At 36.3% G+C, this 72,089-nt stretch overlaps 4 protein-coding genes across 4 annotated transcripts; 1 reads left to right on the top strand and 3 right to left on the bottom strand.

Annotated features, from left to right (window-relative positions):
- Positions 1 to 1,937: 1,937 nt before the first annotated feature.
- On the bottom strand, positions 1,938 to 4,053 carry LOC143627637 (adenine/guanine permease AZG1-like). The gene has a single exon (XM_077097420.1). It carries the CDS (start codon positions 3,810 to 3,812, stop codon positions 2,067 to 2,069), a length of 1,746 nt encoding a protein of 581 aa, XP_076953535.1. The 5' UTR covers positions 3,813 to 4,053; the 3' UTR covers positions 1,938 to 2,066.
- Positions 4,054 to 23,647: 19,594 nt separating this feature from the next.
- LOC143627626 (beta-fructofuranosidase, soluble isoenzyme I-like) lies at positions 23,648 to 27,597 on the top strand. The gene is made up of 6 exons (XM_077097409.1): positions 23,648 to 23,737; positions 25,273 to 26,132; positions 26,436 to 26,600; positions 26,830 to 27,065; positions 27,144 to 27,231; positions 27,325 to 27,597. The coding sequence occupies exons 1-6, from the start codon at positions 23,701 to 23,703 to the stop codon at positions 27,514 to 27,516; spliced, it is 1,578 nt and encodes a 525-aa protein (XP_076953524.1). The 5' UTR covers positions 23,648 to 23,700; the 3' UTR covers positions 27,517 to 27,597.
- Positions 27,598 to 33,001: 5,404 nt separating this feature from the next.
- LOC143627618 (adenine/guanine permease AZG1-like) lies at positions 33,002 to 35,117 on the bottom strand. The gene has a single exon (XM_077097400.1). The coding sequence runs from the start codon at positions 34,874 to 34,876 to the stop codon at positions 33,131 to 33,133; it is 1,746 nt and encodes a 581-aa protein (XP_076953515.1). The 5' UTR covers positions 34,877 to 35,117; the 3' UTR covers positions 33,002 to 33,130.
- Positions 35,118 to 61,449: 26,332 nt separating this feature from the next.
- Positions 61,450 to 66,508, bottom strand: LOC143627608 (CBL-interacting protein kinase 18-like). Its single transcript, XM_077097391.1, has 2 exons — positions 66,154 to 66,508; positions 61,450 to 63,225 (listed from the first exon to the last, which is right to left on the bottom strand). Exon 2 carries the CDS (start codon positions 62,882 to 62,884, stop codon positions 61,604 to 61,606), a length of 1,281 nt encoding a protein of 426 aa, XP_076953506.1. The 5' UTR covers positions 62,885 to 63,225; positions 66,154 to 66,508; the 3' UTR covers positions 61,450 to 61,603.
- Positions 66,509 to 72,089: the final 5,581 nt, after the last annotated feature.

Here is a 72,089-nt window from a genome sequence, read left to right as displayed (position 1 = left end):
TTGAAAAAAAACATATAGCGTTCGGCTTAAAAATAGTGCAAAATTATTTTCTTTTAAAATGAGAAAATTGGCGTAGGTTTGATTAACTTGTTAAGTATGTGGTACTTGTATGTTAATAAACACTTTGTATTTGGTCTTGTCACCACTAGGGGTGTTTATCGGGTCAATCCGATCGGGTTTCAGGTTTATTGGGTCGGGTTAGTCGGGTTTTCCTTAAAAAATATCTAACTCGTAACCCGACCCTATTAAGGTTCGGGTTATTCGGGTTAATCGGGTTAGTCGGGTTAATTGGGTTGACCATGCTACTTTATAATTTTAAATTGTTTTTTGTGTTTGTAACTTGTAGGTTGCAAAACTTCTCGTTCCACATAATTTTCAATTTCCGTTACAAATGGTTACGTTATAATTACATATAGGCATGTCCATGTTCATTCATTTAACTTCAAATGAACACGAACATTTAATCAAACAAATATGTGTGTTAATGTTCGTTGGTTAAAAAATAAGCATGTTCATGATCATTTATGTTCGTTTATTAAGAATCTAAACAAATAGCTCAAGAACATAAATGAACATAATTTAATAAAGATAAACGAACATGAAGGAACATATATGTACATGCATTAACGAACACAAACATACATAAACGGATATAAATGAACACATTTAAATAGACATAAACAAACAAATATGAAACATATTAGGGTGATACAATTTCTTAATGCAAATAATATTGATAACTTTCTAGTATACAAACTTAAATGAACGATCCTAAACGAACATTCACGAACATAGATGAACGAGTGAAACATGTGTTCATGTTTGTTCGTTTACACAACATAAATGAACTTTTCACCGAACAGTTCATGAACAAGCAGAATAATTAACTTCTCTACAAAACTAACATTATTGACTTTATAGTGCTTATTTCATCTTTTCATAATCATATTTGAAGTTAAGTATCACCACTAATCGGGTTATTCGGGTTAACCCAAATCCCGACTTTTTTTTTCCAAAAATGAACCCGAAACCCGACGTATTAAAAATTCGGGTTATTCGGGTTAACCCGATTAATACTTTTTGACCCTATTAACCCGACCCTAATTAGCTTATTTGGGTTCAGGTCGGGTAAATCGGGTTCAGGTATTTTGGACACCCCTAGTGACCACTAATTTGGTGCTAGAGATTGTATTTAATATATTCATCATAATTTTTTTTAATTATGTCAATTCAAAGCCCACGTTGAACAAGAACACTACAAAGCAGCATTCGTCCCACAAAGAGTCCCACAAGCTTGGCTAAGATATGTTTGACCTTCGACTTTAATGCAATCCATCAATGTAGGGTACCTTCCCCATTTCTTTGTTACATGTCAAGCCGGAAGTAACCTAAATCATAGGACTCTATGACCACCTAATTTATTTTCTTAAAAGTTTCTATATTTGGCTTCAATACACAATACATTTTTTTCACAACAATACACAATTAGTTTTGTTTTTTTCCCTACTTTGGTGGGATATTTAACGTGTTAAATAATAGGTCATCGGTTCAAACTCTATAAAGTGTAAAAATTTTATTCGTTAAAAAAAATTAACCATTTTCTATGACGTTTTGACTTCACAGTCAGGCATTATGCCTACCCATCCTAAATTTCTAAGTTCACGTCTTGAGTTAGAATTCTATGACCACCCTAGGAGGATAACCTGAAGGAAAAACCCCTTGACCACCATATTAGAGGGCGGGTGACGATGTTAACAGTTAATTGCTAAAACATTGGATTATATTAACTCAAACAAAACAAAACAAATTCAGATAAATCATTTACACATCATATTATTTAATTATTACTTACAAATTAAATGTCATTTCACACGTATTTGAAGTCTATTCATTGGGAATAAGATTGGTGTATATATTTATCTACTATTATAAAAAAATTATATATAATTTAACATGAGAAGAAGACAATATATACCTTCTAAAACAGATATCGTATTTATCTTAATAAATCCCAAAATAACAAATAATATTACCAAAACCAAAACAAAATTATAATAAAAAAAAAACTAAACTTCAACTCTTTTATCACTACTTTCATTCACACCACCAACTACCACCCCATTACCATTAATAACACTTTCATCATTTCTATTTCCACCCCCCTTAACTATCCCATATTTACCCAACACCCCCTGAACCCAATCATAAAAATTTAACACAATAAACGTCCCAATCCCACCAATCAAACCGTAAGCAATTGAATAAGTTAACGGCATTAGTAACAGCGTTATAAACGCCGGTATCGCCTGACGCATATCATCCCAATCAATCTCCACCACAGATCTCATCATCAACACTCCTACTAATATCAACGGCGGTCCAACCGCCCACGGCGGAATTGAAGCTAACAACGGCGTGAAGAAGAACGCTAACATAAAATATCCAGCCACCGTTAACGCCGTCATCCCGGTCCGACCGCCTTCGCGTATTCCGGTTGAGGACTCGATAAACGCCGTCACCGGCGACGTTCCGAGCAACGATCCGACGACTATTGATGACGCGTCGGACATGAATGCAAAATATTGACCGTCGAATTCACCGGCGGCGTTGGCGAATCCGGCGAAACGTGCCATGGAGTATAACGTTCCGGTGGTGTCCAAAACGTCGACGTATAGGAAGGTTATTAAAGCTTCCCAAAAATACCCTTTGCTAATATTATTAAAACTTAATGCACCAGCCGTTGACTGGATTTTATGTACGTCAACGACTTTTTTAAAATAATCATACGCCACGTCACCTGACGGGGTGTTCGGAAACGCCGTTACTTCAGTGTGACGGAACCATGAAACGGCCGTTACGAATACAATGCCGTATATCATTGCGCCTTTTATGTTTCTAATCAAACAATACGCGATAATTACGAAGCCGACCACGCCGAGCCAGAACGTTGGGCTTTCCATACGGTTGTGTAAACACATGATGTCACCCGAAGCCGAGCCGCCGGGTAGGAGTGAAACGGTGCCGTTTGGGTGAGTGATAACGGGCGCGACTGAGACTCTTGATGAAGCTGGACACGCGCCGATGGTTATTAATGTAGACGAGCTGAACCCGATTAAGCCGATCCCTTGGTTGTTTTGTAAGCCGATGAAGGCTAAAAACAAGCCGATTCCTGCTGATGAGGATATACGTACCGGCTTAGGGATTAGTTTAGCTAGCTGAGCGCGTAAGCCGACGGCTGATATTATTAAGAATATGACTCCTTCTATGAAAACTGCGGCGAGGGCATTTTCGTAAGAAATGTTGCCTGACCCGTGGTAACCGACAACCGTGTATGCGAAGTAAGCGTTAGCTCCCATTCCGGGAGCTAACGCTAAGGGCAAATTCGCGAACACGCCCATGATCACGCAACCGATTAGCGACGACGCTACGGTTGCGACGATCAAGTCTTTTCGGATCTTTGTTAAGCAATCGGTGTAACCCGGGTTAACCGGGCTAAACTTGCATGAATTGTCGGGTTGAATAACCCGACGATCCGGGCCAGTGCAGTTTGATGCTGGAAAAGTAGGGTCTGAGCAGAGTGGGATGCAGTCTGAAACTGAACACGTGCCGCCCGAGTCGGTGAGTATGCTTGCGTTGACCGCGAGGATATACGCCATGGTTAGGAACGTGGCGGTGCCCGCGCGAAGCTCGGTTGTGAAAGTCGTGTTGCGTTGGGTGAGTTTAAAGCGTTTTCCGACTCGGGTTTTTGCGACGAATAAGTTGAGACGGGTTATTTGCGACGGTTTCGGTTCGGGTGGGACGCCGGTCTCCATTGTGTCCGGTGTGTGAGGAATAATAATAATAATAATAATAACAATAATAATATTACTACTAGATATTATTATTATTATTATTCATACGTGATGAGAAGTGATTATATGGAATGTGAAGATTTTTTAGTGACGAAAGAAGAAGCAATAGTGACAGTTTGAGATGAGTAGGAACTAGGTAGGAAGGATTGGGAGGGATGATTCTTATACTCCAATGAATGGTGGTATCTTAGTTTTCTTTTTTAATTTATTTATAATAAATTTCATTTAATTTTGTTTGAATTTAACATGCTTATAAAGTCCAAGATATCTAAATTTAAATGCTTATAAAGTCCAAGATGTCTAAATTTTAAACATATGAGTTTGGTAATTTTTCACTTTGGTCAACAGGATATTTTGACATTTTTGGTTGATTTCCAACATACTTCATACGCGGCCCTCATTAGCTAAAGGTAGCCCGAGCCGGCCACTAGTCCGGACGGACGGAGCCCCTAGCGGTCCACCTATTGATGGATTTACCGGATAAAACCCGACCCCCACGCCCGCCAAACAGCACGACAGCGAGGAGCCAGTAAAACCGGGTGAGAGCAGGACTCGAACCTTGGCAAGCCATGGTCATCCCTCGTATCTCACATATAAATTGCTGATAATGAGGTTTGAACCCCCTACCTCTCACTAGTAAAGTGGGTGCTCTACCATTGAGTCACAACCAATTTATTATCAAATGATAAATGATTTATATTTATTTGACTATTTTAAAGTAAAAGTAAATTATTTTAACAAGAAACATAAAGTTGTTTATGAGTAAGTAGCTTGACAACCATATAATACATGGATATTTGATGAAAATATTTTACGTAATTTTTATTTTTAAACAACAGATTATAATACTTTCAATAAAAATAACATAATAAATAAACGAATTTTATTGATTCCAATCAATTTTCTTTGAATATTAAATATTTACAACTAGTGTTTTTCCCAGCGTGTTTGCGCTAAAAAAGTCGGTAAAACCCAAACTTTGTTGGTCCCAGCATTGATGCGATCAGTCGACACGAATTCGGTCGGTTTTGGTTATGTGCGTTATTATACCGGAACTAAGACAAAAAAAAAACAAAGAAATTATAACAATTGGGGTACACCAATGGCGCGGCGTCAGTCGGTAAAACTCGATTATAGGTAAATACCCGACCGTTATCGATCCCGGACGTTGAGGCGATGAGTCTACGTGAATTCAGTCAGTTTTCGTCATGTTCGTTACGGGACCGTAACTATTAAAAAGGAAATCAACTTTCGGTCGTTTTCGTTACGGTACTGAAGCTAAAACAAAACACACGAATTCGTTCAGTATCCATCACGTTCCGTAACTAAAACCAAAAATTAAAAAAAGAACGAAAACAAAATTGACATTCGATCGATTTTCGTTACATTCATTACGGACCAAGCTAAAATAAAAGAAAACAAATAAAATATCACCAATACGGTGCCGTAAAGTGGCTCAATGAAGGCTTTACGGCACCAAACTTTAAAATTATTATATATAATAATAATGATATTGGGAACAATGAGAATATATATGAACTCTTACTTTGAGAGTAAATACCACTACAGCATTTAAATCTCTTAAGTTATTCCAAATATATGTATGATTATATTCTTTTGCATAAATTGTTTGGTAACGCCTTTGTAAAGATTAAAATTAATTTAATTACCTAAAGTGAAACATGATTAGAACGTATTTATAAAATCAGTTTTAACAAAATGTGAATTAAATTAATTACCTTAAGTGGGATGTAAATACATTATTAACAAATCATTTAGCACAAATCAGTCGTATTTCAAAATCACCTAGAGTCATAAATGCATTATCAAGTCATTTAATTAAAGCAATTTACAAATAAAATCATTCATTTTTAATTGGATCATAAATACACTAATGTGCATAAACATACATAAAAGCATATTTCATTACCAAAAAACCAATATTTTGAAATCCGGGTAGGTTTGACCGAAAACCGGTACCGCAGGCGATTCGGTTTGTTTTGTAAGACCCTCTTTAGGCTATGTGTAGTGGAGGGGCTACAAATGGGGGCGAATTGTGACACATGACGCCCAGTCAGCAAAATGGGCGAAATTGTTTTTGGATGTAATGGTGTAGGGACTACAAATTGGGCCCACAGTATCTTTTTTTATTATTTTCTTTTTATAATTAAACTAATCAAATAAAAACAATTTCTTCAAATAATTAAATAAAAATGCATTAAAATTAAAAAGAAATACAAAAAAAAATACATAACTAAAAATATAATAAAACATATAGCTCGGTTGGCGTACATGTTTAGGTTCGGGTCGGGAAATTGAAACGGATAGCTCGGTTGGTTTAGGTTCATCGGGTTCCATTGTAAGTTCACGTTCGGTTGGTTTTGCGAACCATGGTGTTGACCGAAAGGACGGAATGGGTGGTTCGGTTGGTTCGGATTGTTTCTAGGATTCATTTTGCATATACATATATATACACACACAACATATATACATATACATATACATATACATATACATATATATATATATATATATATCACACAACATGTATATATATACATATATATACACACACACAACACATACATACACACACACATATATATATCACACACACAACATATATACATATACATATACATATACATATACATATATATACAATAGTAATATAATAATAATATATAATATAATAATAATAACCTTCATATCCTCTAGGCGATAATTAAACCCCGTCCCCGTCCCAAATCGCCCACATATCGCCGGGGTGCGGTGTTCGCGCCCAAATTCGCCCCTTTTCGCCCCTGACTCACGCCCAGTACAGATAACCTTAAAGAAAACCATTTGGTTTCTAATTAGTAATTTGAATCAGCATTTGTGTCACCTTTTGAACGGAATAATTAGCATTATGTTCCTAGGCTTTTATTGTGCAAAGCGGAGTTGAATTTTTGTGTCACCTTTTGAACGGAATAATTAGCATTATGTTCCTAGGCTTTTATTGTGCAAAGCGGAGTTGAATTTTGTGTTGAGAAGTGATACGGATCATGTTGGAGTTTTAATATTAGGCTACAATGGGAAATTTTAATCTAGTTAAAAAATAGAGTGTCATGTATCACCTAAATGGCTAAATGTTAATTATATGGAAGCTTATAGTAAACATTAACATCTTTTATTTTACTTATTGATTTATATTTATTATCAGAGAGGACATTACATTAATATGAGTAGTGTACATGACTTTCAAACTACATGACAACACCCTTTCCTTCTTATGGCACACGTTTAAATTCTGTAATCTTCATAAAGTAGCTTTGTTTCTTTAGGTAAAGACTTAAACGTGTGATCGTCAGTTGCATTCAACTTTAAATTAGTTGAAATGTTTATTTTATTGCTTCGAGAATTGGGAAACTAGAATCTATTTTTCTAATTGTAAAATTATAAACTAACCGAGTTCAAAAATTCAAATTAAACTAAAGTATAAAGAAATTGGTAACGATCATGTTGTAACGCGCAAGACAAAACCCGTAGTTAAATGTAATATGAAAATAGTTTAAATATATAAAGTAATCTTCATTTAACTAGGGATAATAGTAATATAACCTATATAATTTCATTAGTTTATACAACCTATACACATAAAAAATATGTAATCACTCATTGTGTACACAGTCTTTCAATGATATAATTATGCATAAAATAAATAAATTACCTAAGGTTTTGTACTCTAAGCTACCTTTATATGGGTGTTTGGCTTGTTTTGAATATCTATTTATTTAACTAATATTTATTATTATTATTATTATTATTATTATTATTATATTAAATAAAATGTTATGTGGGTGTCTAATCAACAAAATCAAATAAAAATAAACATGTGCCGTCCAAGTTGGCTTTCTAACTTAGGCTGAGGGGTGCGGAGCGCGAGAAAGGGCGCAAGTGGCGAGGCGGGTCGCGCCCCGGGGCGCGAGGACCACACCACCGAGGCGCAATAGGGGCGCGAGAGGGGCGCGAGCGCGGAAAAAGAGGCAGGCGCGGGTGGGCTAGCGGCTGGGGGGGGGCGTGAATGTGGCTTGGGATGCGTGAAAAAGAGCCGTTGGGTGGGTTTTGTTAATAAAAAAAAAAATTTTCAAACCCTATATATTAACATACCATCCGGAACACAAAATCAAACTCGATTTTCAACCTATATCAAACCCAAACAAACACCAATATCACATACCAATATCACATACCACACCCAAAACCCAAAATCACCCCATCTTCCAAACCTTTTTTTAAAAACATGGCTGGAAATTGGTACCCAAACCTAGAATCAGATTACAGTTAAGACGCGTCCACCGGAAAAAACAAGTTGCAACGGACGGGTCGGGTTCGGCTTCGACCGGAAGGGCGAAACGGAAAATCACTCCGTGGTCATCGGATGAGAAGGAAGCCCTGTGTCAGGCTTGGATAGCCATTTCTGAGGATCGGCGTTGCGGTAATTGTTTTAACGTTTTTAAAAATGATTTTAAAAAAAAGTTAAATAAAAAAGTTAAATGACTTACAAATTTATTTATGCATTTTGCAGCCGACTACCAAAAGAGCAAGGTCTTTTGGACAAAGGTTAGGGAGACGTTCTATTCGCTCGTTGGGAGTACAGAGCGGAACCCCGATATGATTTCGGGTCGGTGGACCGAAATCAGAAAATTTGTCGGCTTGTTTACTAATCTGTTCAACAGGAACGCCGGTCGTATGAGACCAAGTGGCAGTGACGATTTGGCGGTCTATAATTTCACTGTCGAAGAGTGGAGGCAGGAGTGCCTGCGAGGTATGGGACGGTGAAGACGTGGGACGGTGTAAAGGTGTGGGAGAGGTTGAGAAGGTGTTCCAAGTGGGTTGAGCTGGTGGCGCCGGACCTTGATGCGGAAGTAGGGCCGAAACGGACTAAAACTAGTTCGTCTGGAGCGTACAGCACTTCCGCCGGGTCGGATTGCCGGGTTGGATTCGACCTAAACGTTGCGGGGGAGGAAACGTCTTCACCGCCGAGGAGGCGGCCATTGGGAAGGGACGCCAGGGGGAAAAAACCGGCTGAGGGGGAAGCCGTAAACATCAACGATCTTGTTGAATCCCTCAATAAATTCAACAAAACCATGGAGGTGGTCTCTATTGACAAAAAGGAAAAAAAAAGAATGAGAGATTTGGACTTCCTTGCAAGAGACTTCAGCCACCTAAATCCGGTCGACCAAATGCTGATGGAAAAACAAAAGGAACGTATCCGGAAGAGGTTGATCGAAGAAGACGAAGCCGAAGAATAAGAATAATGTTTTTCTTTAGTACTTTAATTTTTTTTATATATTAATGTGTTTTTTTAATTAATGTGTGTTTTTTTAAATAATTTCTTGTTTTTTTAATAATACGTTTTTTTAATACATTTATAAAAAAATAAAAAAATAAACCGCTCGCGCCCCCTCTCGCGCCCCTCCACACCATGGCCCGGGGCGCTATCACCACTACCAACACCCATCTTATCAAGTTTCTCTCTCTGCCACACGTCACAATATTATTGGCTCGCGCCCCCACTCACGCCCCCTCTCGCGCCCCCCACACCCCTCGCCTTATAGATGGGGGTTAAATGGCAAAAGTAAAAAAAGTCAACAACCACTATGATGTAAAATATTACTTAAAAAACTGAAGTTAGGAAACTAATGAAATTATATAGGTTATATTACTATTATCCCTAGTTAAATGAAGATTACTTTATATATTTAAACTATTTTCATATTACATTTAACTACGGGTTTTGTCTTGCGCGTTACAACATGATCGTTACCAATTTCTTTATACTTTAGTTTAATTTGAATTTTTGAACTCGGTTAGTTTATAATTTTACAATTAGAAAAATAGATTCTAGTTTCCCAATTCTCGAAGCAATAAAATAAACATTTCAACTAATTTAAAGTTGAATGCAACTGACGATCACACGTTTAAGTATTTACCTAAAGAAACAAAGCTACTTTATGAAGATTACAGAATTTAAACGTGTGCCATAAGAAGGAAAGGGTGTTGTCATGTAGTTTGAAAGTCATGTACACTACTCATATTAATGTAATGTCCTCTCTAATAATAAATATAAATCAATAAGTAAAATAAAAGATGTTAATGTTTACTATAAGCTTCCATATAATTAACATTTAGCCATTTAGGTGATACATGACACTCTATTTTTTAACTAGATTAAAATTTCCCATTATAGCCTAATATTAAAACTCCAACATGATCCGTATCACTTCTCAACACAAAATTCAACTCCGCTTTGCACAATAAAAACCTAGGAACATAATGCTAATTATTCCGTTCAAAAGGTGACACAAATGCTGATTCAAATTACTAATTAGAAACCAAATGGTTTTCTTTAAGGTTATCTGTAGTGGGCGTGAGTTAGGGGCGAAAAGGGACGAATTTGGGCGCGAACACCGCCCCCCCCGGCGATATGTGGGCGATTTGGGACGGGGGCGGGGTTTAATTATCGCCTAGAGGATATGAAGGTTATTATTATTATATTATATATTATTATTATATTACTATTGTATATATATGTATATGTATATGTATATATGTTGTGTGTGTGATATATATATATATATATATATATATATATATGTGTGTGTGTATATGTATGTGTTGTGTGTGTGTATATATATGTATATATATACATGTTGTGTGATATATATATATATATATATGTATATGTATATATGTTGTGTGTGTATATATATATATGTATATGCAAAATGAATCCTAGAAACAATCCGAACCAACCATTCCGTCCTTTCGGTCAACACCATGGTTTGCAAAACCAACCGAACGTGAACTTACAATGGAACCCGATGAACCTAAACCAACTGAGCTATCCGTTTCAATTTCCCGACCCGAACCTAAACATGTACGCCAACCGAGCTATATGTTTTATTATATTTTTAGTTATGTATTTTTTTTGTATTTCTTTTTAATTTTAATGCATTTTTATTTAATTATTTGAAGAAATTGTTTTTATTTGATTAGTTTAATTATAAAAAGAAAATAATAAAAAAAGATATTGTGGGCCCAATTTGTAGTTCCTACACCATTACACCCAAAAACAAATTCGCCTATTTTGCTGACTGGGCGCCATGTGTCACAATTCGCCCCCATTTTATTTAATAATAATAATAATAATAATAATAATAATAATAATTAGTTAAATAAAAAGATATTCAAAACAAGCCAAACACCCATATAAAGGTAGCTTAGAGTACAAAACCTTAAAAATAGGCCATATGATTATTTTATTTGTTGCATAATTACTTTTAAATGTTACATAATAATTTACGGGTAATTTATTTATTTTATGCATAATTATATCATTGAAAGACTTTGTACACAATGAGTGATTACATATTTTTTATGTGTATAGGTTGTATATATATAATGATGTCAATGCGTGTTTGTTTAAATGAAATCAAGAGACATGATTTTTCCGTTCGCTTTGTATGATAAATATGTTTTGTACAATAACTTAACTATATATACATGTGTGCATATTTATAATTAGAATTTACAACAACAACAACAAAATAATAATAAAAAAATAAAATAAATCTACTTGATTTTACAAATTTGACATAATTAAATAATTGTATTAGTGGAGTCGTGAAATTAAAAAAAATGTGGAAAAATAGGGGAAAAAAGTGCTAATTGAGTTGTCAAAAAAGTACTAATGTTTTGATAGACCTAAACCTCTTAAAGGACATGGTTGAGGATAGGAATTCGTGGAGAAGTAGAATTAAAGTTAAGGATTTTTAGGGAGAATTGAATACCTTAGGGCTTAGACTTAACTTATTTAGGTCACATACCATAATGGTATTTCCCTTACATATATTATTATTATTATAATTATTATTAGTTTTTATATAGTTGTTAAACTGTGATCTTATTATTAATATTATTATTAGTAGTAGTAGTTTTTATATAACTGTTAAACTTTGATTTCCTTTATTTTGCTTCATACACATGTACTTAGAGCCGAGGGTCTCTCTGGAAGCCACCTTTTTATTCCTTTGGATAGAGGTACGGTGTGCCTACATCCCACCCTCCCCAGACCCTACTTATAGCTTTGCTGTCGGTGGGACTTTACTGGGTCTGATTGATTGATTGATTATTTAAAAATCCAGCATTTGACTTTCACAATGATCACATATTCACATGAACCAATTCTTTACGGCAAGTCGCCAAAGCACACCTTTATTTTCATACAAATAATGTTAAATTATATGTTTTGGTTTCACATTTAAGATTTGTGTTTTGATATATTGTTATTATGTTATATGGTTTAACAAATCAGTGTTTAGTGTTTAATATTTAGGAGAATCAAAACATATTTAACTTTATAGTTATTGGATATTGACATATTGTGATTTTCAATGTTTTATTTCATCCCTCAACTCCCTAAATTTGTTTAAAGGGATACAGTTTACTATGTAAATCACATAAATAAACACACAAAGCTGATATGAATACCTGCAAAATAACAAACCTATAATTAGGATTCATATTTATGTTTTGTCCTTCATTCATATATTATTACTTTTCACATTAGAAAAATTATATGAATACTTTTCTAAAATTATGAAATGTATTGCAAAACATGTGAAAATAATGTTGACAAAAAATGATTCTGAAATAATATTATTATACAACAAATCATTAGTATCCTCAAAGCAATGAAACATGATGAAGCTATTGTTTTATGAGCTTTAAATTAAGAAGATGAGTTACCTTTTTGTTTTTTTTAATGACAGATGAGTTATCTTACGTAACTCCTCGTAATCTATAAAAATAACTTATGTGATGATTAAGATCAGTTAAATACTTTAAATTGAACAATGAAAAATAGCATCATAGAAAGTTGAAAAGAAAAAAAAATTAAAAGAAACAATCAACACAAAACTCAATCTTGTTTAAAAAAATATTAAGTTTATATAAACTTGAGAGATAAATTACAATAATGCTCAACTTGGGATAAAGTAAAGTGAAAATATCTCAAAACGACAACAGACCTTTTTGTTTAGGTTTCTAAAGAGTAATGAAATGTTGAGTGCATTTTATTGTAATTTTTTTATAAGGAGTAACTAACTCAAGCATAGAATTTATAAACATTTATCCATCATAGAATTTATAACCCTTAACTATGGAATGGATTTTTTTTCACACATGTTGATAATAATAAGTTTGATTGCATATTTTAAAGGAACATAAATAAATCATTTGGAATTATCACAAAATCAATCACACATTTGTATGTGAAAGCAATAGAGACGTTAAACCCCCTGATAAACAGGCCACTGATGTGGCAAGTGAGAAAATTTATGTGCCAAAATATTAAGATACCAACACTTGATCATAAATCATAAACGTCAATTGCCAAACCACACACTTCATCATCAAAAGGTGGTAATGAATTTTTTAAATTTCAAAATGAACAACCATAAAGAAATAAACATGAAACTCTATGTTCATGGTCTCATGGAGATAAAATCTTATGTGTAACAATTGTGTGAATTGTATTGGTTGTAATTAGGGGTTGTACAAGAAATGAAGTTATATACTTAACCTTATAATATAATACTATTTTGAGGCCCATGTATTACATGGGTAATTGTTGAAAATTTTGAATTTTGACCATTAAGTGAAATACAGTCAACAAATTGATCATACATTGTTAATACAATTACAATTAAATTAAAATTACATAACTAAAATTACACAAATATGTTATAAATAGATAAAAACTTCCTTTTTACACTACATTTGTGATTGTATTAGCAAGTATACATTGTTTATCAAAATTCAAAATTTTTAGTCTATGTCTGCTTGTAACTCTTAATAAAGTAACATATAGGCCTGCTTATAACTCTTGATATAGCTATATATAGTTGTCCGTGTGACAAAAAATGTTCTCCAAGTACATACCAACTATAGATAAATGATAATATATATCCGTGATACTAATAAAAAATAATAATCATAGACATAAAATATCATAACTTTTAATCAATTAATATGATGTCATTTGAGAGCATCTTCTCATGTTTATCAAAAAAAAAACATGATTATCCCAAAATCAATATACTTGAACTTTGATGATATAATTATCCTTAGAATCTTTTTCAATTTGAAATTATTGATCATGATAAATTTGTTGTCATTAATATTCTGTGTATGACAAATTTTTAATTGATTTTATATTTTACAATTAAAAATTGTATAATCAAGCAACATAAAAACCGAAAATTTAAATATAACAAAATGATTTGTTTATTTCATATGAATGTAATTGCCAAGAACATGAAAAATACATACTAACAATAAAACCATGTTCAAATAATAGTGATTATTCTGAGTTAAAAGAATATTAGAAGATTTAAAGTTGCATAAAATGAATGTAGTGATTTTTATTTATAATCGTTGAAAGTAGGGCTGCCAGTTTTACCCGTAACATGAATCCCAATCCAAGGAAACCCGTACTTGAACCCAAACTAACATGACCCGAGAAACTCGAACCCAAGAATATACTAACCCAAACCTGAACCGAAGTAATTCGGGTCGGTTATTGGGTCCGAATTCTAGGTTTCGGGTCAACCTAAAAACTTTTATTTTAAAATCATATGTACTTTTAATTATTAAAGGCTAAATCTTAGCCGCTAATGTTATCATAATTTAGTCCAAGTCGATTGTTCTCATTCCACATATTATTAATCAAATGTTTATTGTTTATTATTTTGAATATAAACCATAATAAACACTTTAATTAACACTTCAAAATTCACTAATCGTCTCTTGTCAATCCATATAAAGAATACTTATTATATATAGTAATGGATTTAGTTGGAATAAACCTATTAATTTAATGTCATATATTGAAATGACTTAAAAGATAAGGACCATATATGGAAATTGGTTGAAAAAAAGGTGAAGAGGGTTATGGTGTTGACAAGTGGCAAAAATTGTAGGCTTTTATTAGAATATATAGAATATAGATGTATATTCAAATCCAACACCTAGACAACCAACGCTTTATAGAATATTCACCTAAAAGATAATCATGTTAACTGACACATAACATGCTACTAACCTACATTTGTAAATATTTATAACGTGTGAAAAACATTTTATACAACCAGAACACTTGTGTGAAAAAGTAAGTTGTATTAAGTTTGGTTTAGGGTATACAAAATAATAGGTTATATACTAACCCTGTTTACATAACAAGTCCTCTAGCTAATGTTAATTACAAATGTGGTTATTAATATATAAACATGTTTGCTTTTACACACATACAAAACATTCAAACCTACAACAAAACATTAATTAAAAAGTAAAGTGTCAAAATTGTTTTGATCGATTATGTGACTTTCGATCTTCTAAATTGTTTTATGCAACTAAATATAATAACTATAATATTCTATTTGTGGACACTTAAATAACCTTGAAAATAAAACCATGATTACTCCAATGAGTCTGTGACCCATCTTCATGAACACAAGGTGAGACAGGTGAGTTACTCTACTTATTTTTAAAACGACGACACCATACATATGACTGGATGGTTACAGGTCGGCTTGTGGCCGATTATGGTTTGGAACCGCCAAAAAGTTTCTTTCAAAGGACACATAATCCCTGGTTTCCAGGTCCTCCCATCGTCTTCAGACAAACTTTCTCCTTTGATGACACTTGACACCAGCAGCACCGCCGCAAGAGTCGAAACCCTATAGCGTAACACATGCATGTTAAAACCCCATTTTGACACGGATTTAATATGACGACCTCCCGAAGGAAACCTAGTTTTTATCTTCATTGTCATAACCAACTAGACTAGTCCAAAAGGTTCGGTGAGTTACTCTACTAACAGCACTAACGTCGCGTGTGGGATTGTGGATGACTAAAGTATGAAACTTTATATAAAATTTGAATTACTATGAAATAATAATTGTTTGAGATAAGATATTGGAAGAATTCTTCATGAGCAGAGCATTGAATTCTGCTGTATTAATGGTATAACAATAACATCAAACAACCCACCATTGACGGATCATGTTCACATTTTATGCTAATTTATTTCTCCATGTGGGCAAAAAAAATTTGACATTTTACCATTTGACCTTGGGACCTGATTAACACTATTTTGTATTTGTGAATAACAAAAGGAATACATTTATATTTTTTTTTGTATTCGTACACTTACACAATTTCTTTATTATAAACTTTTTTATTCTAAAGATAAATTTTTGAAAGAGATGTATATATTAAACAGGAGTCTTCATTATATGTAGCAAACTTAAAAATTTTAATTTAGCTATGCCTTTAAAACTTAGAGCATTCACAATGTCAGACTCATTCCAGCCACCACATTAGATTGTATGCTTTTACCGAACATCATTTTCTTTTGTAGCATCAAACCTTTACAAACTTTATTAAAAAAATTATATTTGTATGTGTCTCTATGAATGTGAGAGAGAGGGTGGGGCCACATCTTGTCCGGTCCATCGTTTGCAGAGGCAAACATCAACCCTTAAACCTTGTCCTAGAAAATGGCTAGTTTGCCTCTCCTCGTTGTGATCGTTTACTTTCTGTCATCTTGGACGGGCATGGATGCTCTTAGATATTGACATATCAAGATACCTAAAGTTGGTGTGTTGATGATGAGCACATGATTTTATGGAGTATTTATATATTTTTGTAAAAAAAATCACGAGTAGACTAGTTATTTTAAATGGTAATAGATTTTTAAGATATATAAAAAAGGACCAAACTAGTTATAGTTTGACTAATATCGAGAACCTTATACGTAAATTTTAAAAGAAAGAATCAAATAAAAATATCACTTTGGTGAGTTTGGATTTATGAGTTATATCGTTATACTTTTGTTTAACACACGATTAAAACTGTTTTATAAAAAATGCACTATTGTATATGTTTTTTTAAATAATTAAAATTTGTATGCTAGCTTAATTATTTTTTTTAGAACAAGATCAAACCAACAAACATCAACTAACTAGTAGTTTGGTATGATAAAATTAAGCATAACTAATAATAATAATAATAATATTAAATATAATAAACAAACAAAATGAATACATTATAAAAATTCAATTATATATTTGTAGCTATATGAACATTTCAACGTGCCTACAAGTATTGATTTATCAACTGTCAACCAACACCTTCAAACGTAGTTGGTATGTCAATTGTTTTCAAATCAACAACACTATCTTTTTTCCTCTTTGACCGACAAATAATACTTTTTGGCTCTACAACAAATATTAAAAAATTAATTATTATTTTGTAAAAAATGTCACAAAATGGGTGGTTTGGTCGTAAAAGGAGGCAAGAATTTGGGCAATGGTATGAAAGAGGCAGCAACCCTTGATTTATTCTCCGGCAGGTTTTGAAAAAGACGGTGGTTGGTTGCCGTCATCCAGGACGGTGGGGGCCGGGATGATAAATGCATATAGTGTTTTTGTTTAATTTAATTGTATTACTCAAATTATATTATTATATAATTAATATATTAGTTAAAATATTAGTTTTAGGTGATGTTATGTTGTTGCTAAATTGTTTTGCCTTTATGGTTTGTTCACATTTTTTTTATATCAATTTGGTTCTAATATTTTATATTACACAAAGCGAGCTACATATAGATAATGGGTAAGCGAGCAACAAGTTGCGCCGCTATCCTCTTTTGAATCGCAAAGCCTATCCTACTAAATATAAATCCTTGGTTCCTCGGGCTCTGCGAGTCACTGTGGACCACCTTCTGCACTCGCTCCAAGAAGCGAACCGCCTCGGGAGCTAGGGATCCAAATGTGTCGAAGGCAAAGGGAATGAACACGTGCTGATTCTCCAAACACGCTGCCTCATGCTTAACAACCTTCCTAGATTCCGCTCTCAAAACCGCATGTCCCGGTACGAAGCCGCTGTCTCTCAGCCCCACCAACGGGGACACCCCAGTGAGATCAACACACGCATGCTTACCCCCTGCCCAGCCAAACACAAGAACGTCCGCAGGACGCAAGGTAGATCTTCCCTCTCGCGGATCAGACAGAAAGTTAACAGGTGCCTCTTTCTTGGCTGAGATCCCGGCACGCCTAAGCACATCCCATAAGACATCTCTAACCCAGTCATGACGATACTTCAATACCGGCAATTCCTTACAGTGGAGGGGCATGCTCACCAAATCTATCTAAACAAGCTTTTTTACAAATGGGGCATGATTCATCTGGAGGGAAAAGAGGAATTATAAGCCGGTATTTAAGGATGGCTCTGTATTCAACTGCTGACATCCGTTGCCCAAGACCTTCAATTGGCACAACAGTCAAAAAATCCAGGGCATGAGCCCCTTGAGACAAGCTAAAACTGCCTTTTGTCTCGGGGTCATATCGAATCGCTCCTCCAAATCATGAACGTGTTTACCATAAAGAGCACTCGCCAAGGTTTGTTGAGGTTTCTTTGGGGCGGTCTCCTTATCAGTAAAACCGCCTAGATCAAGGTCCGAGAGAGTTGTTCCAATATTACCAAGTGCATAAGAGTAGTTAGGATCTACCCCCAAAACACCAGCGTTTCGCAGGATGTGGTCCTGCAATTTCCACGACTGGGACCTGGAAGCCACAAAAGCATATGCGGAGACATCCTCAGCCGAAAAATTCCTAAGCCTCCGCAACGCATAGGGAAGGAAGCCAACCTCCACTGGAGGTCCCCAAAATGCGGTCCTCCACACACAACAATATCTTCAATTGCCCCTCGCAGGCCCGCATCAAAGATGGACACAGCCTCTTTGACATGTTCAGGTTGACAGGTCCGGAGCCCAAACACTAACTCAGCAACCCCCGTGCACGAGCGCAACAAAAGGAGCTCACTTTGGGGGTCTCTCAGGTCCGGCAGGCGTTTCATAAGTTCAACCGCCCTCAAAGCTCTTTTAGTTGCCAAAGACCGAATAAACCATGCATCCCGACTAACCGCTCCCCCCCAGGAGTTTAACTCCCGTCACAGGCCTGCTAATCTCGCCAGGGAATAAACCCGGCACTTTCTTCGAATCATCACATGACGGCCAAAAAATCTCTGTTTTTCGAATATTAAACCTAAGCCCTAGAGACGCCCCCTCTGAGCGAATAACGCCCAACACTCTAGCAACCTCCTCAGACTTACCAATGATAGTGTCATCGTCTAAATACCAAGCATGGAAGGGCAAGGAACATGCCCCTGCACCCTAAGGATGAGCGGATGAAGGACCAACGCAAAAAGAAGAGGGCCAAGGGGGTCCCCTTGCTGCACCCCAGTAAAAGCCCCAATATGAGTATCCCCCACATATAAACGGGCGGGACGTGCATATAAAAACTGGACCCATGGGAAGATGGATGGACATATGCAGCTAACTTCCCTGAGAAGGGTCGTCCGATCCACTTCGTTGAAGGCGTTAGAAAAATCAACAGTGAGCATAGCCAGGACCCGTCAGAATGAAACGCGCTCAAAAATCTGTTAGTACTATGCAATACCGCTTCTGCCCCATTAGGAATCCCAACCCCGAATTGAAAATCCCGTAGATAAGCAGCCACCTTTTTCCCTACTTTACGCATAGCGACTTTCGACACCAATCTTCTCCAAATGGCCCCCACTGCGATTTACAAGTTAATTATATGTTGTTATTATTACTTAAATGTAGCTTCCAATAAAGTAAGTCACACTTTTATCTAGCAACAAATTGACTCATGTTATCATCATTTCTCTGTTTTTTAATGACCAATAAAAATTCTTTGTTTAAAAAGTCAAGTCCAGCAAGAAACTAGACCTGAGCAGCCCAAACAAACACTCATAACACTGAAACACAACAAGAACAACAAAGAACTACACAAATTACACATTAAAACCAAGCCAGTCCTCCCAAGAAGCAATGTACAATCTTTACCTGTTTTGAACCTATAAAGACTGACAATTGTGATTTCCTCCATCTCCCTTGTAAGATTAACCGGCTTCCTGTCAAAAAAAATCCCACCCTTGTAAGAATAACCGACTTTCAATTATCAGTATTGTATAATATTTTATTGAAAGGACTTAAATAAAAAGATATCAATTCTAGTTACTATTTAATGATAGTTTTTATTTCAAGTAAACTTAAAATAGTAGGTAACTGTGAAGAAAAAAAATTAAATACTATCAGAGTTTTGTAATTAGTCATTTTAATTAAATTGAAAAAAAAAAACTAACCAGTAACCAAGGTTCATACATTTTTAACGTAGGTTACTTAGTTTAATATCTTTTAACTGTTTATTAAAAATTATTAAAAGTTTGAAATACTATTGAAACTTGAGTGATTTTTCGTTTTAGTAAAAAATAACAATCTAAGTCACTAAAACAATTTTGAAAGTTGTTAATAAATCATCAACTTAATCACTATGATTTTAATATTATTTATTACATTTTTTTCTTGAAAAGCCAGGCCCAACACTGAATAAAGCGGGTTTAGAGAATAAAAAAAACCCCCTCCTAAACCTTAAACAGTTAAACCCCTCTAGCTGACTAGCTCACTAAGACTTGCTAAACTAACCCAATAGACATATATGGGCTAATTGACACCCATTCATTAGCTATTGGGCCAATAACTTGAAATAAAATACATTGGAATATTGGATTGGATCTCAAAACCAATTCTAAACTTGGTTAGAACTTGTTTTAAACCCAGAGAAATTGATATTTTTCTAACACGGTTTATTTTCACCGGAACTATTTGGCCAGTTACTGTTGTAACTCGTTATCGATCCAACCCGGCCGACACATAAGTTTAATAAGTCTAAACACAGTTATATAAATGCATTTTGCGAGTTTGTGCATCAATAATTTCTTCTTTATATATTACAATTAGAAGGATCATAAATCAAAACTAGTTGGTTGCTTTTGTCTCATCCCTAATAAGATTAAGTTTGAAATTGAAATTGTTCAAACTAGCCATCATTTTGGGAGTTTGACTCGCAGTCTAAAAATTTTCAGTCACTTGGTTAGGGTTTTTATACCAAATTCTTGCATAAATCTGAAACGCCGTTTTTATTTTGACGCACTACATGTGTCATTGCTTCTATCTATTGTCACTCGTTCAATTTGTAAGAATTTTCACCAATATTTATTTTGATTTATTCACATTCAATTAAATGTATTTAAGCAGTGTATTGTTTTTTATTATGTATATATGTGCATCAAAACTACCATCTTTTCTTGGTTTATAATTTGAATAAGCAAAAAAAAAAAAAAAAGATTTTAGGCAAAAGATCCATGATTTTATAACTTACTAAGTTGTACCTACAAACATTGTCCTTTTAATATGGTGGTATGTAGTGGTATAACGTCTCATGTCAAGTCGTCAAACTAAAGGGCATTAAACACCATTACGAGGTGGGTGTTAAGGGCCTTAATGGCAAGTCAGTGAGTGTGTTCACGAGCCAAGGCGGAGTGATATGGATGTGTGCACAAACAATTAAATAGAGACATGTGGAATTGAGGTGTAGGCGAGCGCCAACAAACTACGCATAGTGTAAGCAATGCAATTTTATTAAATGCAAGTATTTTCTTTCATGAAGAAGAATACATAGCGAGTGACTTCTTATATAACTAATAACAACTTTGTTTACTAATAAGTAATAACATTTATAGTAGATTCAAATTAAATTAATGTGGGTTGAGTAGAGAAGGAATACATACGGTCGGTGAGGATTTACATAACGATAATGAGTTGTGGCAAGAGTTGGTAATTGTACTTATGGGGCAATAGGGGGAATTAAGATGATGGTTTTGGGGTGAACTGTGAACCAAAAGGCTTTGCATCTAAGTGTGCCTAGACAAGGCTAAACATTCAAAATAGAGTTAAAATCAATAAAAAAGGAAGACAGTAAATCTTTTGTAAAGATGTCAACGTATACAAAAGTACAAAACTATGTGGAAGTATGGAACATGAATAACGTCTTGCATACAATACTAACTGTTTGAAAGATAAACTAAGATACATTAAGAGATAAAACATGAGTGTAAGCATTTTCTATTAAAAAAAATAATTCAAGCTGAAATTATAAACTAAAGTTATAAATCATTTGTCTAAAAACAATATAAACGAGTCGAACGACACCTAATTTGACCAGCTTTAATTTATTTACGAGCTCATGTTAGGTTAAATCATAAACTTATTTTTACATATGTCTTTAATTTGTTGATTAGTTATTAGGTTTGTCATTTGTGATCGTTCAATTTGTTTATAGTCAAATCTACAAGATTACAATCCCAAATTGCAAAATGATTTTAGTTATTCAAGATTGAAATTAAGTGAAATTATCCAGTAAATTATTAACAGTTTACAAGCCAGTTAATAAAAGTTGTACGAAATATTACATTATCAGATTATTTTATTTAAAACTACAATATTTATTTAGCTATATGATCACTCCAGTTCTCTGGGGAAAAAATAAAAACAAGATGTTGCATCACTAAACGTTAGCTAATTTTGGAACTTTTTAATTAGCGGCTGTTAATTTTTCTAAATTCTTAAATATCATTGATTTATTTTATTAGTTTCCCACAAAGCATTTTTGTCCAATTGTGTATTATTTATAGAAAGGTGCAATTTTTTTATATCCATCACCATCATTGCAGCTTAAAAAAGGAATGATTATTTGTTGGGACATCCACAAACCAATATTAAAATCCATGAAAAATCACCATCATTTGCCATTCAAAAAAATCACAATAAATTTTAAAAACTTTAATATGAATTATATTTCAAAAATTAAAGTTATTTACAACTTAATAAAACGTACAGTGGGTCTCGAACGAAAATGACGTATTTCATTTATTTCTTGGAGTAAATATGATAATGTGGGGTAGATGTGACAGAAAACAGTCATAAAAGTATAGCTTGACCGTTAAACACGAAAAAAAGGGGAGTATCGTGTGCAGCGCCAAAAGAACGGTCATAGAATACGATTATGACCGACTTCAACAGATGATGATCCAACGACAATTGTACGTCGATTTGAGGATCCTTGGCGCAATAAAACGTGTAGAAGTTGTTTGAATTAATGATTGTGTAATTGATTAGGGTTAGTTGAAATGTTTATATATCAATAGGCAATTAGGTATTTATATAAACTAACATATACTATCACATATAATAATACGATCTGATAGTCTATGGTTGTTCACGTCAAAGGACCCGCATTGGAGATTGCCTACTCTGTTTCAAATGAATCTCATGTGCAACCGTACATGCTCCATGAGGATACATGTAATCGACCTCACATGTTACCTCCATCTTTGAAGATGAATCGTGCATTCTTTAGGTACATATCAAACAATCATTTTTACTCGCAAATAATCAATTTTTGTGATGTGTGTTAAAAAAATATATAATTAAAAAAAACCTACTAACCGGCTAGAAGAGATAATATGTTTTTATCTTGCTGGTTTATTTGTATCCATTCTAATCATTGCATCAGCGGCCACCAAAATTCACAACCCATTGCATAAACCTCAACATCACCAGCAGCCGGTGAAGGCTGTCGGAGTTGAAGATAATGTAGAATGGCAAAGATCGGCTTACCACTTTCAACCTGATAAGAATTTCATAAGTGGTATGGATTATTATACTCCGTATTTTGATACTTTGGTTATATATATAAAATCATAAAGAGTTGGTTTGAATAATATTATATGTTTTTATTTTGTACACGAAGATTTAATAATTAATGTGTGTTAATTTTTGTGATCTTATTTGGCATGGTTTTGGCTTTGTGTTTGATGGATGGTTTTGATGATGATCTTCATGTCAGATCCTGATGGTAAGTGTTCTTTCATTTATTTGGTTTCCTTTTAAAGTACACTTATATAGATTTTATTGTATGTGACTAATAGTTAAAACTGACTTATTTATTATGTTGTTTTTATTTATCATTTTAAATTATAAATAAACGTGTAAAACATTATGTACGTGCAAACGAAAATCAGATCTATATCCTAATGAATAAGTTATCAGATCTGTACACTAATAAATACGTAACTACTATGTATAAATCTACAACTTGTAAAACCAAAAAAAAAAAAAAAAAATCTTTTATTTACTATTTCGTTGTTCAACATGTACCTATAATCTATATATAGTGAATTATAAACGAAAGTTCCGTGTCATACTCAAACTTAAGTGACTCGAATCAAGTCCAACTACTATTGAAATCGAGTTTAGTAGAGTCATGGATTGGTTAAACTAGTTTTACCTTGAGTTTTAGCTTGAGTAAACTTACCTAAATTACTTCATTAATTATACACGACAAGAAATAAGTTTGGTAACGTGAACGCCTTTAAAACTTATGTAAAAGGCAAAAGTGTCACTAATGATGTTCCAAACAGAGAGATTCTAATATACCCTCCATGCTTTGTTTTGTTTACCAATCAAATAATTTTAAACAAAAAAACTATTTCTGAAACTTTTTACCTAATTTATTTTATTGTTTTATTATTTGATAAAAATAAATACATAATATTAAAAAGTTAAGAAACTTTTGAAACTTTTTATGATTTTGGCATTTTGCTTTTGTTTTTGACACATAATTTTATCAAACGAACGTATTTAAATTAAAAGCATCAATGTGGCAGTACTCTAGCGGTAACCTACTGATTAGTTGTCAGTTTGAGTCTCGTTTGTGAGAAAATGTCATACGCGAGTGATGGGTTTCCTTTGGTAATGGCGACAGCCTGGGTCTCCATTACTTTCTGCATTCGTCGGGATTGATGACCTTTTTAAATCATCGTACCCGGATGACCGGGGTTTGTTCAATCTTTGAAAAGAAAATACATAATTACTAAATGCATAAATTGCCATGTGTACAATCAATCATGCGAATGTGTTTAGGAAAACTAGTAAATTTGTTGTAAAGCCAAATATGCCGACAAATGACAACACATGCTCAATCTACTGGCGTCTGCATGGTGCAGAATCATGCACCCGCACCAAACCAAACCAATAGTGGTCCAACCAAAAGTATACGAAACTCAAAAACTGACATTGAGACAAGACCCTGACCCACTCACCCGAGATGCGAACCAAACCAATAGCAAATCTATTAACGCTAAAACAAAGTATCTATATATATTTTAATCTTTTTTTATTATGTCTTTGTTTTTTAGTTAAAATAAAATTTTATATTTCCATTTTACCTTTTAACATGTAATTTGTCCTATAACTTCGAATTATTAGTTGTTACAGTTTGTATATTTCATCGGTTTTTAGGCATAAATTTTAAAAAATATTTGGTTGTTTCCTAAATAATGTATTATAATATAAGTTCTCACTTTTCCAAATGATTTTTATGCATGACAGGTCCATTATATTACAAGGGTTGGTACCATCTATTCTACCAATACAACCCGGAGTCCGCTATTTGGGGCAGTATAACATGGGGACACGCGGTCTCTAAAGACCTCATCAACTGGTTCCACCTCCCTCTAGCCATGGTTCCGGACCATTGGTATGACATAGAAGGTGTCATGACAGGGTCTGCAACCATATTACCCGATGGCCAAATCATCATGCTCTATAGTGGAAACGCCTACAATCTTTCCCAACTCCAATGCCTCGCATATCCTGCCAATGCATCGGACCCACTTCTTATCGATTGGGTCAAATATGAAGCTAACCCTATTCTATTCCCCCCTCCTGGGGTTGGGTTCAAAGACTTCCGGGACCCATCTACATTATGGGTCGGGCCCGATGGAAAGTACCGAATGGTTATGGGCTCAAAGCATAATAATACTATTGGTTGCGCTTTAGTTTACCACACTACTAACTTTACTCATTTTGAGTTGTTGGATGAGGTGTTGCATGCTGTCCCGGGTACGGGTATGTGGGAATGTGTGGATCTTTACCCGGTATCCACAAGTGATACAAATGGGTTGGATATGTCGAATCATGGGTCGGGTGTTAAGTATGTGTTGAAGCAAAGTGGAGATGAGGATAGACATGATTGGTACGCGATCGGGTCGTATGACATTGTTAAGGATAAGTGGTATCCGGATGATCCGGAAATGGATTTGGGTCTCGGGTTGAGATATGATTATGGAAAGTTCTATGCCTCGAAGACGTTTTATGACCCTAGCAAACAAAGACGAGTGTTATGGGGCTATGTTGGTGAAACGGATCCTCAAAAGGATGACCTCGCGAAAGGATGGGCGAATATGTTGGTATATATTTTTATAAAATTTTTAATTTAATTAAATTAGTCTTTTATAAATCTTTATCTATAAATATTTAAGTATACAAGATTTTTTAATCAAATTGCTACTTGGAAAGTGCCAAAGAGGATCCAAACAAACATATGTTCTTTAGATATAAGTACAATAAGACACTTGTAAACGACGTTAACGTTTTTGTTATTTTGATCATATGATGCGATAGTGACATTAAACATAAATGTTTTGTCACATTGTATAGAAACTTGAATGAGAGCTTTTGAATATAACTCATTATTTTTAATTTACTTACAGAATGTTCCAAGAACCGTGGTGTTGGACACGAAGACACTGAGTAACTTGATTCAGTGGCCTGTCGAGGAAACAGAAACGTTGAGATCTGGAAAGTGCGATGAGTTCAAAGATGTTGAGTTGCGGCCTGGATCACTTGTTCCGCTTGATATTGGCTCAGCCACACAGGTGACATTTTGTTTTCATTAAATGAGATTGCGTATCACCTGATATCATACATGTTCCAAAAAAATACTCGTAAAATTTTATTAATTACATGCCCGACCTTATGCTATAAAACTCATATTTATGGTTATCCATCAATAAATCTTATTGTGACCAAATGACCAATTATGCATAAACAAAATTTGAAACTTGTGATATGAACTTACATTTTACTTGCTTATAATGATTATAGTTGGACATAAGTGCCTCATTTGAGGTAGATGAAGCTTTGTTGGGCGCAACCTTAGAAGCTGATGTGTTGTTTAACTGCACAACGAGTGAGGGTTCGGCCATGAGGGGTGTTTTGGGACCGTTTGGGCTCGTGGTTCTAGCCGATTCAGAACTTTCCGAACAAACACCTGTTTATTTCTACATCGCCAAAAACTTGGATGGCACCTCAAGAACTTATTTCTGTGCTGATGAATCGAGGTTGGTAGTGGTTTCTTTTTCTTTTTCCTATTTTCGCCCTTATATACGAACTATATCTAATTTAAGAAATTTTTGTAGATCATCAAAGCTTCTAGATGTGGGCAAAATGGTATATGGAAGCAATGTTCCTGTACTCAAAGGCGAAAACTATAACATGAGGTTATTGGTATGTCACATCCCTAAACTATAGTTTAAATGAACCAAAGCGTGCACTTGTTTTAACCCGAACATATTTGATCTGACACGTGTGTTTTGTCAGGTGGACCATTCAATAGTCGAAAGCTTTGCACAAGGAGGTAGAACCGTGATAACATCAAGAGTGTATCCCACAACGGCAATCTACGATGCAGCCAAAGTGTTTTTGTTCAACAACGCAACCGGAATCAGTGTTAAGGCATCTCTCAAGATTTGGAAGATGGGTGGAGCAAAACTAAACCCTTTTCCATTTTAACTAGTTGGCTTCATTAGTGATGGCTTGGTAACTTTGTAAGCTTGTTGTAATGTGGGCAACCTAAAAAAATTGATAGAGTTACGTTTCCTTTGTAACACGAACTCCCATTTTTTAAAAAAATCGATTTTAGCGTATTTTGTTTGCGGAAATCTCATTAAAAACATGACAAATAAAATTATTATAAACTTATAAATATACTTTTTACTATATAATAAGTCCATCAGTTTGGCACAAAAAGTGTGCAAACATATTCATTAGATAAAAAAGCTAAATCATTCTACATTTCTACAATCTCACCTTCAGTTAGTAGAATCAGAGCCACAAGCCCACAAGGCTCAGTAACAAAACTGGGCCGCTAAAATTCTTCTGTTTACCAAGCCCAGTTTTCAAAACACGTTCTTTATGAATTAGGGGCCGGCCCTTCTCAAGTTGAGGCCCAAAACCGCTGCTTGACTTGGATTCCCCTTGGGCTGAGCCTGCTTACCAATTTACTGTCAGTAGAGGTGCACAAAAAACCCGTACCCGAAACCGGACCCGAAAAAAATACCCGGAACCGGTTTTTTTTATACCCGGGTATTCTATACCCGAAACCGGAACCGACCCCGCCCGTAGGGTATGATAGGGTATGCTTTTTGAGCTCAATACCCGTATCCGGAACCGTACCCGATTTATACCCGTAAATACCCGAAACCGGTCATACCTCATACCTGTACCCGGTTATACCCGATACCCGATAACAATTTTCTAATACCCGAAATAATACATGAGTTTTTATAGTATATTTTTATGTTTACTTCACAACTTATGTTTAAGTTTTTTTAAAATGCATATTATTAAGTAAAGAATTTGTACTTCAGTGGATTTATGGTTTTTGTAATATAGTTTAACTATTTTTATAAATTACAAAGCAAATTTAAATTTAAACAAATTTAAAAATGAATAAATAATTTACAAATTCAAAACCGGGTATTAATACCCGGTCGTACCCGATTCCAATACCCGAACCCGATTATACCCTACCCGGGTACATAGGGTTGAGTTTTTCTCCTCAATACCCTACCCGATTTCTCTCAATACCCGATTTTCCAATACCCGATCATACTCGAAACCGATTCATACCCGAGTATTAGAAAAAACTCAATTTATGCACCTCTAACTGTCAGTGTCACCTTTTTGTATCATTTTCATCACTCCCTCATTTTATTTGATACATTCTCATATGTTGTTTCATAGTTCAAATCTTTTAGATGAATTATATAAGACTAGTTTGATTTAATTTAAATCAATTCAAATTCGGGAACCGTGAAAAATGTTTAAACCTACAGTTATTCCTTTAACGGTTATATATAAGATGGTTGGTTATATAACCACATAATGCTCTCCCCTGATGTATCTAATCGTCACCTACGTTGCTACGTAGATGTGTTTATGCAGTCCTGACGATTTTTAACGAGTAAGGCTAACTCCGTTTTCAAGATGTACAGAAGGTTGTCAAAGAGAACTAGGAGGATAAGTATTGGGGTTTAATATTTCTTTTTAATAACTATTAATCATAAATTATTAATAGAATAATTATAATTGATAAATAATAGGCCTAGAGCTTAAGTATATGACATGTAGCAGAGTGATTCCAGAATCCAGAACGTTATTTTTAATGGGAATAAACGGTCATTTCATTTCAGTTCATGTCTTTGGATAATCATACAATTTATTGGTAACGTACGCTTGAATATTATGTCCTTTTACCATTCTCTATATTCGAAAGGATAATCTTCTACAGTCTACACATTGAACATATTGTTAAATGATATATTTTTGAAATCTAAGCAGTAAGCATTATTTTATTTATTTAAAAATTTATAAATACAATATGATGTTGATTATGTTTTTTTACTTGTTTATAAATTTTTAAAAAAGTCAAATGTAGGAGGAGCACGATTTATCATGTGCAAAAACTGTGCATAGTTTGGCTTGTCGATATATAAGCAAACATAATCTGTTAAGTCAAATTGTTTTTCCTAAGGTTATATATATCCCATCTTTCTGATATTTTCAATTACTCAACCAACCTTTTCTTCTTTTTCTTGGTAAAAAGCCAAGTAAAAGTTATAAATAATGTGCTCACGGAGTTTTACAATTTGTGTTTGAGCATTAGTATAAAATTAATCAATTTTGAACTTCTTAAAGCATATATACTTTTGAAAATCATTTTTTAACTGTGTTTGAAATGACCACAAATACTCGAGTGAGCTTTGTTGAGATAAGATGTCAGCCATTCAGACTAATTTTAACACTCCATGCCTGACTCACCAACAATCATAATCAAAGAGGAATGCGACCACTATAGAAAACACCACTTAATCAAATTTCAAACCTAATATCATAATATCTTAAGTCTTAATTATCACTTTTATTGTTGGTCGACATATGTTTTCAATTTGATGTTTTTAATGTTAAAATTTAGATGATCAATAGTCAAGACGTGAGAACACTCCTTTTTATATTATTAAAATCGTGATATCAAGTTTTCTCCGTCCGTGTACACACTAAAAGATATTTTATTATTTTTATTTATTTCTGCATCACATAGATTTTACGAAACACGAGAGTATATGAAAGTTCATAAAAGTGATACAACATATCGAAAATATCATGTTTAGATTTTAGCAAACACGAGTTTATATAATTTATTTGAGCAAGAAAGTTTGGTGAGTCTTCACCGAACATTGTCCCAATAGATTCATATTAAATATTTGAATTGAATGCATATAACTGACGATCTCTTCACATCACTCATTGGTCTAATCCACTTCTTTGTTTTTCCAACATTACACATATATAGGATAGGATTTGTCTTTTATTTTCATTTTTATAACTTTTATTATTTTTATCTAATTTATACATATATATTATGTTTCTCATTCAAATAGATATGAATTATGATCATACCAAGCCCACACTTTTTATCTAATCACTCCCAAAAATGGGGTTATAACCTTAAAGAGTATGAGAAACTCTAAAGGAGAGATCCTTTCTGATTTTAACATCTTGAATGCAACACGTCAAACACAAGTTGCGTCTTACAGGATCATATGCTAGCAATGCATTGGTGAATCCGTAAGTTTTAGATTACGGGTTCTTACGTTTAGAAGAAATCAACTCTATATTTCTTTAATTCTTTAATTCAAAATAAGAATTTAGCTAAACATCCGGTTTAAACTTTGAAAGATACATGCTTTATTATTTTATTACAATATAACAATAACAAAAAGATTTTTTTATTATTTCTTATTTTTAATTTGACTAATAAAAAGTATCGGCCTATTATCTAACATGCGGCCTCAGCTTTAGGAAGCATACGACACTCACATTTTGGGTACAAAAACACCTTGTTTCTTCTTCAACGTTTCAACTTATTTTATTGTCTACAAAAAGTAATTAATTTATATAATTTTTTCTAATACATTAGTATCATGTAGTGTGTTCATATTATTGTTTTGATCTTTAACTTGTTCAGAAATTACACATATAAAGTATAAACCGATAGTTTGAAAAAAAACATATAGCGTTCGGCTTAAAAATAGTGCAAAATTATTTTCTTTTAAAATGAGAAAATTGGCGTAGGTTTGATTAACTTGTTAAGTATGTGGTACTTGTATGTTAATAAACACTTTGTATTTGGTCTTGTCACCACTAGGGGTGTTTATCGGGTCAATCCGATCGGGTTTCAGGTTTATTGGGTCGGGTTAGTCGGGTTTTCCTTAAAAAATATCTAACTCGTAACCCGACCCTATTAAGGTTCGGGTTATTCGGGTTAATCGGGTTAGTCGGGTTAATTGGGTTGACCATGCTACTTTATAATTTTAAATTGTTTTTTGTGTTTGTAACTTGTAGGTTGCAAAACTTCTCGTTCCACATAATTTTCAATTTCTGTTACAAATGGTTACGTTATAATTACATATAGGCATGTCCATGTTCATTCATTTAACTTCAAATGAACACGAACATTTAATCAAACAAATATGTGTGTTAATGTTCGTTGGTTAAAAAATAAGCATGTTCATGATCATTTATGTTCGTTTATTAAGAATCTAAACAAATAGCTCAAGAACATAAATGAACATAATTTAATAAAGATAAACGAACATGAAGGAACATATATGTACATGCATTAACGAACACAAACATACATAAACGGATATAAATGAACACATTTAAATAGACATAAACAAACAAATATGAAACATATTAGGGTGATACAATTTCTTAATGCAAATAATATTGATAACTTTCTAGTATACAAACTTAAATGAACGATCCTAAACGAACATTCACGAACATAGATGAACGAGTGAAACATGTGTTCATGTTTGTTCGTTTACACAACATAAATGAACTTTTCACCGAACAGTTCATGAACAAGCAGAATAATTAACTTCTCTACAAAACTAACATTATTGACTTTATAGTGCTTATTTCATCTTTTCATAATCATATTTGAAGTTAAGTATCACCACTAATCGGGTTATTCGGGTTAACCCAAATCCCGACTTTTTTTTTCCAAAAATGAACCCGAAACCCGACGTATTAAAAATTCGGGTTATTCGGGTTAACCCGATTAATACTTTTTGACCCTATTAACCCGACCCTAATTAGCTTATTTGGGTTCAGGTCGGGTAAATCGGGTTCAGGTATTTTGGACACCCCTAGTGACCACTAATTTGGTGCTAGAGATTGTATTTAATATATTCATCATAATTTTTTTTAATTATGTCAATTCAAAGCCCACGTTGAACAAGAACACTACAAAGCAGCATTCGTCCCACAAAGAGTCCCACAAGCTTGGCTAAGATATGTTTGACCTTCGACTTTAATGCAATCCATCAATGTAGGGTACCTTCCCCATTTCTTTGTTACATGTCAAGCCGGAAGTAACCTAAATCATAGGACTCTATGACCACCTAATTTATTTTCTTAAAAGTTTCTATATTTGGCTTCAATACACAATACATTTTTTTCACAACAATACACAATTAGTTTTGTTTTTTTCCCTACTTTGGTGGGATATTTAACGTGTTAAATAATAGGTCATCGGTTCAAACTCTATAAAGTGTAAAAATTTTATTCGTTAAAAAAAATTAACCATTTTCTATGACGTTTTGACTTCACAGTCAGGCATTATGCCTACCCATCCTAAATTTCTAAGTTCACGTCTTGAGTTAGAATTCTATGACCACCCTAGGAGGATAACCTGAAGGAAAAACCCCTTGACCACCATATTAGAGGGCGGGTGACGATGTTAACAGTTAATTGCTAAAACATTGGATTATATTAACTCAAACAAAACAAAACAAATTCAGATAAATCATTTACACATCATATTATTTAATTATTACTTACAAATTAAATGTCATTTCACACGTATTTGAAGTCTATTCATTGGGAATAAGATTGGTGTATATATTTATCTACTATTATAAAAAAATTATATATAATTTAACATGAGAAGAAGACAATATATACCTTCTAAAACAGATATCGTATTTATCTTAATAAATCCCAAAATAACAAATAATATTACCAAAACCAAAACAAAATTATAATAAAAAAAAAACTAAACTTCAACTCTTTTATCACTACTTTCATTCACACCACCAACTACCACCCCATTACCATTAATAACACTTTCATCATTTCTATTTCCACCCCCCTTAACTATCCCATATTTACCCAACACCCCCTGAACCCAATCATAAAAATTTAACACAATAAACGTCCCAATCCCACCAATCAAACCGTAAGCAATTGAATAAGTTAACGGCATTAGTAACAGCGTTATAAACGCCGGTATCGCCTGACGCATATCATCCCAATCAATCTCCACCACAGATCTCATCATCAACACTCCTACTAATATCAACGGCGGTCCAACCGCCCACGGCGGAATTGAAGCTAACAACGGCGTGAAGAAGAACGCTAACATAAAATATCCAGCCACCGTTAACGCCGTCATCCCGGTCCGACCGCCTTCGCGTATTCCGGTTGAGGACTCGATAAACGCCGTCACCGGCGACGTTCCGAGCAACGATCCGACGACTATTGATGACGCGTCGGACATGAATGCAAAATATTGACCGTCGAATTCACCGGCGGCGTTGGCGAATCCGGCGAAACGTGCCATGGAGTATAACGTTCCGGTGGTGTCCAAAACGTCGACGTATAGGAAGGTTATTAAAGCTTCCCAAAAATACCCTTTGCTAATATTATTAAAACTTAATGCACCAGCCGTTGACTGGATTTTATGTACGTCAACGACTTTTTTAAAATAATCATACGCCACGTCACCTGACGGGGTGTTCGGAAACGCCGTTACTTCAGTGTGACGGAACCATGAAACGGCCGTTACGAATACAATGCCGTATATCATTGCGCCTTTTATGTTTCTAATCAAACAATACGCGATAATTACGAAGCCGACCACGCCGAGCCAGAACGTTGGGCTTTCCATACGGTTGTGTAAACACATGATGTCACCCGAAGCCGAGCCGCCGGGTAGGAGTGAAACGGTGCCGTTTGGGTGAGTGATAACGGGCGCGACTGAGACTCTTGATGAAGCTGGACACGCGCCGATGGTTATTAATGTAGACGAGCTGAACCCGATTAAGCCGATCCCTTGGTTGTTTTGTAAGCCGATGAAGGCTAAAAACAAGCCGATTCCTGCTGATGAGGATATACGTACCGGCTTAGGGATTAGTTTAGCTAGCTGAGCGCGTAAGCCGACGGCTGATATTATTAAGAATATGACTCCTTCTATGAAAACTGCGGCGAGGGCATTTTCGTAAGAAATGTTGCCTGACCCGTGGTAACCGACAACCGTGTATGCGAAGTAAGCGTTAGCTCCCATTCCGGGAGCTAACGCTAAGGGCAAATTCGCGAACACGCCCATGATCACGCAACCGATTAGCGACGACGCTACGGTTGCGACGATCAAGTCTTTTCGGATCTTTGTTAAGCAATCGGTGTAACCCGGGTTAACCGGGCTAAACTTGCATGAATTGTCGGGTTGAATAACCCGACGATCCGGGCCAGTGCAGTTTGATGCTGGAAAAGTAGGGTCTGAGCAGAGTGGGATGCAGTCTGAAACTGAACACGTGCCGCCCGAGTCGGTGAGTATGCTTGCGTTGACCGCGAGGATATACGCCATGGTTAGGAACGTGGCGGTGCCCGCGCGAAGCTCGGTTGTGAAAGTCGTGTTGCGTTGGGTGAGTTTAAAGCGTTTTCCGACTCGGGTTTTTGCGACGAATAAGTTGAGACGGGTTATTTGCGACGGTTTCGGTTCGGGTGGGACGCCGGTCTCCATTGTGTCCGGTGTGTGAGGAATAATAATAATAATAATAATAACAATAATAATATTACTACTAGATATTATTATTATTATTATTCATACGTGATGAGAAGTGATTATATGGAATGTGAAGATTTTTTAGTGACGAAAGAAGAAGCAATAGTGACAGTTTGAGATGAGTAGGAACTAGGTAGGAAGGATTGGGAGGGATGATTCTTATACTCCAATGAATGGTGGTATCTTAGTTTTCTTTTTTAATTTATTTATAATAAATTTCATTTAATTTTGTTTGAATTTAACATGCTTATAAAGTCCAAGATATCTAAATTTAAATGCTTATAAAGTCCAAGATGTCTAAATTTTAAACATATGAGTTTGGTAATTTTTCACTTTGGTCAACAGGATATTTTGACATTTTTGGTTGATTTCCAACATACTTCATACGCGGCCCTCATTAGCTAAAGGTAGCCCGAGCCGGCCACTAGTCCGGACGGACGGAGCCCCTAGCGGTCCACCTATTGATGGATTTACCGGATAAAACCCGACCCCCACGCCCGCCAAACAGCACGACAGCGAGGAGCCAGTAAAACCGGGTGAGAGCAGGACTCGAACCTTGGCAAGCCATGGTCATCCCTCGTATCTCACATATAAATTGCTGATAATGAGGTTTGAACCCCCTACCTCTCACTAGTAAAGTGGGTGCTCTACCATTGAGTCACAACCAATTTATTATCAAATGATAAATGATTTATATTTATTTGACTATTTTAAAGTAAAAGTAAATTATTTTAACAAGAAACATAAAGTTGTTTATGAGTAAGTAGCTTGACAACCATATAATACATGGATATTTGATGAAAATATTTTACGTAATTTTTATTTTTAAACAACAGATTATAATACTTTCAATAAAAATAACATAATAAATAAACGAATTTTATTGATTCCAATCAATTTTCTTTGAATATTAAATATTTACAACTAGTGTTTTTCCCAGCGTGTTTGCGCTAAAAAAGTCGGTAAAACCCAAACTTTGTTGGTCCCAGCATTGATGCGATCAGTCGACACGAATTCGGTCGGTTTTGGTTATGTGCGTTATTATACCGGAACTAAGACAAAAAAAAAACAAAGAAATTATAACAATTGGGGTACACCAATGGCGCGACGTCAGTCGGTAAAACTCGATTATAGGTAAATACCCGACCGTTATCGATCCCGGACGTTGAGGCGATGAGTCTACGTGAATTCAGTCAGTTTTCGTCATGTTCGTTACGGGACCGTAACTATTAAAAAGGAAATCAACTTTCGGTCGTTTTCGTTACGGTACTGAAGCTAAAACAAAACACACGAATTCGTTCAGTTTCCATCACGTTCCGTAACTAAAACCAAAAATTAAAAAAAGAACGAAAACAAAATTGACATTCGATCGATTTTTGTTACATTCATTACGGACCGAGCTAAAATAAAAGAAAACAAATAAAATATCACCAATACGGTGCCGTAAAGTGGCTCAATGAAGGCTTTACGGCACCAAACTTTAAAATTATTATATATAATAATAATGATATTGGGAACAATGAGAATATATATGAACTCTTACTTTGAGAGTAAATACCACTACAGCATTTAAATCTCTTAAGTTATTCCAAATATATGTATGATTATATTCTTTTGCATAAATTGTTTGGTAACGCCTTTGTAAAGATTAAAATTAATTTAATTACCTAAAGTGAAACATGATTAGAACGTATTTATAAAATCAGTTTTAACAAAATGTGAATTAAATTAATTACCTTAAGTGGGATGTAAATACATTATTAACAAATCATTTAACACAAATCAGTCGTCTTTCAAAATCACCTAGAGTCATAAATGCATTATCAAGTCATTTAATTAAAGCAATTTACAAATAAAATCATTCATTTTTAATTGGATCATAAATACACTAATGTGCATAAACATACATAAAAGCATATTTCATTACCAAAAAACCAATATTTTGAAATCCGGGTCGGTTTGACCGAAAACCGGTACTGCAGGTGATTCGGTTTGTTTTGTAAGACCCTCTTTAGGCTATGTGTAGTGGAGGGGCTACAAATGGGGGCGAATTGTGACACATGACGCCCAGTCAGCAAAATGGGCGAATTTGTTTTTGGATGTAATGGTGTAGGGACTACAAATTGGGCCCACAGTATCTTTTTTTATTATTTTCTTTTTATAATTAAACTAATCAAATAAAAACAATTTCTTCAAATAATTAAATAAAAATGCATTAAAATTAAAAAGAAATACAAAAAAAATACATAACTAAAAATATAATAAAACATATAGCTCGGTTGGCGCACATGTTTAGGTTCGGGTCGGGAAATTGAAACGAATAGCTCGGTTGGTTTAGGTTCATCGGGTTCCATTGTAAGTTCACGTTCGGTTGGTTTTGCGAACCATGTGTTTACCGAAAGGACGGAATGGGTGGTTCGGTTGGTTCGGATTGTTTCTAGGATTCATTTTGCATATACATATATATACACACACAACATATATACATATACGTATACATATACATATATATATATCACACAACATGTATATATACATATATACACACACACACAACACATACATATACACACACATATATATATATATATCACACACACAACATATATACATATACATATACATATATATACAATAGTAATATAATAATAATATATAATATAATAATAATAACCTTCATATCCTCTAGGCGATAATTAAACCCCGTCCCCGTCCCAAATCGCCCACATATCGCCGGGGGGCGGTGTTCGCGCCCAAATTCGCCCCTTTTCGCCCCTGACTCACGCCCAGTACAGATAACCTTAAAGAAAACCATTTGGTTTCTAATTAGTAATTTGAATCAGCATTTGTGTCACCTTTTGAACGGAATAATTAGCATTATGTTCCTAGGCTTTTATTGTGCAAAGCGGAGTTGAATTTTGTGTTGAGAAGTGATACGGATCATGTTGGAGTTTTAATATTAGGCTATAATGGGAAATTTTAATCTAGTTAAAAAATAGAGTGTTATGTATCACCTAAATGGCTAAATGTTAATTATATGGAAGCTTATAGTAAACATTAACATCTTTTATTTTACTTATTGATTTATATTTATTATTAGAGAGGACATTACATTAATATGAGTAGTGTACATGACTTTCAAACTACATGACAACACCCTTTCCTTCTTATGGCACACGTTTAAATTCTGTAATCTTCATAAAGTAGCTTTGTTTCTTTAGGTAAAGACTTAAACGTGTGATCGTCAGTTGCATTCAACTTTAAATTAGTTGAAATGTTTATTTTATTGCTTCGAGAATTGGGAAACTAGAATCTATTTTTCTAATTGTAAAATTATAAACTAACCGAGTTCAAAAATTCAAATTAAACTAAAGTATAAAGAAATTGGTAACGATCATGTTGTAACGCGCAAGACAAAACCCGCAGTTAAATGTAATATGAAAATAGTTTAAATATATAAAGTAATCTTCATTTAACTAGGGATAATAGTAATATAACCTATATAATTTCATTGGTTTATACAACCTATACACATAAAAAATATGTAATCACTCATTGTGTACACAGTCTTTCAATGATATAATTATGCATAAAATAAATAAATTACCTAAGGTTTTGTACTCTAAGCTACCTTTATATGGGTGTTTGGCTTGTTTTGAATATCTATTTATTTAACTAATATTTATTATTATTATTATATTAAATAAAATGTTATGTGGGTGTCTAATCAACAAAATCAAATAAAATTAAACATGTGCCGTCCAAGTTGGCTTTCTAACTTGTAGATGGGGGTTAAATGGCAAAAGTAAATAAAGTCAACAACCACTATAATGTAAAATATTACTTAAAAACTGAAGTTAGGAAACTAATGAAATTATATAGGTTATATTACTATTATCCCTAGTTAAATGAAGATTACTTCATATATTTAAACTATTTTCATATTACATTTAACTACGGGTTTTGTCTTGCGCGTTACAACATGATCGTTACCAATTTCTTTATACTTTAGTTTAATTTGAATTTTTGAACTCGGTTAGTTTATAATTTTACAATTAGAAAAATAGATTCTAGTTTCCCAATTCTCGAAGCAATAAAATAAACATTTCAACTAATTTAAAGTTGAATGCAACTGACGATCACACGTTTAAGTCTTTACCTAAAGAAACAAAGCTACTTTATGAAGATTACATAATTTAAACGTGTGCCATAAGAAGGAAAGGGTGTTGTCATGTAGTTTGAAAGTCATGTACACTACTCATATTAATGTAATGTCCTCTCTAATAATAAATATAAATCAATAAGTAAATAAAAGATGTTAATGTTTACTATAAGCTTCCATATAATTAACATTTAGCCATTTAGGTGATACATGACACTCTATTTTTTAACTAGATTAAAATTTCCCATTATAGCCTAATATTAAAACTCCAACATGATCCGTATCACTTCTCAACACAAAATTCAACTCCGCTTTGCACAATAAAAGCCTAGGAACATAATGCTAATTATTCCGTTCAAAAGGTGACACAAATGCTGATTCAAATTACTAATTAGAAACCAAATGGTTTTCTTTAAGGTTATCTGTACTGGGCGTGAGTCAGGGGCGAAAAGGGGCGAATTTGGGCGCGAACACCGCCCCCCGGCGATATGTGGGCGATTTGGGACGGGGACGGGGTTTAATTATCGCCTAGAGGATATGAAGGTTATTATTATTATATTATATATTATTATTATATTACTATTGTATATATATGTATATGTATATGTATATATGTTGTGTGTGATATATATATATATATATATGTGTGTGTGTGTATATGTATGTGTTGTGTGTGTGTATATATATGTATATATATACATGTGTGATATGTATATGTATATGTATATGTATATGTATATGTATATGTATATGTATATGTATATGTATATGTATATGTATATGTATATGTATATGTATATGTATATGTATATGTATATATGTTGTGTGTGTATATATATATGTATATGCAAAATGAATCCTAGAAACAATCCGAACCACCCATTCCGTCCTTTCGGTCAACACCATGGTTTGCAAAACCAACCGAACGTGAACTTACAATGGAACCCGATGAACCTAAACCAACCGAGCTATCCGTTTCAATTTCCCGACCCGAACCTAAACATGTACGCCAACCGAGCTATATGTTTTATTATATTTTTAGTTATGTATTTTTTTGTATTTCTTTTTAATTTTAATGCATTTTTATTTAATTATTTGAAGAAATTGTTTTTATTTGATTAGTTTAATTATAAAAAGAAAATAATAAAAAAAGATATTGTGGGCCCAATTTGTAGTTCCTACACCATTACACCCAAAAACAAATTCGCCTATTTTGCTGACTGGGCGCCATGTGTCACAATTCACCCCCATTTTATTTAATATAATAATAATAATAATAATAATAATAATAATAATAAATATTAGTTAAATAAAAAGATATTCAAAACAAGCCAAACACCCATATAAAGGTAGCTTAGAGTACAAAACCTTAAAAATAGGCCATATGATTATTTTATTTGTTGCATAATTACTTTTAAATGTTACATAATAATTTACGGGTAATTTATTTATTTTATGCATAATTATATCATTGAAAGACTTTGTACACAATGAGTGATTACATATTTTTTATGTGTATAGGTTGTATATATATAATGATGTCAATGCGTGTTTGTTTAAATGAAATCAAGAGACATGATTTTTCCGTACGCTTTGTATGATAAATATGTTTTGTACAATAACTTAACTATATATACATGTGTGCATATTTATAATTAGAATTTACAACAACAACAAAATAATAATAAAAAAATAAAATAAATCTACTTGATTTTACAAATTTGACATAATTAAATAATTGTATTAGTGGAGTCGTGAAATTAAAAAAAATGTGGAAAAAATAGGGGAAAAAAGTGCTAATTGAGTTGTCAAAAAAGTGCTAATGATTTGATAGACCTAAACCTCTTCGAGGACATGGTTGAGGATAGGAATTCGTGGAGAAGTAGAATTAAAGTTAAGGATTTTTAGGGAGAATTGAATACCTTAGGGCTTAGACTTAACTTATTTAGGTCACATACCATAATGGTATTTCCCTTACATATATTATTATTATTATAATTATTATTAGTTTTTATATAGTTGTTAAACTGTGATCTTATTATTAATATTATTATTAGTAGTAGTAGTTTTTATATAACTGTTAAACTTTGATTTCCTTTATTTTGCTTCATACACATGTACTTAGAGCCGAGGGTCTCTCTGGAAGCCACCTCTTTATTCCTTTGGATAGAGGTACGGTATGCCTACATCCCACCCTCCCCAGACCCTACTTATAGCTTTGCTGTCGGTGGGACTTTACTGGGTCTGATTGATTGATTGATTATTTAAAAATCCAGCATTTGACTTTCACAATGATCACATATTCACATGAACCAATTCTTTACGGCAAGTCGCCAAAGCACACCTTTATTTTCATACAAATAATGTTAAATTATATGTTTTGGTTTCACATTTAAGATTTGTGTTTTGATATATTGTTATTATGTTATATGGTTTAACAAATCAGTGTTTAGTGTTTAATATTTAGGAGAATCAAAACATATTTAACTTTATAGTTATTGGATATTGACATATTGTGATTTTCAATGTTTTATTTCATCCCTCAACTCCCTAAATTTGTTTAAAGGGATACAGTTTACTATGTAAATCACATAAATAAACACACAAAGCTGATATGAATACCTGCAAAATAACAAACCTATAATTAGGATTCATATTTATGTTTTGTCCATTCATATATTATTACTTTTCACATTAGAAAAATTATATGAATACTTTTCTAAAATTATGAAATGTATTGCAAAACATGTGAAAATAATGTTGACAAAAAATGATTCTGAAATAATATTATTATACAACAAATCATTAGTATCCTCAAAGCAATGAAACATGATGAAGCTATTGTTTTATGAGCTTTAAATTAAGAAGATGAGTTATCTTTTTGTTTTTTTTAATGACAGATGAGTTATCTTACGTAACTCCTCGTAATCTATAAAAATAACTTATGTGATGATTAAGATCAGTTAAATACTTTAAATTGAACAATGAAAAATAGCATCATAGAAAGTTGAAAAGAAAAAAAAATTAAAAGAAACAATCAACACAAAACTCTTAAAGAAATCTTGTTTAAAAAAATATTAAGTTTATATAAACTTGAGAGATAAATTACAATAATGCTCAACTTGGGATAAAGTAAAGTGAAAATATCTCAAAACGACAACAGACCTTTTTGTTTAGGTTTCTAAAGAGTAATGAAATGTTGAGTGCATTTTATTGTAATTTTTTTATAAGGAGTAACTAACTCAAGCATAGAATTTATAAACATTTATCCATCATAGAATTTATAACCCTTAACTATGGAATGGATTTTTTTTTCACACATGTTGATAATAATAAGTTTGATTGCATATTTTAAAGGAACATAAATAAATCATTCGGAATTATCACAAAATCAATCACACATTTGTATGTGAAAGCAATAGAAAAACCATTTTCAACACGTTAAACCCCCTGATAAACATGATGTGGCAAGTGAGAAAATTTATGTGCCAAAATATTAAGATACCAACACTTGATCATAAATCATAAACGTCAATTGCCAAACCACACACTTCATCATCAAAAGGTGGTAATGAATTTTTTAAATTTCAAAATGAACAACCATAAAGAAATAAACATGAAACTCTATGTTCATGGTCTCATGGAGATAAAATCTTATGTGTAACAATTGTGTGAATTGTATTGGTTGTAATTAGGGGTTGTACAAGAAATGAAGTTATATACTTAACCTTATAATATAATACTATTTTGAGGCCCATGTATTACATGGGTAATTGTTGAAAATTTTGAATTTTGACCATTAAGTGAAATACAGTCAACAAATTGATCATACATTGTTAATACAATTACAATTAAATTAAAATTACATAACTAAAATTACACAAATATGTTATAAATAGGTAAAAACTTCCTTTTTACACTACATTTGTGATTGTATTAGCAAGTATACATTGTTTATCAAAATTCAAAATTTTTAGTCTATGTCTGCTTGTAACTCTTAATAAAGTAACATATAGGCCTGCTTATAACTCTTGATATAGCTATATATAGTTGTCCGTGTGACAAAAAATGTTCTCCAAGTACATACCAACTATAGATAAATGATAATATATATCCGTGATACTAATAAAAAATAATAATCATAGACATAAAATATCATAACTTTTAATCAATTAATATGATGTCATTTGAGAGCATCTCCTCATGTTTATCAAAAAAAAAACATGATTATCCCAAAATCAATATACTTGAACTTTGATGATATAATTATCCTTAGAATCTTTTTCAATTTGAAATTATTGATCATGATAAATTTGTTGTCATTAATATTCTGTGTATGACAAATTTTTAATTGATTTTATATTTTACAATTAAAAATTGTATAATCAAGCAACATAAAAACCGAAAATTTAAATATAACAAAATGATTTGTTTATTTCATATGAATGTAATTGCCAAGAACATGAAAAATACATACTAACATTAAAACCATGTTCAAATAATAGTGATTATTCTGAGTTAAAAGAATATTAGAAGATTTAAAGTTGCATAAAATGAATGTAGTGATTTTTATTTATAATCGTTGAAAGTAGGGCTGCCAGTTTTACCCGTAACATGAATCCCAATCCAAGGAAACCCGTACTTGAACCCAAACTAACATGACCCGAGAAACTCGAACCCAAGAATATACTAACCCAAACCTGAACCGAAGTAATTCGGGTCGGTTATTGGGTCCGAATTCTAGGTTTCGGGTCAACCTAAAAACTTTTATTTTAAAATCATATGTACTTTTAATTATTAAAGGCTAAATCTTAGCCGCTAATGTTATCATAATTTAGTCCAAGTCGATTGTTCTCATTCCACATATTATTAATCAAATGTTTATTGTTTATTATTTTGAATATAAACCATAATAAACACTTTAATTAACACTTCAAAATTCACTAATCGTCTCTTGTCAATCCATATAAAGAATACTTATTATATATAGTAATGGATTTAGTTGGAATAAACCTATTAATTTAATGTCATATATTGAAATGACTTAAAAGATAAGGACCATATATGGAAATTGGTTGAAAAAAAGGTGAAGAGGGTTATGGTGTTGACAAGTGGCAAAAATTGTAAGCTTTTATTAGAATATATAGAATATAGATGTATATTCAAATCCAACACCTAGACAACCAACGCTTAATAGAATATTCACCTAAAAGATAATCATGTTAACTGACACATAACATGCTACTAACCTACATTTGTAAATATTTATAACGTGTGAAAAACATTTTATACAACCAGAACACTTGTGTGAAAAAGTAAGTTGTATTAAGTTTGGTTTAGGGTATACAAAATAATAGGTTATATACTAACCCTGTTTACATAACAAGTCCTCTAGCTAATGTTAATTACAAATGTGGTTATTAATATATAAACATGTTTGCTTTTACACACATACAAAACATTCAAACCTACAACAAAACATTAATTAAAAAGTAAAGTGTCAAAATTGTTTTGATCAATTATGTGACTTTCGATCTTCTAAATTGTTTTATGCAACTAAATATAATAACTATAATATTCTATTTGTGGACACTTAAATAACCTTGAAAATAAAACCATGATTACTCCAATGAGTCTGTGACCCATCTTCATGAACACAAGGTGAGACAGGTGAGTTACTCTACTTATTTTTAAAACGACGACACCATACATATGACTGGATGGTTACAGGTCGGCTTGTGGCCGATTATGGTTTGGAACCGCCAAAAAGTTTCTTTCAAAGGACACATAATCCCTGGTTTCCAGGTCCTCCCATCGTCTTCAGACAAACTTTCTCCTTTGATGACACTTGACACCAGCAGCACCGCCGCAAGAGTCGAAACCCTATAGCGTAACACATGCATGTTAAAACCCCATTTTGACACGGATTTAATATGACGACCTCCCGAAGGAAACCTAGTTTTTATCTTCATTGTCATAACCAACTAGACTAGTCCAAAAGGTTCGGTGAGTTACTCTACTAACAGCACTAACGTCGCGTGTGGGATTGTGGATGACTAAAGTATGAAACTTTATATAAAATTTGAATTACTATGAAATAATAATTGTTTGAGATAAGATATTGGAAGAATTCTTCATGAGCATAGCATTGAATTCTGCTGTATTAATGGTATAACAATAACATCAAACAACCCACCATTGACGGATCATGTTCACATTTTATGCTAATTTATTTCTCCATGTGGGCAAAAAAAATTTGACATTTTACCATTTGACCTTGGGACCTGATTAACACTATTTTGTATTTGTGAATAACAAAAGGAATACATTTATATTTTTTTTTTGTATTCGTACACTTACACAATTTCTTTATTATAAACTTTTTTATTCTAAAGATAAATTTTTGAAAGAGATGTATATATTAAACAGGAGTCTTCATTATATGTAGCAAACTTAAAAATTTTAATTTAGCTATGCCTTTTAAACTTAGAGCATTCACAATGTCAGACTCATTCCAGCCACCACATTAGATTGTATGCTTTTACCGAACATCATTTTCTTTTGTAGCATCAAACCTTTACAAACTTTATTAAAAAAATTATATTTGTATGTGTCTCTATGAATGTGAGAGAGAGGGTGGGGCCACATCTTGTCCGGTCCATCGTTTGCAGAGGCAAACATCAACCCTTAAACCTTGTCCTAGAAAAGGGCTAGTTTGCCTCTCCTCGTTGTGATCGTTTACTTTCTGTCATCTTGGACGGACGTGGATGCTCTTAGATATTGACATATCAAGATACCTAAAGTTGGTGTGTTGATGATGAGCACATGATTTTATGGAGTATTTATATATTTTTGTAAAAAAAATCACGAGTAGACTAGTTATTTTAAATGGTAATAGATTTTTAAGATGTATAAAAAAGGACCAAACTAGTTATAGTTTGACTAATATCGAGAACCTTATACGTAAATTTTAAAAGAAAGAATCAAATAAAAATATCACTTTGGTGAGTTTGGATTTATGAGTTATATCGTTATACTTTTGTTTAACACACGATTAAAACTGTTTTATAAAAAATGCATTATTGTATATGTTTTTTTAAATAATTAAAATTTGTATGCTAGCTTCATTATTTTTTTTTCTTATTGGTACATGAATCACACAACTGTGTTATTAACAGACACAAACACACACACATATATATATTAACTATAAACGAGTCATATTCATGTTTAATGTGTGTGTTAATCGTTTCGACTCCAATCTATTTAACATGATAAAACCTTTTTGCCAGCTCCAACTTTTCTCCTTTTATGCATAACTCATCAAAACATATTAAATAAACGCACATTTTGTGTTGTAATTCACCTCCTTTTGACTTTAAAATGACAAAATTATAAAAAATGAAAAATAGTGGGAACTAGGGAACATGCCATAGTGGATAATCCTATATATAATCTTGTGTTGTGCTATTTAAAATAATGATAATAAAGAATGGGAGTTTGGTTCATTTGATTTCAATTCCAATACCTTTTCAAGTTGCAATGGAATTATGGGGATCTGATTGTATTCTTTTTGGTGGGTAGTTTTGATAGTTTCAAATATCAAATGATGTGTATATATTTTTATATAGTATTATATGAATTTCTAGTTATTACTTTAATAATGTGTGGCCCAATATGTTTAAACTTTAGTTATATGTATTTGATGTGTATCTACATTCATTATAATTGGATAGAGATGTGAATATTATTAAATGTACCAAAAATATAAACATGGTTAAAAGTGGCTTCTATTTAATTAATTGTCAGCTAAAGTCAGTTTTCAATAATTAGAAATTATGCATTTGCTAACATGTTATATATTACTTTTGTTACATTATTTAGTATACACACAATAAGATCAGGACCCAATGAAAACCTTTTATCATAAGGAGTAATAATACTATATTATCCATATGGTGCTCCAGCTTTGTAGTTTCTACAACCCGTTCAGAGTTGAGTCATAGGATTGTTTTTATCTTTTATTAATGACATCGAGGATGGTTAGAAAATAGACATGTTAACATGAACACGCATACGTATAACAATTTTCCTTTTAATGATTTACAGGTAAACATGTTAACAATGAATTTAAGTGTATAATTAGAGGTTTAATTAACATACTTAACTAATAACACTTGGACCAAATGAAGTAAAACCATTTCCATATACTTTCAAAAAGTGTAATAGGAAAAACAATTGGTTTTTTAAGATGAAACATTATTTGGGATGAAACAAATTTAATATTGATGACTATCATAGGATGCTTTCTTGTACTTGTGAATGTAAACCTTTTGGTTGACCACCATCAAATAATTGGCAAGTTGAACTTGAGTAGATTAGTAATGCTTCATGAATGTTTGTTGTTTAGTCCCATGTCATGTTATAACAGGCAGTTTTGAGACTTTCCATAGAATATGTATACCTTTTCAACATACAAGGTTTAAAAATAATGGAGACGCTTTTGAACCATTTATTTATACTTACATTAAAGCTTGTTAAAACATTTACAAAGCTTAATTCATACAAATTGTCACATCGATTTCAAACTTTTCACAAAAATCACATTATTTATTTATTTTTATTCACATGACACCAAACCTCCACAAACTCCGTTAAAACTATTATTATATTTGTGTATCTATGTGTATATATGTGTGTGTGCGCGCACGCAAGAGAGAGAGAGAGAGAGAGAGAGAGAGATGGTGGGGCCACCGCCTTGTCCACTCCATCGTTTGCAGAAGCAAACCTCAACCCTCAAACCTTGCCCCATAGGCCACAACATGGCTCGTTTGCCTCTCATTTGTGCTCGTTTGTTACCTGCCACCTTGGACAAACGCATCAACAAACGTTAACGTTGTGAATGCTGTAAATAATAAATCAATTAGAACTTATAAATCATATTTTGATGATGATAGACATAATTCACATGTTATAAAAGTTTGCTAGTTATAACTACTCACATGTCACATAGTCATTCAATACTAAAGTTACTCAATCGAACAAAAGCATCAAGCCAAACAAGTGCTTTTCAAGTTCGAGCACAAGCTCGGCTTTATTATTTATCAACTTATATATTTTAATTATTATCATATATTTTAAGAAAAATCATAAAAGAGCATGAGCTCGTCTCAAGCTCGAGTGCAAAACTATAAACAAACCAAAGCTTGATTCGAGGTTGGCTCAAGCTTCGGGCGTGTAGCATGAAATCAATACATAGAAAGCTAAAGAGTTAAAACTTAAAAGTACACAAGGCTTGTTAATGCTCGACAAGCAAAACGATTTTCCCACACAAGGCTTAATCTCGGGCTTGATAATGCTCAGTTTGTGCATAGTCTTTGTGTTAGTTGTTTAAGACAATTAGAGTTTATATTGTTCTAGATGTCCATATTAGTCATTTTGTATTGATTAATCTGTATGCGTTTAGCTTCATCATCTTTGACAGAGACTTGGTGTATTTCTGGCTTATTGTCTCTCTTGGGCATAGGCGGATTCATTCATGCTTCAGGGGGAGGATAGACCCCATTGAAATTAGCTCATTAAGTTTAATATGTTAGTGAAATCCAAGAAAAAATTCAAATGCCCCCCAAAGACAAATTTAAGAATGCACCTTGGCCTTTAAAAAAAGCCCAAATGAGAAGCTCTAATTTATCTAACTCGTGTGTTTAGTTTAGTCTAACAAACTGGAAACGGAAAACATCAAATCAATTTCTTGTTTTTTTTAATTGAGTTGGCTATAATATCAACTCTTAAAGCAATAGTATGCATTAATTATTATTTTTCTGCATATATATTTTTTTATGCAGGGGTAAGTGAGTAACTGATGATGAGCATGTTTTTTTCTTTAAGTTGAATAGATTTATGCAATGTAGCTTTTAAAATCAAAACTTGCACAAGCGACCTGTTTTGACCCATTATACTCGACATGTTTTGGCCCGTTACAACCGAGCGTTTATATCGAACATATCATCCACCCCCCCAACTGGTGAAAGTTCCTGGATCCGCCACTGCTTTTGGGCTTCACTGTTTGAGAGATTTAGATTCTTTGATTCTTGATACAACTCTTGATTGGAAAAACACGAGATGACATAAAGTGGACTTGTTATGCTACTTGCTAACTAATTATTTCTAGCAAAGAAATTCATAAAAGTAAAGAGTTCTTTGAATTTGATATGAGCCTAAATGGGTTCATGTTAAGCTAAATTAAGCCAACATGCTAAATTCCACATCTAAATTTAAATGTTTAATGACATCTCATATGTTAATTTATAAGAAAGATAAAATAGATTTTAATAATTCAAAATGACCGATTGGTTGATAATAATTTAAACCGATAATATAATAAATGACACTCTAACTTATGCTTTCATGGTTAGGGTAATTCCACTTGAATAATCACCATATAGTTTTTCATCAGATATTGCTCACGTGTGTTTGGTCCCTCGGGAACCGATAACAGGAATGATTGTGAGCAATATGAGGAAACATATCTTCCTGTGAGCAAAATCAAGTGGAAATGTTTTTAACAACAAAAGTGAAAGTTAAGATTGTCACTAAATAAATTATACGTATAAATTCTTATCGGTCAATGAATCATAATTAGATTATTTATATCCATTTTTTTCTAAAAAAAAATAGTAGTTTTTGTGAACCAATAATGATATTACTTATATGTCATAGTCATAGTCAATTGATAGATGTATTTTGTTTAATGAAAACACAAAGTTAGTTTTATAGTTGAAGAAACTGTTTTAGACTCCCTACAAAGTTATTGATTCGAATTTAAGTTTACGGTGGAACTAGAGGGGGTATCAAATATCGTTATTCGAGTAGTTGAAATTAATACAAAAAAAGTTCTTATTGTCGCCCCTTCTTCACAACTATAAAACGTAGTTTTAAAAGATATTTTCGAGCTATTAATTGAGTTCACATTTCACATAAGTTTGACGAGCTCAAGGTCAAATCAACTGGTTTATAGTCTCTTGAACATTCTTAATAGTCACGACATAATGAGTACATAGTGGATTTTAAGTAAAGACCATTTTATTATCAACCATGGAGCAAACCAACTAGATGGACAACAAAACCCTATAAACTCATACTTTTGGTTAACTATGGTTTATTAATTGACCCTTTAGTGTCTTAGTAATCTAATAAAAACCTGAATTAGCCTAGACAAAAAAGAAAATTGTTCCATAATGATGGGCCAAACAATGTTATTACAATCAATAGACACCATTGGGTTGGGTCAACACTTCTCCTATGGTGGGATATGAATGGTTCTCAAGTAATGAAACCTCCTTTTCTTGCTTTTCAACATTGTATGTGTTAGAGAAAGCTATTTCTTTTGTCTTCTTCTTTTCAAGATGATAATGATGTTAAACTCTTTATTTAAAATCTCTTTATGTATTCGGACCCTAAATGTTGATTCGTAGTCAATGTTACAGTCATATCTACATCTACATCTATATGGATGGGTAACATACGTATTTCCGTCACTAAATGTATGAAAAGTATTTGAAACTCTCTTTTATGACGAAATACCCAAACGTATGTTATTTTTTGATAGATAGTTATTATAACTATATAGTTTGGGATATTTATCATATTAAGATGTGAAAGATGAGATATCTTTGAATATAAGAGTTGTTCCAATGGTGACAAGCCTTCACCACTTGTCCCAAAGGCAAAAACTTGGCATGAATCTTGTGAATATATTTGTACTTTCCAAATGCTTTTTCTATCTTTTATTTTCATGGGCCACGTTCCACACTTGTGAATGAGTTTATGAATAGAATGGTGTTGAGTGTAGAGTGGGGGTGTGGTGGGGTTGACAAAGCCTTCTTTTTTATTCTTTGTTGGTGTGTGAGAGGGCATAGCTTTTAAGAAAATTGAATGGCCTAACTTGGCCCACATCATGAATAATGGTAATGCAAATGGGAATCAATTAGTGACACAAAGGGTCCAAATTTAGGCATTGCTTCATAATGTGTGTCATAAGGGTTTTGGTTGATATATCTCAATCATATGCAATAAAGAGAGTTTGAACTTAAGATTAGGTTTAGATGCTTGACTACAATGTTAGAAAACAAATGAATGTTAGGTTAGAAAACGTAAGAATGTTAGGTTGTTGGTTCCATACGATGATTTGTCAATTTATGAAAACGCAATTCATATTTTCATACTAGGTTCTAACAATCAGTTTCTGAAGAGGTAGGTCCCAGCAGAGCCCAGTTGGACCCGCAAGACTCACCTTAAACAGGGACGTCTGCGCAGAGACCAACTGGATCCGCAGGACCAACCATGCTCAGAGAAGTGACGTCCTTACGCGCAGTATGCAAGCTGGTCCCGCAGGAAATGCCTCCCATGGTGAAGGACTCCGCCTGTTCCCGCAGCCTCGGATACAAGCCATGAGGGAAGGCCACCCGCGCAGCATGGCTACACGCACTAGGCACTTAACTCTCCCCAGTGTCACCTGAAGGAATGAGCAAAGGCGGGAGGGGGAAAACTCCCGCCTAAATGAGCCAGTCCGTATGATGGAGGATCTTTTGTGTGATACCTGACGAGGTACAGACAAAAGATCTGACCAAGAATGCGACAGCTCACTGACAGCAGCATGGCAGACAGCACGCCACAGCACTGTGACCAATAGCCGCCGCCTACCCACCAACTCCTGCCATACCACGTGCCTAGCCTGTAGTTGGCAGAAGAGGAAGAGTGCACGACACGCCTGCTCTGTGTCAGCCGCTACCTATCCACCACTCACAGGCAGGGCACGTGCATAGGTTACAGTTGGTAGCGTGTTGGGCCGGCTAAACCCCTTGGAAACCTACCTTCGGCTATAAATACCCCAATGGTATGATCATCTTATCTGATCATATATACCTGATATCTGCTCTAGCAATCTCTTAATATACTTTTATATTTAAAGAGCAATCTAGTCTGATTCTCACGCCGGAGGGTGGTCACAAGGAGGAACCCCCCCTTCTCAGTGACGATCTCACGGTGTCTGTTTTGCAGGTTATCAGAAGAACCATCTTCCAAGGGTCTAACCCCTCGTGGGAAACAGCTCTCTAACCCCCAGGTTACCAGTAATCTGTCGGGGTTCGACTGGTGTTTCTTCATTGGCGCCATCCGTGCATAAAGCTAGAACTACAATTTTCTCCAGTTTTTTCAAAACTTTCTACAAAAGATGGTTAGAGAAATTCCGGTAACCACAACCCCAGCTATTGGGGGAAATACCGGCAACACAGTTTTTACAAACACTACTCCGGCTACCGAAGCCGGAGCAAGTGAAGTAAATTTTACGAACACTACCCCACTTACTAAAGCAGGGGCAAGAGCAGTAAATGACCGCCTACTGGGATCCACCGATACCCAGTTTGAAAAACGAAGACTCCCCCGCCAGACTCTCGACGAAGTCAAGGCATGGGCGGAGGCACGACAAAAGGAATTCCAGGCTGAGTTGAACGAACGCTTGCGTTCCGTGCAACAGGCCGACGAATTCGAATACTGGGAGGATGACTCGGAGGAATCCGACTCCGACGCGAACCCTCGTCATAAGGCAAAAGGGAAGCGTAAAGAAACGGAAACCCAACCGAAAAGGCATTTTGGACAAGCTTTCAAACCAAAAAGCATAGATGGAAGTCCACGAGACTTCTCTAAAACGTTCAGACCAAACGTTACAAATGCAGGAACGTCCAAATTTGCAAGGGACATTGCTGAAGCAATTGCCCCGAAGAGTGCTAAACAAATGCCTAACATAGGCACATATGACGGCCTATCTGATCCAGACGATCATTTGAACAGGTTCATAGCGGGGGCAACCGTTAGCAATTGGACGGAACCCACGTGGTGTTACATGTTCCAAATGACGCTGGTGGGGGCTGCTAGGGCTTGGTTCGATCGTTTACCGGTTAACCACATTTACGACTGGGCAGACTTCCAGCAGAAGTTTAGCCAACACTTCAGCCAGCAGCGAAAGTATACCGAGGAGCAATGGACAATCCTCAAATGCACACGGGAAGAAGATGAATCTCTGCCAAACTTCATCACTCGCTTCAACTCAAAGAAGTTAAGTTTGGGCAATATCAGCGAGGATCTTGTTCGCGCAGCCTTCATCCAGGGCGCGCAGGACCCAGAGCTTATCCGCACCCTAACGGGTAAAGATGGAATGCCATCCACATGGGATGGCATCATGACAGCAGCCAAACGCTATGCGGAAACGGAGAAGCAACTGGGTAGAGACCTTCCGCAGAGCACAAACCTTTACACCCAGAGGACGAGAGAGGACAACGTCCTCACCGCCCGATTAAACAAAAAACGGAAGCAAGGCATTTGGCAGTCAAGGGTAAACTTTGACACCTCATCCGGCTTACAGCACCGATTGGGTGAAAGGGATAATGTAAAGCCGCACCGGAACTCCAGATGGACGCCACTTACCAAAAGCGTCACTGACATATTTGCTACTGAAGAACTCCCATGGCCAAAGCCTCCAGTAATCCGACATCGTCACGATGCTGATCGGAGCAAGTACTGTGACTATCACAGAACAAAAGGCCACAACACTGAAGAATGCATAGACGTAAAAGACATGGTCGAAACATTCGTCAGAGATGGGACGCTCGCGCACCTCGTGGCAAAATAAAAGCTAAGCAGGCAGGCAGGTGCGTGTGGAACCACGGCTGGGGTAAACACGAATAAAAAATCAGCTTCAATCGAGACTACATGCTGCGTAAAGAACGAGATCCCGAAACAGGTGCGTGTCGGCTCGATGGCACTCCTGTCCCAACATGGAAGGGAGTTCAATTACACAGTTTGCATGTAATCAATTCCAATTTGTAAAGAGAAGGCCAAGAGCCACTTCTAATGGAAATGATTCTCTTTAAGAATATCGAAGCTGATGATTTTACATTTATACTTTTCTGGACAATAATATGCCGGTTTTCACCGCATAATTACGTGAAGTCAGTGAATGGGAAGGCGGTCCTACCCGCACGAACCCAATAACGTGACAAACCTTCACGCAGGTCAGTTGAAGGGGAAAAAGTTCAGCACCCAAAAATGAAAGTGCCGGTCTATCCGCATGAATCATTAAGGAAACTGAATAATAACCTGTCAACAACCGCGCGTCGAACGGTTAAAACTATCCAACACTGGTGACGACATTCACATTACGTGAAGTCGTTGCGTGGGAAGGCGGTCTTACCCGCACGAACCCAATAACGTGGCAAACCTTCACGCAGGTCAGTTGAAGGAGTTCATCCCATTAAATGAAAGTGCCGGTCTATCCGCATGAATCATGAAAGGAAAATGAACACTAACCTATCGACAACCGCGCGTCGAACGGTTCAAAACAAAATTCTTAAAAAGGTAAGAAAACCTACACGCAGGTCAGGTATGGGTAAAGTTTTGCCATCCTAAGTGCAAGTGACGGTTCTACCCGCACAATCACGAAAGAGGAAGCAAAACTTCACACCTATTATAAACCACGTTCAAAGGTTAACTTATCCTCAAAAAGTAAGAAAAACCAGCACGCAGGTTAGATAAAAGTTAAAGTTTAGCCATCCTACCAAGTGCAAGTGACGGTTCTACCCGCACAATCACGAAGGAGGAAGCGAAACTTTAACCCACTATCAACCACGTTCAAAGGTTCTTATTCTAAACACTTGGAAAATTGCTATTTTAAACTAAGTATGCAAGTCATAAGTTTATAAAGCAAAGAATCCAATGAAAGGAATAACAATCGTATATTTCAATGATATATTACAACAGTGGCCGGGTAACTACCCGCCTAAAAGAAATCTATACAAAGCGAAGTCTATCTTAGCAGTGGGAAGGGACCTTCAGGATCAGGCTTCAGGGCCACCTCCGCTTGGACCAGCACCGTCAGAGCGCGGCTGCCCAAGGAAAGCCTTAAGGATGTTTAGCCCATCATCAGCAGCAGCAGCTTCGTTCACCTTCTCCACCACTGGATGCGGGAAGGCAGCGTACTGGTTCACAGCTTGGTCATAAGCAGCTTCAGTATTAACATTGAATAAAGGGAAGTTGGAGGGCGGAAAGCCTCTCTCAGCAAACCCTAGACCAAGCAGGAAGCCAGTCTTCTCCCCATCCTCATGAGAAGCGTTGAGGGCTGTGCTCATCGCATCGTCATAAGAGGTCTCTGAAAGGACCCGACGCACAACCTACAAAAGAATACAAGTTAGAACATTTTCTAATTACGAGCGGAAAGCGTAAAGAAAAAGATAAAGATACCTGAGGCAACGCTTCTCGAAGCAGCCATTGGAGGGTAGCTTGACTTTCTTTGTAAGCACGTTCGGCTCCGCTCTTATCAAGGTTGGCAAGTTGAACTTCCTTGGCGGCAGCCTCTTCGACGCTTTTGAGTTTCCTTTCAGTGCGGTCAAGCACCCCCCTCTGGTCAAGGATCTCCTGCAGCTTCTTGGCATCTTCCATTGCCAAGGCGTCATGAGCATGCTGAAGAGCCTTTAATTTGCATTTAAGCTGCTCATTCTCTTCGCGAAGCGGCTCAGTAACAGCTTCAGCCTTGGCAGCCCTCTCAGTTGAGTTTCGCGCAGTCTCCTTGGCCAGCCGAAGCTGTTCATTCACAGCTTGGGCAGCCTTGGAGCGGGCCTCGAGTCGCGCCTGGACTTCAACCTCGAGGGCCTTGAATGCCTTCTCCTTCTCGGCTGCGGCAGCGGCCAACTGCCGGTTCTCCTCCCGAAGAGCCCGCGCTTCAGATACATCTTTGGCGCGAGCTGCTTTTAACTTGTCGTTTTCACGACAAAGCAGCTCGACGCGGGGCTGCGTCCGGGCCTGGAGAACCCGAAGCTCATTGGTTAGCCTACCCTCTTGGTAGCTAGCCATGGCTTCCCCCAACGCACCATGAGGAGCAGCGTGGCGAGCCCAGTCCACGCACTCCACAGGGGTACGAAGGGTTGTTCCTCGGCGTATGTTCCATCTTGGAACATACACTTCATTGGAATCCGACACTGCAAAAGAAACAAAGGCAGTTAGGAAAAGATGATAAAAATATACAAAGGAAAAAGAACCCTACGTACCTGTAGGGTCAATAACAGGCCGATAGCCGCCAAACCCATCACCTGAACCTAAAGGAAATCCATCCAACAGGTCAGGTAGACGGGAAGGTGGCATAGATCGGCGGGAACCCCGGCGCGTACCTGATGGTCCGGCCATCGGTGCCGGTGGCGCAGGTATAGTGGCAGCCGCTGTGGTAGCCATTGTTGACGCCACCTCCTCAGCAACAGTAACCGCCGGCTCCGTGAAAGATGCTGTAAAAATTGCACTCACGGCCGGCGGAGACAACTTCTCAGCTGGAACAGCCTCAGGAAGGCTGGAACCAGCGGAAGCAGGCACAGACGCCTGGGTCGACGCCTCGGGAAGGCTGACCGAGCCTTCCCTCATTGGCGGGGGAATACTTGCTCCAACTCCACCCTGGAATGCGTCAACATCCACACCTGCACAAGCAAAAGTGTTAGAAAAATTTATTTGAAACAAATCTAGACAAGAATTATGGGGGCACTTACGGGGTTTCTTGAGCTTGAACGTACGGACGAGCGGGGGCGAACCCGATGGAGCCGGCCTCTTGACACCGGTAACCGTCGTCGTCGCTGCCTCCCCGGAGGTAACAGCTACAGCCTCCGGAGCGGTGGTCTCCTCACCACCGGGCTCCCCCGCCACCTCTGCACTATCTGACTCCGAGTCAGATAGGACTACCGGGTCGGCCGTAGAGGCCACCTTCTCCTTGCCTTTCCCGACGGCAGCCTTTTTCTTCCGCACCAGTGGAGGACCTTCTGCGGATTCCTCAGAAGAAGAAATGTCAACTCTAGCAGCAGGCACAGCATTGAGAGGTTCAGGGTAGAAGATAGGCTTACCTGGCCGTCGGTGGCTCAGGATCTCTTGGCCTGGCGGGTAAACCTCCACGAACCGACCCGCGGTCTGCTCTAAGATGGGCAACTCGTTCTCGTCCAGAGCACGAGTACCCATCCGCGCGGGACCATCTTCCTCCCGCGGGTTCAGGAGCGACTGAAGATCGTTCCCCTCTGAAATCAACAAGAAAGTTAGAAAAAATCGAAGTCAGCAAAATGAAACAAGACGTACCATAAGGGACAGAGTTCGAACCATATTCAAGGACGATCGGAACCTTATCCGCATTCGCCGCCTTCCACACCCGGCTCATCCCCAGCATCACCATCGCCGACTCCGGAAAACGGAAAACCGGGGACTGGACCCGGGATATCTTCGAGAACCATTCCGCCTCCTCGTAGTTGAGGGCGGGAAGGTTCGGAAGCGCCTGGCCATTCTTGAACTTCATGGCGATGGGGATGGCGCGAGCGGATATGAAGAAGAACTCTCTTCTCCACGAGCGAAGACTCCGCTCGGTGGTACAAATCTTTAAACCCTTGATACGGGTTGTAAGAGTGTACCACCCCTGGATGCACCTCCAAGTGTAGAAGGTCATCAGACGGTCAACGAGGGGCTCAAGGCCCAGTATCCGGCACACCCACTCAAAGTGCCGGACCTTGGCAATGGCCATGGGGTGCACCTCTGTCAGGTGCACACCGTGCCTCTCCAGAACACGGTACACAAACTTTGTCAACGGAAACCTAAGGTTTCCGTAGACAAAGAATGCAGCATAAACCCCGATCTTGCCACTAGGGGCATCGTACACAGTATGGTGGGGTTCAGGAAACTCAGGCTCGAGAGACTCGAGCATGAACTTCCTGACGATATACTGGTACAGATCGACAGGAAGAGAGCACTGGCATTCGCCAGCAGTCTTCTGGTCATCAGCATCATGAGAAGGCATGGTGGAAGAAAGATGAAAAGAGATTTCAGGGTAATGCTTTACTGAACAGAAAAATTCGCCGGAAATTACTTAAGAAGAAGAGATGAAAGTGAAAAGTGTGAATTGCAAATAACCCTCTCCCCCTTTATATACTAATCGCAATTAATGCGGTGAATTTAATGCGAAGGAGAGAGAATTCGAAGGTGCAATGAAACTATGACACGTGGCAAAAAGCAGACTGGCAACAGCTGTTGACAGGACGTGTGCCAGTAATTTCGCGGCCACGCGCCCGAAAAATCGCGCCCACGCGCCTGAAAAAGCGTCTGGAATGACCATATAATGTCACGTCACCATAACTTCCTGCACGTCCTGACACAGTCAGAAGAAACCGTCGCGCGACGTTTCAGAGGTTTGGACTGTTCCTATCTTTCCACCAACCTTTCGAATTTCAAAATTCAAAATTTAAAAAGAAGCGGGAAAATACCCCCTTACCTTGGCGAACAAGTAACCATAAGACGGATGCGGGTACAGTGTTAAGGCAAAACCCTTCACATACCTAGCACCCGCAGGGAATTGAAGCCAAGAAAACCTTGGCGAACAAGTAACCATAAGACGGATGCGGGTACAGTGTAAAGGCAAAACCCTTCACATACCTAGCACCCGCAGGGAATTGAAGCCAAGAAAACCTTGGCGAACAAGTAACCATAAGACGGATGCGGGTACAGTGTTAAGGCAAAACCCTTCACATACCTAGCACCCGCAGGGAATTGAAGCCAAGTACCTCGGCAACCAAGTAACTATAAGACAGGTGCGGGTACAGTGTAAAGGCAAAACCCTTCACATACCTAGCACCCGCAGGGAATTGACGCCAGGAATACCTTGGAAGTAACCGTAAGACGAGCGCAGGTACAGTGTTAAGGCAAAACCCTTCACATACCTAGCGCTCCGCTGGGAATTGAAACCAAGAAGGATCTTCTGGGCAATGCTTGCGGAAAAGGAAATAACATCCCCGCATAGCGGGAACGTCGAGAACTACGTTGTTTGAAGCTCCAGGATGGAATTGGTGGTTTTAACATAATTGATCACTATGTTCAAAACTACCAAAACCTCATGGAGAATCCACACAACTGGGACTCAATGCTCCTGACTTGCGAGGAGATTACAGACCTACCCGCATCATACCCAAAGACCAAGCAGGAAACTCGGGCATTTCTGCAAGTGACAAGGACTTCCCATGGAAAACCTTACAAAACCCTTTTCAAAACCCTTTTAAGTCCAAAAGTTCACCTCACTTTATTAAACACGCATGAGAAGAACATTGGACTGGGGGGACTTGAAGAGGTAGGTCCCAGCAGAGCCCAGTTGGACCCGCAAGACTCACCTTAAACAGGGACGTCTGCGCAGAGACCAACTGGATCCGCAGGACCAACCATGCTCAGAGAAGTGACGTCCTTACGCGCAGTATGCAAGCTGGTCCCGCAGGAAATGCCTCCCATGGTGGACTCCGCCTGTTCCCGCAGCCTCGGATACAAGCCATGAGGGAAGGCCACCCGCGCAGCATGGCTACACGCACTAGGCACTTAACTCTCCCCAGTGTCACCTGAAGGAATGAGCAAAGGCGGGAGGGGGAAAACTCCCGCCTAAATGAGCCAGTCCGTATGATGGAGGATCTTTTGTGTGATACCTGACGAGGTACAGACAAAAGATCTGACCAAGAATGCGACAGCTCACTGACAGCAGCATGGCAGACAGCACGCCACAGCACTGTGACCAATAGCCGCCGCCTACCCACCAACTCCTGCCATACCACGTGCCTAGCCTGTAGTTGGCAGAAGAGGAAGAGTGCACGACACGCCTGCTCTGTGTCAGCCGCTACCTATCCACCACTCACAGGCAGGGCACGTGCATAGGTTACAGTTGGTAGCGTGTTGGGCCGGCTAAACCCCTTGGAAACCTACCTTCGGCTATAAATACCCCAATGGTATGATCATCTTATCTTATCATATATACCTGATATCTGCTCTAGCAATCTCTTAATATACTTTTATATTTAAAGAGCAATCTAGTCTGATTCTCACGCCGGAGGGTGGTCACAAGGAGGAACCCCCCCTTCTCAGTGACGAGCTCACGGTGTCTGTTTTGCAGGTTATCAGAAGAACCATCTTCCAAGGGTCTAACCCCTCGTGGGAAACAGCTCTCCAACCCCCAGGTTACCAGTAATCTGTCGGGGTTCGACTGGTGTTTCTTCAGTTTCACAAACCAACTTGCATTACACCACTTGCAATATACCACAAAACTAGTAAATTGCGACCAAGGAAGGTACATATCAAGTTTTAAGGTAAACGATACCTAAGGAAAAATTCCTAGAAAAACAGTAAAATTATTTAAACAAAACAGGAACAAAATCACACCAGACAAGAAACGGCACACTCAATTCAGTTTTGGAGAGATTTTTGGATTTTAAAGTGACATTGGTCCTCTAGGACGAAAACTATATAGTTATTTTACCTATGATGAAGCAAAGTCTTTTAGATCGGTTATATTTGATGTTTAATAGTTTTGATAATTTTTTTTAAAACTGTGAATCGTAAACCCTAATCTCAATTCAGTCTGTTTTACAAACACCATTTCACCCACCTTTACTCGTTGCTTGCTCTAACTTGAATTCAAACCACTTCCATCACTAATATGACGAGTTTTAACGATGAAACCATGTTTGAATAACAATATTAACAAGCAAGTAGACATAAAACCGTATATATTTACGATCATTTTCAGCCATAAGAGAGGAAGATGCATTGAAGTAAAATGTAACATGTACACTTTGCATATTATGCATCTTTATTTGTTCAAAGTTAATAGAAAGGACAGTGACATTTGCAAGCAGCTTTGTTCTATTCTCACACCCCAAAAGAAAACAATTAAGCATCCTCTTTGCTCTAGCCCCTTTATTCAATTGCATCTGCTTGCCTGCAACTTACTGTGTTCAACTCTAGGCATCTTACAGACACTTGTTCTTTCAAGATAAGGTGACACTCACCTAATAACATATAACTATCGTTGCATAATGTACAACTTTAAAAGCAATGATCAATTATATCTTTTATATTTATACCAACTGCATACATCAGAAAAGAATCTGTCTCAATCATCCTTTTTCTTCTATCCATTTGGCATATAATGTGCTATGCTATGTAAGGCTTCAATTATTGACATGATCAAGAGCTCAACACGTTTAATTATACACGTCGTGATCACTCTGAACTATTTAACACCTTTTATAAAAAAGAGCGATGCATGAACCCAATTTAGAAATGGAATAACCCACCTACACGTTTACAACTCATTTCCCACCAGCTGTTAGTCGTATTCAGGCTACACGCAAGTGTATATTGGTTAGGGATGATCTTATTGACACAAAATTAATATATTGATTTTGGCTTATCAATTTGTTATTCTACACCATATTAGAAAGAATATCAAGTCAAAACAAACCAAAAACAGATAATCATAGATCATGAGACATTTAACACAAACATAAGCTTCCTAGAAAGATGTCCATAATACAAATTTGAGATAATCCTTAGATTAAAATGACAAATGATAAAATAATACAAAAGCAACAAGAAATCTAGAAAATGCTTGAAATCAATAAAGAAAAATGGTTTCCCAGAGTTGGTTACTCACCATGCCATGCCCAAACAAGTTCTTCGAGAGCCGGTTTAATGCCTTGGTTAAACAATTTACGATATTCAAATGCATCACCAGATGATTTCTTCAACTCTACCAAATGAAAAGATGAGGTGATTTCAAATATTTCAACATCTATTAGCAACGGCCCATTTTGACTTTCACTCGGTTTCTTGAATTTTAGCATTCCACCCTTTTTCATGCTTACTTCCATCTTTAAACTAGTAGCAATTTGTTCCAATTTGGATATAATATCAGATGAAGATTTTATGGAAGTAAATTTGACTTCTTCCCTTTGACCATTATCAACAAACAAACCGGATAAATCGAATCCGGATGATAGAGAGATAATATCAAAAGCATTAAAGCTAGTAACTTCGGTGAAATCAGCTTTTTTGGGCTCAAAAAATGGTTTTGGATCAGGGTTAACATTAACAAAATCATCAACCTGTTTATTGTTTAAGCCTTTCTTAAACCAAGAATTTTCCATAATCTTTTTTATGGAAATCCGGGTCTTTGGGTTCGGATCAAGAATTCGTTTTAACAGCCTTCGAACCTCAGGTGGAAGCGAATGAGGACACTTATACTCGGCCTTGCTTATCTTTTTATACATTTGCATAATATTTGAGTCGTTAAACGGAAGTTGACCGGTCAACAAAACAAACAAGATGACCCCGCAAGACCAAATGTCAGCTTTAGCACCATCATAACCCCGTCTACAGATCACCTCAGGTGCCACATAAGCAGGAGTGCCACATGTCGTATGAAGCAATCCATCTAACCGCGTGCAACCCGCGTGAGCACTTAACCCGAAATCAGTCACTTTTAAGCTTCCATACTCGTCTAGCAACAAGTTTTCGGGTTTCAAATCGCGATGGTAAACACCGCGTGTGTGACAGAAGTCAACCGCACATATCAACTGTTGAAAATATTTTCTAGCAACATCTTCTTTTAGCCTCCCTTTTGACACCTTGTCAAAAAGCTCACCGCCTTTTGCATATTCCATTGCGAAATATATTTTGTTTTTTGTGGCCATGACTTCATAAAGTTGGATGATGTTTGGGTGTTTGACCATACTCATAACAGATATTTCTCTTTTGGTTTGGTCAATTAGTCCAACTTTCAGAACCTTCTCTTTATCAATCACTTTAATCGCGATACTTTCACTTGATTTCACGTCTCGTCCGTGATACACTTTAGCAAAATTACCTTGACCAAGCATTTTCCCGAATTCATACTTTTGCATCAACACATTTCCCATATTCTCCATTATTTTTAAACTAAAAAGTAAAGTACAACAAACTAATCTTATTTCCTGCTAGTATTCCTAGTTTATATATATACCCCACAAGCAGGAATATTACTTAAACTGGAGAACTAACCGTCCTCAACGAGCTCGTGCTTTAGCACGACAGGAGAACCAGAAATTGCAGATTCAGAGTACATTTGCACATGATTATTAAACGTGTTTTGATGATTGAATCCAACTTCATCAAGGAGAACAAGTTGATCATATGGGATTGCAATTATGCATGCTTTAGTGAAGAAATTACCAACGTTTGAACCCATCATTCCGCATTCCCAGGTGGTTGACAGTTGATATGTGAATCTCTGAAGGAAATAAAAAAAATTGAGTTAATACTTAATATCATGATAATGATTTGTAAATGCATCAAATACAAAGACAGGTTATGCACAATAGAAATAGGAATTGAATTTGTTCTAATCACAGTTAGTATTTCTAGTTATAATATCCAATGCAGTATGCAAATATTAAAATACACTAATACAAAATTTTGTAACAAGTTCAGACTTCAGCGTATCCACCAAATTGCTACATAATGGTTCTACACAAAGTAATTTGGAAATATTCACATTTCAAACCATTTTGGTGTGTGTTGGTTGAAGGCTCTTCACACCAAAATTTACATCATTTGTATGCTTTAATGAATACAATGAACCAACCAATCAGATACAATCTTGAGTCTCGACTATAAAATACTATTCATTTAAGAAGAAAATATACATGAATATAAGAGAGAAGAAACATTTGGATCACCAGTAATCTAGAATAAAAGCTAGAACATTAAAACCTGGAGGTAAGCTATGCAAAAAGTGAATAACAAACTCTTCAAATTTCATTGTATCAATTATCTATTTACTTATTTCAATTCCAAAGGCCAAAGTTGAGCACCAACTACAGTTTCAGCTTGAACCTTCCTTAAAACTTAAAAGATTACAACAGAACTACCCATGATAAGCATGTACGTTAAATTTGTCAAATGCTTATCATCTTGCATACTCTTATTTCCCATATTCCCACAACTACTTGCTAGTTGCCTAATTATATAGCTATTTGCTGCTTGAGTTCTGAAACAAAAATAAGCCATTTTTATAGTGTGTGCAATTGCTTATCCAAACTGCTTATCTACTTATTTGGTACTGAAGCAAGAAGTTTTTGCCTAAGCAATTTCAAGTTCCTTATTCTAACTTGCTTCACCTCAGTGGATCCTCAAAATCTCAAGAGCGAAATCAAGGATCAGATGCATAATTCATCTAGAAGCACAAATCATATTAAACATTGCACAGAACCAAACTTCATCACAGCTCACATGATCCAAAAATGGACTTCACAGATACTATCTATGTTGTCAAAAGCCCTTCAGGCATCTAGGCCCTCAGGCAAGGTGGGGCGCAGGAAAAGCTATCCAGAAATTATGGGAATTCACACAATTGATTAAATTACATCCATGTGTAAGCATCTAAACGTGTAAGCATAAACCTATTTCTAGTTCAACTGAATCAATTTCGCAACTACAACCACTTCCTATCCATAAATCTAACAATTAACCACTCAATTCATTCAACACTGCTGTTCAAACTCCATTAAACGGTAAAACGCCTAAAACTCAACCTAGGGTTCACAAATTACGAACAAATCAACATAAAATCGGGAAAAAAAAATAATTCACAAAAATTCGGGGGAAAAAGAAATAAACTATACGCATAAGCGTATTTCTGGTTCAATAAAGTAAATCGCTCTCACGAACACTGTTTAGATGCAAAATTGAACCGAATTCCTAACTACAAACACTTCCTATCTATAAATTTAACAATCCACTCAATTCATCCAAAAAAAACTGTTCAAACGCCTAAAACTCAACCTAGGGTTCATAAATTAGTTCATACTACAAATTACTCTCACGAACACTATTTTGATGCAAAGCTGAATCAAATTCCTAACTACAAACACTTCCTGTCTGTAAATCCAACAATTAACCACTCAATTCATCAAAAAACAGTCTACAAACTCCATTAAACACCTAATCTCAACCTAGGGTTCACAAATTAGTTCGATACGCTGAATTGCTCTCACAAACACTATTTCAATGCAAAACTGATATGATATATTGGTCATATTGTTGTAGCAACTGAAATCTTTTTTATTAAAAAAATTTCTAATTTAAGTTGTCAATCGAAATCAAAAAGAAAGGGTATGGATAAATGGAAGGATGAGAGAAAGAATTTCTCCACTACAAACACTTCCTATCCATAAATCTACTAATTAATTATTAACCACTCAATTCATTCAAATACATTGTTCAAACTCCATCAAACGCCTAAAACGAATTTGATATGGTGTCCCGCTCTCAGGAACTCTATTTAGATGTAAAACTGAATCAATTATCAACTACAAACACTTCATATCTATAAATCATAAATCTCAACCTAGGGTTCACAAATTCTATCAACACAGCAAAATTCACATAAAATTCAAAATAACACGATCGAAGCACCTTTTAGAAGCATAACTGAATCAATTTCGCAACTATAAACACTTTCTATCCATAAATCTAGCAATTAACCACTGAATTCATCCAAAAACAGTCTTCAAACTCCATCAAACACCTAAAACTCAACCTACGGTCCACAAATTAGCTCTATACGATGAATTACCCTCACGAACACTATTTTTATGCAAAACTGAATCAAATTCCTAACTACAAACACTTCCTATCTGTAAATCCAACAATTAACCACTCAATTCATCCAAAAACAGTCTTCAAACTCCATTAAACTCATAAATCTCAACCTAGGGTTCACAAATTCTTACAACACAGCAAAATTCATATAAAATTCAAAATAACACGATCGAAGCACTGTTTAGATGCAAAACTGAATCAATTATCAACTACAAACACTTCCTATCTATAAATCTAGCAATTAACCACTCAATTCATCCAAAAACAGTCTTCAAACTCCATTAAACACCTAAACCTCAACCTAAGGTTCAGAAATTAGCTCGATACTACAAATTACTCTCACGAACACTACTTAGATGCAAAATTGAATCGAATACCATCCATAAATTGAGCAATTAACCACTGAATTCATTCAAAAACACTGTTCAAACTCCATCAAACACCTAAAACTCAACCTAGGGTTCACAAATTCTAACAACACAACATAAATCAACAAAATAATCACAAAATGATCAACAAAATATTCAATAAAAATTCGATCGAAAGAAGCCGTTACCTCTTTGAAGCTCAGATTCAGATGCAAAATACAAGATCAGATCGAGAGACTGCGAACGTATTTCAACTGCGAGATCCGTATATATATATATATATATATAAATGAAAATATGGGGAAAGATCTGCTACAACACAATACTGGTGGATTTTGTTGTTTTGTAGACACGTGGCGGGATGGGATAGGACGGATAGAGACGGAAGATGATGATTAGTGCAGGTGTAGGGTAATAGGGTGGGGGTGGAGCAGAGTAATTTGACCCGTAATATTCGATGGCATCATAACTACCACAAACATGCTAGTAGTTGATTAGGTGGCGCCTCCATTATTGAATTTATTATTATTATTATTATTATTTTTAAACGGCACGTGACTCAGTTTGGCAAGTAGAATGAAAATGAGTGTACAGTTGTGTTTTAACTTTTATGGAAGAAACTAATTGGTTTATGGGAAAATTTTAAATTTGTTGATTGGTGTTTTGTGAAAAGCGAAAAAGTTACAATTATTGGGTTTGGTTTTAAAAATGGAAAATAATTCATTTTTCCTCTTAAATAAATCACAGGTAACAATTATGTTTTTATAAAAAAGCTAGAAATGAGATGGTGTTTAAGAATGTTAACTTATTGTTTAAAAGAAATGAGCTGGTAATTCGTTTGTTGGTTTTTTTGAGTTTAGGTAGGGTTAGATTAGGCAATGTATTGGTGGTTTGAGACATGTATTTTCATTTTTTGTTTTTTTGTCTTGTTCGTGTTTTGTTTAATTCTTACACTAGCTCATCCTAATGTGATTTGTGATTCAATGCGCGAGAATCTCCTAATGTGATTGCCATGACATGTTAGGGTACTTATTTGATGAGAGACAAAAACTATAACCGGGTATTACAAACATCAAAGTATTTGAGTTTCTAATACTATATTGTGGCTGTCGATTATGTTCTGAAAGATTATGACCTAAACTAAGTCATGCCAATTGTTCAGAACCATTTATTTTTCATTCTTAGGTTAACAAGAAGTTGTATTTCAATAAGTAGAACTAACAAAACAAACAAAACAATAAATATTGTTAGGGGACTAATGGACTCCAAGAACAACGCCTAACCCTTGGTTGTAAATTAACAATGTTTATTGTTAGGTTACCTATAAACACAAAAAAAGAGAGAAAAACAAAATGATCATAGATTAAAAACTAAGTTTTGATGGAAGGACAAAAGCATTTGACAACAATGTTGTCGACATTAAACTAAACAAAACATGTGGTGTGTGGTTGCATGGCTCTTGCAACCATATCTTTTTATAATCTTAGTAACATGATGGAGATGTGTTTTTATATTTTTAATTGTTTATATTTATTTATCGGTAAAGTTAATATTTAAATAATAGAGATGATATATTATTTTTGCATGGCGGGCATCTTTAGGAAAAACAATTAAAGAAACACTAAGTAACCCCGATAGATTAAGGATAATTTTAGGGTTAAGCAGATGTTTCCCACGAGGGTTATGTCCGGCAAAGATGGCTATTCTTCTCGACCTGCAAAACAGACACCGTAAGCTCGTCACTGAGAAGGGGGGGTTCCTCCTTGTGACCACCCTCCGGCGTGAGAATCAGACTAGATTGCTCTGAATATAAGTGTATATAGAGAGAAATAGCTAGAGAGAAGACGATGATACCGTTCCAAGGTGTTGGAGTATTTATAGCAGAAGGTAGGTTTCCAAGCAGGTACGGCCAGCTGTATATAATATTCCTTTTCCACCAACTATGGGCTACGTTCGTGCCACGATGGGAGTTGGTGGGTAGGCAGCGGCTGATAGTGACATTTTGTACTGGAGCGTGCTCCTCCTCGTACTATTGTCAGTGAGCTGTCACCCTGTGATTGGTTCATGGGTTGCTTTTTTCAGATCTTGTCTATTTGTCCATACCTTGGTAGGTATAGTACAAAAGATCTTCTAGAAGCGTACGGACTGGCTCTTTTGGGCGGGAATATTCTCGCCCTGCTCATTCCTTCTTCAGGTGACATTGCTGAAGTATAAGAGTTAGTGCCTTATGCGTGTAGCCTTACTGTTAGTGCGGGTAGCCTTCCTTCTTGGCTTGTACCCACAGCTGCGGGGACAGGCAGGGTACTGTACCAAGGGAGGCTTTCCTGCGGGGACAGCTGGTTTACTGCGTGTAAGGTCTTCATCTCTGAGCATGGTGGGTCCTGCGGATCCAGTTGGTCTTTGCGCAGACGTACCTCTTCAAGGTGAGTCTTGCGGGTCCAAATGGGCTTTGCGGGGACCTACCTCTTCAAGTCCCCCCAGTCCATTGTTCTTCTCATGAATTGTTAATAAGTGAGGGGAACTTTTGGACTTTAAGCAAGGGGTTTTAAAGAGGGGTTTTCGTTTTTTAAGGTTCTCCGTGGGTATTCTTCCCGCAGTTTTCCTAATGTCACTTGCAGAAAATTCCCGACTTTTCTGCCTGATCTTTGGGTATGATGCGGGTAGGTGTGTAACCTCTTCGCAAGTCGGGAGCGTTGAGTTTCACTTGTGTAGATTCTCCACGAGGTTTTGGTAGTTTTAGACATAGTGATCGGTTATGTTAAACAACTAATTCCACCTTGAAGCTTCAAACAATCTAGTTCTCAACGTTCCCGCCATGCGGGGATGTTATTTCTCTTTCCGCAAGCATGGCCCATAAGATCGATCTTCTTGGCTTCAATTCCCTGCAAGTGCTAAGTATGTGAAGGATTTCGCCTTGACACTGTACCCGCACTTGTCTTATGGTTTCTTGCTTTCCAAGGTAAGGGGGTATTCCCTCTTATTTTTGAATCTTTTTGAATCTTTTTGAAATTCGGAGGGTTGGTGAAAGGATAAGGACAGTCCAAACGGTTGAAGGGACGTTGGCGTCTTCTGACGGTTTCAGGATGTGCGGGAAGTTATGACGACGTGACAGCATGTGGTCAATCTGAACGCTTTTTCAGGTGCGTGGGCGCGAGTTTTATGGCACGCGCCCTTTTGACACCTGTTGCCAGCTTGCTTTATCCACACGTGTCGCCGTGTCATTGCTCCTGCGCCTTCTCTCTCATCCGCATTAAATACATCGCATTCATTGCGATGAGTATATAAGGTGGAGAGGGTGTATTTCGTCCATTATCTTCACTTCACTCTTCTTCTCCTTTTAAGCGATTTCCGGCGAATACTCATCTTTTCCGGCGAGCATTCTCCTGAAACCGCTTTCTTTCCTCCTTAACATTAAAAAATGTCTTCTTCTCATGACCCAGAGGTTAACGTCGAGGAGTCCGACGTTTACCCCGAGAACCCGACGTCAACGTCCGATAAGGACGATAAGAGTACTGCTGGTGAGTGTCAGTGTACTCTTTCTGTCGATGTATACAATTACATCGTCAAGAAATTCATGCTGGAATCCTATGAGCCGAAGTTGCCGGAGGCCAACCAGACGGTATACGATGCCCCTAAGGGCATGATAGGGGTTTACGCTTCGTTCTTCCTATATGGGAATCTAAGATTCCCATTAACGAAGTTCGTATACCGTGTTTTGGAGAAACACGGTGTTCTTCCTATATGGCAATTGCTAAAGTTCGCCATTTCGAATGGGTGTGCCGTATTTTGGGTATCGAGCCTCGAGTCGACCGCCTGATGACCTTCTATACTTGGAGGTGCGTCCAGGGTTGGTATAACCTTGTCACTCGGATCAAGGGTTTAAAGATCTGTACTACCGAGCGTAGTCTCCGCTCTTGGAAGCGTGAGTTTTTCTATATTTCCGCTCGTGCCGTTCCCATTGCGATGTCGTTCAAGAATGGGAGGGCACTTCCTAATCTTCCGGCTTCCAATTACCAGGAGACGGAGTGGTTCACAAAGATTTCCCAGATTCAGACTCCTGTTTATCGCTTCGCGGAATCTGGGATGGTCATGCTTGGGATGAGTCGCGTGTGGAAGGACGCCGCAAATACCCATCGTTCTTGAATACGGTTTGAACTATATTCCTTATGGTATGCCCCGTCTTTTGTGTTTGTCTAGGGTTGTCCTTCTAACATTGTTATCATTTTTATTTCAGAAGGGAACGACTTACAGTCGCTTTTGCACCCGCGGGAGACTGGTGGTCCCGCGCGGTTGGGTACTCGTGATCTTGATGAGAACGAGTTGCCCGTTTTGGAGAAAACTGCGGATAGATTCGTAGAGGTCTACCCGCCAGGCCATGAGATTTTAAGCGCCACTTGGCCAGGTAATGAGTTCTTTAATCCTCGTCCTCTTCATGCTCACACTTCTGCTAGAATTCCTCTGATCTTGTCATCTTCTGATGAGGGATCCGCAGATGGGCCTTTTATTGTAAGGAAAAAGAAGGCGGCTGGCGTGAAGGGTAAAACAAAGGTTGCTCCCTTCGTTGACTTGGGGGATCAGTCTGATTCCGAGACTGAGAGTGAGGAGGCGGCGAGGAACCTTGGTGGTGGTGACGAGACCATTGTCTCAGAGGTTGAGACAACGGCTGTCACTTCTGAGACGCCAAGCGTTGCAAAGGTAACTGGCGTGAAGAGGCCAGTTTCATCGGGTCCATCTCCGCCTGTCAGGGCTTTCAAGATCAAGAAAACCAGTAAGTGTACTTTTTTTGTACCTTTTCCGCATTTCCTTCCGCCTTTGTTTTTGACATCTTAAGGTTTTTCTTTTATGCAGAAGTGGACTTATCTGTTTTTGAAGAGAGTGGTGCGGAAGGAAGTGGTTCGGGACCCACGACGATAGGTTTGGTCAACCTATCCGAGGCGATGACCCAGGCGGCTGCGCCTGTTTCTGGTACTGGTTCAGTTGCTTATACTGTTGAAGCAACTGTTCCGGTTATGACGTCGTCTGTCATGGCTGCTGTGCCGATGATGGCGTCCACTTTCGTTGTTGCGTTGAGCAGTTCAACTTCTTCGCCGGCCGTCAGTGCCATATTTACTACATCATTCACCGGACCGGCGGTGACTTTTTCCGTGAGCTCATCTGCAGCGGCTGCCACGGTCATGAGTTCATCTCAAATGAGTTTATCTCCAATGGTCTCTACCTCTGTGGCTTCTACAGTGTCACATTCGGCGTCAACGACTACTTCGTCCTTGGCCGGTTCTTCAGGTACGTTTAGAGTTGGGACCTCTAGACTTACCTCTGTTGATGAGGGGGTCCGATCTTTGCCTTCTTCCCATCTCCTTGACCTCTTGGATGGATATCCTTTAGGTTCGGGTGATGGATTTAGCGGCTATCGGCCTGTTATCGACCCTACAGGTGTGTGGGGTTACTTTGGCCTGTTATCCATCCTTAGTCATTTTTTCTTAACTGTTTTTTTTTTTGTTGCAGTTTCATATTCCAATGAGGTTTATGCCCCAATGTGGAATATCCGCCGAGGGACGACTCTCAGGACGGCTGCAGACTGCGTCGATTGGACGCGCCATGCCGCTCCAAGTGGTGCATTGGGGGAGGCCATGGTTAATTACCAGGAAGGCCGGTTGTCCACCGAGCTCCGAATTCTACTCGCCCGGATGCAGCTGCGTGTCGAATTACTTTGTCGTGAAAACGATAAGTTAAGGACTGCGCGTAGCTTGGAGGGGGCTCAGGTGCGATCGCTGAGGGAAGAGAACAAGAAGCTTGCCGCCACCGCTGCTGAGAAAGAAAAGGCCTTCAAGGATCTTGAGGCCGAAATCCAAGCTAGGCATGAGGCCCGTTCCAAGGCTTCCCAAATTGTTAATGAACAGCTTAGGTTGGCTAAGGAAACTGCGAGTAATGCGACTGAAAGGGCCACAAAAGCTTAAGCTGTTGCTGAGCCTCTACGCGCTGAAAATGAAGAACTGAAAGCTAAACTGGAGAAGCTTCAGCAGGCTCATGAGGCTTTGGCTTTGGAGGACGCCAAGAAGCTACAGGAGCTCTTGGATCAGAAGGGTGTGCTTGATCGCACTGAGCGCAAGCTTAAAACCGTTGAGGA

The sequence above is a fragment of the Bidens hawaiensis genome, unplaced genomic scaffold, assembly GCF_021521415.1.
Source record: "Bidens hawaiensis isolate Kalapana, Puna unplaced genomic scaffold, B.hawaiensis_p1.1 tig00000458_1, whole genome shotgun sequence".
NCBI classification, from domain to species: Eukaryota; Viridiplantae; Streptophyta; class Magnoliopsida; order Asterales; family Asteraceae; genus Bidens; species Bidens hawaiensis.
This window is presented reverse-complemented; position numbering and strand designations above follow the sequence as displayed.

What these genes read in the sequence shown, in the direction of transcription:
- LOC143627618 (XM_077097400.1), bottom strand. Translation starts at nt 34,876, where the DNA reads ATGGAGACCGGCGTCCCACCCGAACCGAAACCGTCGCAAATAACCCGT.
- LOC143627626 (XM_077097409.1), top strand. Translation starts at nt 23,701, where the DNA reads ATGGTTTTGATGATGATCTTCATGTCAGATCCTGATG. An exon ending in AAGGATGGGCGAATATGTTG is followed by an intron (nt 26,133 to 26,435) that starts GTATATATTTTT and finishes ATTTACTTACAG; the next exon opens with AATGTTCCAAGAACCGTGGT. An exon ending in ATATTGGCTCAGCCACACAG is followed by an intron (nt 26,601 to 26,829) that starts GTGACATTTTGT and finishes TAATGATTATAG; the next exon opens with TTGGACATAAGTGCCTCATT.
- LOC143627608 (XM_077097391.1), bottom strand. Translation starts at nt 62,884, where the DNA reads ATGGAGAATATGGGAAATGTGTTGATGCAAAAGTATGAATTCGGGAAA.
- LOC143627637 (XM_077097420.1), bottom strand. Translation starts at nt 3,812, where the DNA reads ATGGAGACCGGCGTCCCACCCGAACCGAAACCGTCGCAAATAACCCGT.